The 68,099-nt window shown below is 37.8% G+C and overlaps 1 protein-coding gene across 8 annotated transcripts; it reads right to left on the bottom strand.

The window, feature by feature from the left end:
* Positions 1-10,371: 10,371 nt before the first annotated feature.
* On the bottom strand, positions 10,372-59,702 carry CUL2 (cullin 2). 8 transcript variants are annotated; one of them, XM_035545272.2, is made up of 22 exons: positions 59,592-59,693; positions 56,342-56,480; positions 52,991-53,093; positions 51,106-51,200; positions 42,155-42,260; positions 37,951-38,033; positions 35,208-35,294; positions 31,671-31,767; positions 31,469-31,579; positions 30,066-30,228; positions 28,765-28,889; positions 27,061-27,168; positions 24,185-24,244; positions 23,675-23,803; positions 23,497-23,583; positions 22,823-22,975; positions 22,369-22,446; positions 19,573-19,639; positions 18,731-18,933; positions 15,872-15,973; positions 15,030-15,146; positions 10,372-10,982 (listed from the first exon to the last, which is right to left on the bottom strand). In XM_035545272.2, exons 2-22 carry the CDS (start codon positions 56,458-56,460, stop codon positions 10,851-10,853), a joined length of 2,325 nt encoding a protein of 774 aa, XP_035401165.1. In that variant the 5' UTR covers positions 56,461-56,480; positions 59,592-59,693; the 3' UTR covers positions 10,372-10,850. The 8 variants fall into 8 exon arrangements, with proteins under 8 accessions (XP_035401165.1, XP_035401164.1, XP_050564613.1 ...); XM_035545271.2 differs by having other exon boundaries at positions 59,482-59,597; XM_050708656.1 differs by lacking the exon at positions 59,592-59,693 and adding an exon at positions 59,468-59,491.
* Between the last annotated feature and the right edge of the window lie 8,397 nt (positions 59,703-68,099).

Raw genomic sequence — 68,099 nt, 5'->3', positions numbered from 1 at the left:
ATACTGTAAAGAGTCCAATACGGGGGCCACTGAGATGCTGAAGGGACTGGAGCACCTCTCCTGCGAGGAGAGGCTGAGGGAGCTGGGACTGCTCAGCCTGGAGAAGAGAGGGCTCTGGGGGATCTTGTCAATGTCTATAAATACCTGAAGGGAGGCTGCAAACAGGATGGAGCCAGGCTCGTTTCTGTGGTGCCCAGTGCCAGGACAAGAGGCAATGGGCACAAAGTGGCCCACAGGAGGCTCCATCTGAACACCAGAAGCCCTTCTGTGCTGTGGGGGTGACGGAGCCCTGGCACAGGCTGCCCAGAGAGGCGGTGGAGTCTCCTTGGGGATCTTCAGAAGCCACCTGGTCATGGCCCTGGGCTCCCTGCTCTGGGTGGGGTTGGGCCTGGTGCGCCCAGAGCTCCCTGCCAGCCTCAGCCAGTCTGTGATTCTTTAACAGTGTTTTGGCCGTGAATAGCTTCACACTGTCGTGGTTTTACCTTCTACCTGCTTCTCTCTCCTCCCTCCAAGTGGTGCAGGGGAACGGGCTATGGGGGCTGACACTTTGCCTCTACCACTCCCTCACGGTCCCTCTCTGCCCCTGCTCCCTGTGGGGTCCCTCCCACGGGATGCCGTCCTTCCCGAATGGAGCCTGCAGGGGCTGCCCACAGGCAGCAGCTCTTCAAGAACTGCTCCCACACAGCTCCGTACCACGGGGTCCATCCCCCAGGAGCAAACTGCTCCAGCACGGGTCCCCCACAGGCGGCAGCTCCCCCCAGACCCCCTGCTCCTGTGTGGGCTCCTCTCCATGGGCTGCAGCTCCGGCCCGGGGCCTGCTCCTGCGGGGGCTCTCCATGGGCCGCAGCCTCCTCCAGGCCACATCCACCTGCTCCACCGGGGGCTCCTCCACGGGCTGCAGCGTGGAGATCTGCTCCATGTGGGACCCATGGGCTGCAGGGGGACAGCCTGCTCCACCAGGGGCCTCTCCACAGGCCGCAGGGGAACTTGTGCTGTGTGCCTGGAGCACCTCCTGCCCTCCTGCTGCACTGACCTTGGGGGCTGCAGGGCTGGTTCTCACTCCTTGCTCTCTTTCTTTTTTCTTGCTTTCTTAAATCTGCTCTCCCAGGGGCCCCACCAACATCACTCACTGGCTCAGCTCTGGCCAGTGGCAGGTCCAATTTGGAACCTTCTGGAGCTGGCTCTGATCTGACATGGGGCAGCTGCTGGACTCTGTTCACAGAGGCCACCCCTGCAGGCCTCCACTACCGAACCCTTGCCACATAAAGCCAAGACACACATCCATCTTGCTTCTTAGTTTTTGTACCTTTTTGCCTTGGCAAGGGAAGGACCAATTCCTTTCGCAAGCCGCAGTGCTCCCCTAGCCTCCTCATCATGCGAGAATGATGCTTGTCTCCACCCAGCATTCCAGCAGAAAAGTGAGGTATTTTTCTGCAGCCTGTGGTATCCTTGCTTGGAGAAGGCATTTGACTGGGATGCAAAGCATCTTCCCAAAATTTGCTAAATGGTTGCAGCTTCCTATCTCAGCAGAAATGCATCCCAGCAGGGTCTTAATTTTCAGTCCACATCTCTACCCACAAAATCATGAGATGGCAGTGGCACTCTCTTCCCAGCTCCCAAGCGTCTCTGCACAAATTTAATTCTCCCTGTATCCTTATGTCTTGTACGCTCCAAGCTCTCCCGTTCTCTTTGCTGGACCCCACAGAGTTGCCAAATATCCCCCAAATACTGACTCCACAGTGGAGCGCATGCCCTCTCCTCCAGCATACTCCCAGTGCCTGCTGCTGTGGAAGGGGGCTCAGGAGCAGCCAGGAGGAAGCAGAGGCTGTGCTGCGGGCAGGGGGAACAGCCCCGGCAGCGATGCTGCCACCTCCCAGCACCCAGCCTCTCCGACACAGCAACCTCTGCTGGCACAGGGCTGCAGCAAAGCTCCTGCTGCAGCACAGCCAGCGTGCACCCGAACCACCTCCCTGCTAACAGAGGGAAGCACCGCATTTTAATTTCTTTGTACTTGCCTCCCAATATTTGACCTTTTCAACGGAATGTATTTTCACACTGCTCTCTCCCCAGTCTCCGGGGCTGGAAATGTTCTCATGAAAGCAGAGCTTCTCCTGTAAGAATACAGTTTGAGGAAAGCACCCAACTTTCCACACTCTAATCCAGAGTAATGCTGCTGCAGAGCTAGCAGGCAAATTACATTTTACCTGTGGCTTCAGGAAAGATGAGAACAGCCTGCTGATGGAAACTGCCCCAAGCAGGCTTGACAACTTTCTGCCTTCTTCCCCAGATTTTCCCAATCAGCCAACGACACTGTTGAATGAAGAAGTTAACAATCCCACTATGTGAAAACAAAGCAGCAGAAAGATGCCTCCCTTCGACGCTGTAGCTTCTACCACAAACGGTGATTTCAGTGCAGTTGTTATTGAACATAACAGGTGTTGCTTCCTCCATCAGTACAGACAGCAGCTCAGAAAGGAGTTTGCCTTTGTCTTGCCTGCACTGCACCCAGTATGTAGCTTAGTGCAGGTTTTCACAAGCACTTTATCGAAGAACATTTTAGAGGCACAAAAATGAACAAAACAACCCTGAAAGGATTTCTAAGGACAACAAGGAGTTACTTCACTATATTACTCTAGCATGTGGAGGACTAATTGATGACTTGCAATGCTCTGTAGAAGCAGAACCAACACTGGCCTGCATGGGCAGGATCTAAAGTGATTTTTTAGTTTCATAATTGATGTACAAAACAGCGGTCTATCAGAAATTACCAATGATGAACACACGAATAACTCCTGTTTTAGTATTGCACAGCTCGCATGAGTATGACAGTAACAAAATCACTCTGTGAAGAATGCTAGGCCAAACTGATTGCTACAAAAACAGGCACAGGAGTAGAAAACTGACATATAGATTTGAAAAATAATAAATTTAAGGCACTATGCATAAATGCCACGTACAAAACACCTTAGTGAGGCAGCAAAATTTAAGAGGGTACAGCAAGAGAGAAGAGCTCCACATAGGTGTCCACAGCAGGAGCAGGCCCTGCAGAGGAACAGTTTTGCCACATCTGGAGCTCCGCCAAGCCCAGCGTTACAGACGTGGACCAGCACAACAGCTGGTTTAGACAACCCGGTAGGAAATTCTGGAAGATGAAAAACCCAGAGGTTCTGTCAGCGGGAAATCTGAATTACACATTGCATAAAAAACCCTCCAAAGTAAACTTTGCGAAGATAAACTTTTCCAAACTCTGCATTTTATTTTACAACAGGATTTATGAATGGATCAAAAAGGGCAAAAGCAAACCCGTGCATGAAGCTGCTGTTCTACCAGCCCTATTTTCATCTTTGTCAGTGCAGGTGACCCACACAACCTGTTGCTTCCTGTGCCACCTCAAAGATAAGCTACGAAGAACTTTATCCAATGAAACCTTCTAATGAAGCGTGAGACGAATAAAATAAGTTTGATCTGCTCAAACTTGTGCAACGGAGCCGCATCGTGAAGCCATGCAGAAACATGTGGTAGATGCTGCTAGGGGATATATAGTCATAGAGCGTTTCTACGCTTCTTGGCATTTTTACAGGCAGTTTATGGCCTCTGTCCCTATCTTAGAATTAAGCCCACACGGGTGACGCCTTCTTTGCCACCTGCGAGCCCGTAGCAGCCGGGCAGGCCGCCCGAGCAGCGCCCAGCTCTGAGGTGCGCCGTGCCCCTCGGAGCCAGCCGGCAGAGCCGGGCCTGTTGGGGCAGGCAGGCCTCGCGCTCGCAGGAGCTGCCCCGGGGAGGGAAGTAGATATTCCAGCTCTGCCTGTCAAGTCTGCATTTCAAAGGTTGTGCCTGGGTGTGGGAAAGAATAAAGAGGGTCTGTCAGTCCACATGCAAAAGCCCACACTCTTTTGCCCTAACTGCCAGACTCTGTCATTTGGGACCGGAATTCATGTCCCCACTTGCCCCTGCCCACTTCAGTAAACACCAGTCTCGCTCAGGGACACGTGCCCTGCTCCTCCTCCATCCTATCTGTCAAACTACGTACGTGTATTTTAAAATACGCACCTCTTAAATTAAGTACCTAGTGCTCTGAAAGAGGGAGCACCAGGCATCCAAACCAGGCATTCCAAACCAGGCAAGGCCTTGAGGAAAGCGGGCTGATGAGCAGCTTATGTAATTTGTCAATTTATTCAAAAGTGAATGAATTTGTGGGGTCTCCTTAATGGTAGAGATTTTTTAAGGCTACAGTCTACTTTTATGCAGATGGAAGGTTAAGGCTACCGTTGTTCTCAACAGGAATAATACACCTTCCTAAATCTCTTTCAGCAGCTGCAATGGGCACGTTTCTGATTCACAGCTATGACTCAGATTTTAAGCAGCACATGCTTTGTGGGTGTATATCTATTCCCTTCAATTTGTGGCTACAGTAAGGCTTACGTACATCATTACCAGTACACTAAAACATGTGGCAGCAGACACCCACCTGGGGAAGGAGAGAGAGAACCTCACCTGGAAGCTTTGACATAAGGCTACAGGTGAGGTTCATGGATGGAAAGAAGAAAGGAAAACAGATGAACTCAACTGAAACTGAAACATAACGTGAAAACTACCTGAGAGTTCTTATCCTATATACTTAGGAAGTTATAAACGATATAACCAACACTGGAAGACAGGCAACAGCAATCTGCCATGTTTCAAAACAGGCCTCAGATCACTCCTCTTTAATAACTGTTGGCAAATACAGTGCCACTGTTCACAGCTGCTGAAAAAAATTAGTTTAACACACATCAGAACAACCAGCTTCCACCTAAAGGTTATAATTACAGTGTTTACCTGTTCAATGATTGGGCTAAGAACAAGGCCTCTTTCAGATGAAAACATGCCCAAGTCTCCTTATGTATCCATCACTCCTGTAAACACTAATACATCAAAAGTGTGGTTGGATAAGAGTCAGACTGACAGAATTGATCCCTTAGCTATGCAGACATTAGGAAGCCTTTCATCCATCTTCCCTTACTTTCTGTAGTCTCAAAATACACAATTTTCTGCTCCTGCTATGTAACACTACATTAGAGAAGATAAGGGGGAGAAATATTTACGGAAACACCAGTGTATTATTTCATTTATCTCAATGGAAGAGTGGAAGGAAGGGCACACAGACAAGTGTAGCCCTCCTGAATTTAAAATACCAGAAGGTATTTCTGGCTAGGCCATGAAAGGGTTTATATACGGCAAATTCATTAGATTCTACTTCACTGGTGGTTCAAGTGTAAAGTTTTTACTTGATAATTGTAATAGTAATGCACACACAACTTTATTGTCCAACATATTACCATGTTAATGCAAGCTGTTCATGACTTGGTTGTTCAAAACAACCAAGGGAGCATTTCAGTTTTGATTAACTCACCTTTGATAGCTTTCAGAGCTTTGACAGCTTTTGAGCTTTCAGTCAAAAGGGTCATACAGAAGGTGTAGGAATGAATGGTGAAAGTAATTTCCTGAAGGTCTAGAACTGTTTTAGAAGTGACTATCAGTACCTCTTGACTTGCTTCTTAGTACAGCTCAGGCTTAGAAGAGTCCTCTACTTCTCTGGTGCAAAGACTGGACTTAGTGGGGAGTCTTAAGGGAGCTTTCAAGTCTTGTGCTGCGCACTCCTGTGACAATTGCTAAGAGCAGCACAGTTATGTCAAATGCACTGCTTCTTTGAATATCCTAACAGACTTCTTCAAATGTGCAACAAGTCATCATCACTACTGGACTAAATAGTAATCTTGTTAATCACATATGTATGTTTAAACTCTTCAAAGATATATAACAAAAATATAACTCGAGTACTTCTAAAAGCAAGTCCAACTGGACAGCCTCCTCATCTACCTCTTTCCTTTAGCTGGCTGCTGTTTTCTTCCTATTGATGCAAGTGTGAGTTCCGTGGAGTAGACAGTAAGAAATGCACCTCTAAGTTACATGAGCCTGCTGACTTTTATTGTCATTTCTTCACCACTTTAAAACCATAAACACACACTTGTGTTTAGCAAAGTCTTGCGCTGTTTTAAAATTATACCCAAACAATGTTTTGATGCTTCCTCTTCTTTTGCCTAGCAACACACAAAACCTCTGTTTTGTTATCAGCTTGAAAGTACAGGATAACTTCCAATTTGTTAATTATAAGACCAAATTATAAGACCAAATACTCAGTTCAAAAACAATTGCTTCAGGAGAATGCGTTTTCATAGACTGTTATACAATAGATTAATTGACTCTAGGTAATTATCACATTTGCAAAGCATGGACAGTCCTAACATATTTGCCCCAGGATACTCATGAACCAATACTGTGCTGTAAGGATTGCTCTTAACTTTAAGGATAAGAAATGGATTTTGAAGCATAGCTGAAAAATATCAGCTTATAAATTGTATTTCCCCTTTGACTGATTTCTCTGCTCTGCTCCTTATTTGGAAATGCAATGTACTCAGTAAAAGACTTCTTACAAAGCATATGTTCAGTAAAGAATACTATCAGGTTTGAAAACTGTTTCTCCTGTTATGCCCATGTAAGTACCTTTCATGCTCCAACAGCATGTATATATGAACACAATCAAATACAGGCACACATTTTTCTTTCCTAGAATAAGCCAATCAATCTAGAGACAAATTAAAACCTCACAGAAGTATATTTTCAGTTAGCATAAGAATTATCAATAATGCCCAGTACTATAGGCAAAACGCATTTTGATCTTAGAAATGCATGAGATGTATCAACGTATCATGCTTCCAGACTCAGCTGTGTGGATCCCAATGAACGAGTGGGTCATACATGTTAACACGCCTATAACAAATAAAAAAATCCACACCTATGTCAGTTAAAAATTCATGGCATTTTTAGGCATCTTCTGTTCTTATAACTCGCCCTTATGTTAATACCATTACCCATGAAATTACCCTTTCCAGACGTATTTAGTTGCCAGGTTGCAGCCCTACACGATATGCTGCATCACTGCGTGCCAACAATGACTTCAGTGACCTAACCCAACCACAGAGGGCTGAGGCTTTTCACTACTTCTTTCCTTAGAGGGAAGGTGTGAGTTATAAAGTAGAATTCAACACCTTTCCCAGCTATGGCTGTGTTTCCCAAGAGGCACTGAAACGACCGAGTTTGTGTATAATTATGAAAGACATTGTCTGGGGATGCCAATTGTGCTGAAATATATGAATGTTTTTAACTCACTAAACAAGTCTCAACTCAGCAGCATGCTTATCTAAAAAACAAAATACTACTTTTGATGTTTTAGGTATGCAAAAAATCAGAGATAAGGTAATGCTAAAACCTTACACGTTTGGGCTGGAGCAGTGAAGTGGCTGTTTTGTTTATGAAGTGATTTTGAAAGTAAGTTCGGTAGAGCTTTTTCAAACTCAAGTCTTACAATTTTGGTACTACAATTCAATTTAAATACAGTTTTTATTAAACCTTTAATGAAGAAACAAGCTTAAAATCTGTCGACTCAGATCACAAATTACAAGGTAAAATACATTTGCTTTCAGAAGCTTTGGTGCCATTGTTTGTTTTTCAGAGAAGGAATCTGATGATTCAGTGTTCAAGCAATATTTTTTAATTTTTTCTATTGTGTCATAGAATATTTCCTCTATTCTTTCTTTTTTTTCCATAAGTAATAATGAATTACTTTTTATAAAGGACAGATTTTTTCACACGAATAAATTAAAAGTCGCTGTCGTGAAAATCTATGCTAATGTGTCTCCTGTTTGCTACACCTAAAGACATGATAAGCATGCCTGCTGTCTTTCAACACCCATATACAACTCTGAACTACCACTTTGGATAGTGACCAACTGCACTACATTAAGATCAAAAACCAGTTCTTTAAGGCAAATCCAATTTCAAAAGTCTGTATCTAAGTGCCATGAATATGGAAGAAGTGTTTAGTGCCATTCATTGTTTACTGCCCTTTATTTGCCTTCAGCAAAATCCACATAAGAAAAACTTACCATGTCATGATGCATTCCCTAGTTAGCCACGGGATGTTTACTATATACTCTCCAGAGGACATATGAATGTGAGGCTACTTAAGAAAAAGGAGACAGGAACAATCTGAGAGGCAGAGAGAAGCCAAGCCATTCATACAGCAAAGAACTAGAAAAAGAAAGAAAACAACAAAAAAAAGCTCCCTCCTAAGGCTTTTTCCCTTTGAAATTAATTCTTGCTCTGTGGACTTTTAGTAGGTGATGAAATATCAAAAGGACTAAAAAAATAAATAAAATCGCAAATAATACATATATTCATATGCACCCAAATAAAAATCAGCAAAAATAGAACATTTGAAGTTAATATAGATCTCATCAATGACTAACAGCAGGCATAGCCATGAGGAAGCTCTTTTCTGCAGCAAGTATTCAGTATGTTCATGCTCTTAATGATCTTAAACTTTAATTATTTGCATTGGTAGAGTTAACACACTTAAAAATTACACTTTGCTTGTCTGATAGTGAGCAGTCACCATGCCATCCCTGATGAACAACAAAGGACATGAAATAGCCCATGGACTCCTTGTCCCACCCAAACTAGAAACCTGATTGAGTCAGGGGAAAACATGAGATAAGTAAAACCAGAAGAGTTAGGAGGGAAAACAAGAAAAACGCATTACGGGCTTATGTGGAAACAAGTATAGGCATCTACCCATGAAGTGTTTCTACCCAATACGTTACAGAAAGAACACACTTTTCAGTTACCAGTCTGGTATATTTTTTCCCAGTAACAGTGTGGTTTCACAAGCCACTGAACTATACCTTCAATGTTCACAACAACCATTCCTAACTCTTTGTGAACTACGGAACTTAAATTCCCTCAGACATCTGCTGATTTTCTCTTGTAACATATTCCTGCTGAGTGAGATTAACAAGACAGAGTAGGCCTTACTAAGAATAGAAGAAGTTAGTCGAATCTCAAGAAAAGGGAAAGGCTGTGGATGTGGTCTGCCTTGACTTCAGTAAGGCTTTTGACACCACTTCCCACAGCATTCTCCTCAAGAAACTGGCTGCTCTTGGCTTGGACTGGCGTACACTTTGTTGGGTTAGAAACTGGCTGGGTAGCCATGCCCAAAGAATCGTGGTGAATGGAGTTAAATCCAGTTGGAGGCTGGTCACTAGTGGAGTCCCCCAGGGCTCGGTACTGGGGCCAGTTCTCTTTAATATCTTTATCGATGATCTGGATGAGGGGATTGAGTGCACCCTCAGTAAGTTTGCAGACGACACCAAGTTAGGTGTGTGTGTTGATCTGCTCGAGGGTAGGAAGGCTCTGCAGGAGGATCTGGATAGGCTGGAGCGATGGGCTGAGGCCAACTGTATGAAGTTCAACAAGGCCAAGTGCTGGGTCCTGCATCTGCGGCGCAACAACCCCAAGCAGCGCTACAGGCTGGGAGATGAGTGGTTAGAAAGCTGCCTGGCAGAGAAGGACCTGGGAGTATTGGTTGATAGTCGGCTGAATATGAGCCAGCAGTGTGCTCAGGTGGCCAAGAAGGCCAACAGCATCCTGGCTTGCATAAGAAGCAGTGGGGCCAGCAGGGCTAGGGAAGTGATTGTCCCCCTGTACTCGGCTCTGGTGAGGCCGCACCTCGAGTACTGTGTTCAGTTTTGGGCCCCTCGCTACAAGAAGGACATCGAGGTGCTCAAGCGAGTCCAGAGAAGGGCAACGAAGCTGGTGAGGGGTCTAGAGAGCAAGTCTGACAAGGAGCGGCTGAGGGAGCTGGGATTGTTCAGCCTGGAGAAGAGGAGGCTCAGGGGCGACCTTATCGCTCTCTACAGGTACCTTAAAGGAGGCTGTAGCGAAGTGGGGGTTGGTCTATTCTCCCATGTGCCTGGTGACAGGACGAGGGGGAATGGGCTAAAGTTGCGCCAGGGGAGGTTTAGGTTGGGTATTAGGAAGAACTTCTTTACGGAAAGGGTTGTTAGGCATTGGAATGGGCTGCCCAGGGAAGTGGTTGAGTCACCATCCCTGGAGGTCTTTAAAAGACGTTTAGATGTAGAGCTTAGTGATATGGTTTAGTGGAAGACTTGTTAGTGTTAGGTCAGAGGTTGGACTGGGTGATCTTGGCGGTCTCTTCCAACCTAGATGATTCTGTGATTCTGTGAAATCAAGATATGCACTTAAACATAGGTGGGTTTTTTGTGTCTTGTGTTTTTTTGCAATCATATCAAACATAACATCATACCTGGTACTCAGTTTTATATACAAGTCTTATGACAGTTTTTACAACAGATCTACTTCAAAGGTTATTCAAAACCTGAACACAACATTATTTTCAATCTTACCAGCCTCAATATTATTTACAAAGATAAATGCTATATCCATTTCTACAATAATTAGAGACACATCATATAACTTTATTTTTTTATTTGACAAGCAGCAGTATCATGTTCGGTTTTTTTATTTTTTTTTTACATTTTAATGTAGATACAATTATTAGGTTATCTGTCATATTACAATATTTAGTTTTTTTTTTCTTTTTTTTTTTTTTTTACTTTGTCTTAAGATACATTAAAAAACATCAACTGCAAACGTGAAAGGGAAGGGGGGAAAAAAAAAGCATGGTACCCAACCAAATTTCCACATTTCAGCAATACTTCACTCATTCTTTTAGTAAAGTTTTAAGAAATGTCATAATGACATGAGCTTGAAATATCTATAGGCATTTTCATTGACGCTCATGACATGGCACTGGTGATGTTGTAAACAGCAGAAAAACAGGGGCTGCCAAGTGACCAATTATGGAGGCACAGGCCTGCCTCTTCCCACAGGAACACACCAAACAGTGACAGCAATGATCTCCTTACAATCATACCTGCAGGATAGCAACATCATGCTACATAACTGTATTCGTCTGCAGAGGCCTGGCTTCGCTCTATGTACTGTTTGTCTATCAGAACTTCAATACACTTCTTAATCATGCTGATACTTGGGTTAAACCTAGCTCTTGATTGGCTAATCACCTGCAAAAGAAAAACAAGTTTTATGTGTTATTTTCAGTTACAACAGTTATAAATGCAACAGGAAACTCAGTAAGCACTTTAAGGGAAAAATCAGTTTACTTTTCTTTTAAAGTCAAGATTAAATAAATACAGGACAGTTAATTTATAACAATAAACAAAGCATCTCCGTACAGTAGTGTCAAGAGACTTAAACTGACTGCTTAACTCATTGGTTCAGTTTGCACATTAACCAGATTTTTTCAGTCCTCTTGCTTGCTTAATTTGTTCTGGTACAAGTGAGGATAAATATCCAACTTAAAATTGATCTAACATTTCTTCACTTTTATTACTATTAGTACAGTTTAAGCAAAGTGAAAGCATTATAAAACCACCTGTGTCCTTTCCAGTATCTACGCTGGCTCTTCCTAAGTTAGGTACCTTTTACTTCCGCTTATATACTTTTGTTGTTCTGTAATATTTCATTTATGGACTCCCAAAAGTCTTACGAATTTATGGACTTGTCTTCAAGTCTTACTTGGAAAATAAATGCCTAACAAATATGTTAATCTTAGTTTTCAGAACAGTTTATACAATTATAAATGGTTAAGTTTCACTTGACCAGTTTTCTCAAAACTATTTCTAAACCTGAACACAATTTTCCTCTCATGCATCACCACCTTTGTTATTATGAACAGATAGAGAAGACATTTTCATTTAATAAAGTTTTGTGAATCCTGTGTTTTCTTTATAGCATTACAAATAGTAACTGACATGCATGCAGATAAACAGCAAATTCCCCCAAAGTCTGACTAGGATCTTAATAAGAGGTTACTCATTCTTGATTAACAGTTTAAATGTATTAAAAATGCAAGCCATCCTCAGAGACACTACTGCACTAGACAATCAAATTTGTAAGATAAAATAAGATTTACTTTTCAAAAAATTTGTTTTGTAAAGTTACACTACAACATTGTTGTTTCAGTTGCCACGCTGTATGATGTAAGCTAGATCTGTTGTGCTGATTCCAGCCACGCCATGCTGTATACCTGGTCCTGAAAGCCACCTGAACCCCTGAAGCAGCATAAATGGAGTCCCCACACACTCCCATCACTGACATCTTTTTCCCATACAATTTGAGACTATCAGGCTGAACCTTTATTTATGTCACTAAAGACCATCCTACCATTTGGCAAGTTCAATCCAGCTATGCTGGAACTTTTTAACAGGTACAGTAAAAAAATTATTTATGGTAAAATCAAATCTATATGTGCATTGCAGAAGAAACTGTAGCTGCTGGCTAAACTTCAGATCTCTCTTAATAGTTTTAAATTCTATGGGTTCTCTTCTAGGTAAATGAGGAAATGGTGTGTAGTAACAGAACATCTACCTTGGAGAGTTTTTCACATTTAAACTTTTGTGGCCAATTTGTAGCAAAGAAAGTTACTATTACTTTCTCCTTTCTACTTCCTAGCAGTGGGAAGTGAGGGAAACAAAAGACCTAACTACTCAAGTGTCAGAATATATTTAGCCTGTAGTTTCACATTTGTTCTGTAAAGAAAGTGATTTTTATTTCAGCTGGACTTCCTGTTTTCTTTACAACTTTTCGTGGCTGCCTTTGTCCCAGCTCTAGTGAGGAGCTGGAGCTCTCTGCGAGCCAACAGAACTCACCAGGTAGAACTCACCCAGCAGAACAAACAGAAAGCTCAGAAGAGATAGTTTTGTTGGGCTAGCAGCCAATGGTCTGGTAAGTTCCACAGCAGTCAAATGAGAAGAAACTTGGTGCTAACAAGCTTAGATCAGCTTAAATTTCACCTAACTTCAGCCCTACACTCAGACTCATTGTCATAACCAATACTTCCTGTATTTACTCAGGACAGATAGATCTGAAGACCGAATTTTGTATTAGTAGCTTGTTTTTTTGTTTTGTTTTGTTTTTAATACAGGTCAGTCTACTGAGAAAGCTGAGCATGTTCAACCCAAAACCACCTAGCAATCTGGGCTTACTCATTTAATATAAAGCAAAACAAGTTACTGAGCTCAATGCAGATGTAACTAGGTAAAATTTCCACCTATCATGAAATTTTCATTTTTAATGTTAAATATACAAAACCTGTCTCCCCACAATTTGCCCTACAATCTGGCAAGAGTATCTGAAGTACCCAAGAGTCCATCTGTATCCTAGACTGCAGAGTAGATATCTAACAGATTTTGAAGAACCTAGCTCATATGTCCTAGTTAAAGTTTAGCTGAGAAAGCATGGAGATTGGCACAAATCCAGACAGCTAAAAAGCACAAAAAATTAACTCTAATGGATTTTTGTACTGCTTCACATTACTGCTTGAAGTTCTACAATTGCTCATTTAAGATGACATCAGGTCTCCACAGTACATTGCAACATAGATAAGAATTATTTAGAAGTCTAGCCTTCAGTTTTTACTTATATTCTGGGTGGATTAGAACATTTAATATTAAAAACTGAGAACTACAGACTAAATGAATAAGGACACGATTTTCATAAATTTATAGGTCATAAATTTAGTTAAAAGCTAAGGTTAAAAAAACAATACACGTTGATGTGGCTGGTGATAGATAAATGGGGCACCAACTTTATTCTGTACTGTTTTTCTAAGCTGACTTGCTATCAAGATATTCACTTTTCTGGAAAAACTGGAAAAATCTCCTGATGTTAATAGACTGTACTGTTCTGCAAGAGTACTGCACGAGCAAAATGCAGCATAAGCATGTCAGATACTGCCTCCTGAGCTGGACAAAGAAGGAAATGACCATAAAGTAGTTTTTCTGTTTCTAAGCTGTCCAAGTTTGTTCTCTCTTCCACCATTTAAACAGGTCTCAAGTAAAGCACACTTTGAAAACTTTTTTAAGTTGCGAATATGGGGGAAAATATTTTCAAAGATGAATCCGGGCTTGCCTACCATTTTCTAGTTTTAACATAAAAATCTTAGAGGATTTCATCATGATTGCATGAAACAGAAGAGCAAATAAACGAAGGTTTTGAGAAGTAATCAAGGCCTATGCTGCCTCATCTTTTAGATGTTCAAAATCAGATTTCTTAAGTTAAGCTTGCTTTCAGAGAGTTTGTGTACAAACACTATTTATTTAAAGATTCAAAACCTTTCAGATGTCTCATGTTACCAGTCAATATGAAAGCTCTGGACTTACAAGCTCTCTGTAGCTGCTTATTTTGCTTAGGAAATAAAAAATAATTGGCAATTATGGTAAACTGTTTTCTCCATCACCACAGGACAGAAAGAATACAGAAGACCTCAAAATGACAGAATGCCTCTCCACCACGTTCAAAATGGTCCAGAAAAGCAGGACTCTTTATTCCCTCTCCCACCAATCTGCTCTGAGGCTATCCAGCAAAGCTTGGGAGACACAAGAACGACTTGAAGGTTGAGAAAAACTAGGGACTGGTTGGTATGAGTGAAGGTTAGGTTGGAATAGGAAATGCAATTAGGCAGGCAACTATCACAGATGGAAAAGTAGAAGAAAAACGAAAGAAATAACACCTTTTTCCAAGCCAGTCCATGACAGTTCACAGATCATTAATTTAGAATATAAAAAATCTAGACAACTGTACTGCTGGTAAAATAAAGATTAAGAGGTGCACGTCTACATACTCAGACAACTTTTAAAATATAAGCCATGAATTAGAACAAAATCCAACTTTACAATTAGAGCTCAAAATTGGCGAGGTGCTTCTGTGGAAATGTAATGTCTAGAATATCCATACTCAAGTGTCTTCAATTGAACCTACAGCTCTGGCAACGATTCCTATAGGATACAACATCTGCAGGTATAGAACCAGCCAACTGGAAAGAGCAAGCACAGCACTAAAGCATTAAGCATCTCTAAGACATATTTACAGGGCTGACTGATCACAGGTAACTGCCCCAGTACTACAGTTCAAAGTAGACTCCATTGGAATTCTCATCAATTTCACTCAAGTCTTAGTTTTGACATGGGAGTTTTGTGGTCAGATGTTCTACCCAGCTATCCTGAAGATTTTCCTCAAAATCATGCTTAGGAAGAGGATTTTTGTCTTACCTCCTGAATAAGAGCATTATGTCGCAACACTTTACGTGCTTTCATGATACGGACTATAGCAGCTTGAAGATACATTTTTCTGTCTTCATCTACAGCGCTTCTGGTCTGTTCCATCTCCTGCGATATAGGAAGAATGGTAAAGCTTCAAATATAGTAAGATCAATAAACACGTCATAAAAGTATCTTGAATCTAAACTTTTTACTTTATTAAAAGTGGTCAACTAATGTAAAAATCTAGATAAAGATCAATGTAAAGCGCTTTTGTAAATCAAGAACACCAGGTTTCATGAAAGTCAGCAGGTAGGTAGGAGGAAGACAGCCAAATCAGATTTTGCTATGGAGAAAAGTGGGCAAAATTTACTGCAAGATATTGAGTTTGTCAGCACATATGTCTCTTGTATACATGTCTATGTCTTAGGAGATATAGAAGGAACCTGGATTATCAAAATTTGAGTTGATTATAGTTGATGAAGGACACAAAACCATATGAAAACAGAGTTCAGTGGATCTGCTGTTTCTGGATTAAATTGCTTTTATAAACACTACCAACAAAACAGTCTCATTAGATAAGACAAGGTGAATGTCAATTCAATTTGGTACAAGAGGAATAGCTCTTGTTCATTTTTTCTTCTTATTCCCTAACCCATTTTTTTTCTACCTGTATTTTAAGTACAAAAAAAATTGCAGTGCTTAAACTATAAACTTAAACAATGTTTTCACAATGATATAAATCTTACACAGAGAATCTTATATCTGCTTTTACCGACCAAATACAATCAATTCAATTTTAGAAAAATAAGCTTCATAAGCTCTTCAGTCTACAAACATCAAAAAATACTTGCCTGTGGTGTGTCTTTCTGCATTGACGTAGTAATTTTAAATTTTGTTCGTTTACTGCTGAAGTTCATATTTAATGAAAACGTAGACTCTGCCTCTACATCTTCCTGCAATAGAGAATCTTTTTAAAAAACAGAAATGGAACCAAAAAAGAATAAGCAGCAAGGATTTGCCAGGATAACAGTTTACTTAGAAAAATCACAGGTAGGGGCTTGCATACATACAAATAATTACAGTAGATTTGTAGTTGAAAATTCTAAAGAGCCACTTGAACCAGGTTAGTTTTTTAAGTTACAGTTTAACTAACCTAGAAATACAGTCTATTTTACTAGACACTACAAAGAACTCTGATATACATGAGTACTGTTAATAAGTCAATATTATGAATACAATAGTTCCAGTCCGAAGGGACCTACAAAGATCTTTAAGTCCAACCGTCAGACTACTTCAGAACTGACCCAAAGTTAAACTGTCATTAAGAGTGTTATCCAAATTCTTCTTAAACATGGACAGGCACGGTGCATCAACCACCTGTGTAGGAAGCCTGTTCTAACATATACCTACCATTTTGGTAAAGAAGTTTTTCCTAATGTCTAGTCTGAACATTAACAAAAACTTCTTTACTGAGAAGCAATTAAAGCAATTTCAGTTTTAATAACTGAACAGCTGTTTTAACTTCTGGTTTAATACTTCAATAGTTTATCTTAGTTGCAAACACTCTCCTTTTAAACACATTTTTGTCCCTGCAAAGAAAGTAGGATTTGCATTTATTTATGGCAGAACCTCAAGAGAGCAAGCTATTACTTTCACAAACATTACTAAAGTTGCCTTAAAGAACTTAAGGAAAAAAACTAAACATTTTATGTTGTATCAGAAACAGTTGATGAACTGCAACTTCTACAGCTCCACAACTGTATGCAATTTCTCTTTTTTTCTCATCTGGATCTCAATTTTTTCCCCTACACATGTCAAAGTCCATTTCTTTCAATAAATTGTAACTATTCCCAGCAGTCCCAACACCTTTACATTCAACTAACAGGATGACCTGAACAATCTTTCCCATTTCCAGGCAAGAGTCTGTATAAGTATTACCAATTTCCAGCAGAACATAGTTACCGGGCTTCTTAGACTTTGGAATCTTGCCAAACTATGGTTGCCTCAAGTGCAAATACTTGAGCAAACTCTTAAGCAAACACTGTCAATATTTATTTAGAAAATATACCAAATACTATTAATTTTATACTCTGCAGACATTCTCTATTAGAATATAACATCTAGTCATAGTATAGAAAATTTAATACGAAAGGGCAAAGATCAACAGCTTTAAAAATGTCATTAAACTTTAGTGCTGTTGTGTTTATACGGTTGAGTATAAAACAAAACAAAACCAATAAAGATTTTGTCAAAAGTTTGTTAAAAAAAAAAAAAGAACAAGCAAAAGCAAACTGCAGTATATAATACATTGTACTTTGCTGTGTAGCTCAGACACAGGTAGAGAGAAGTCAGTATGTTTAATTTCACTGTTTAAGCCACTGAAGTTCACTGGCTTATCCAATGAGTAAGCTGATAGACTGCATACAGATCAGCTTTCAAATTGCTGGATGGAATGCAAAGAAAACAGAATTAGCAAATATGTTTGAATACAACAGCCTGTAAGTTAAAGAACCAGAAAATGCAGTGGTAAACATTAAAAGGTAAAAGGATTGGAAAGCTATACCATTCAACCTTCAATGACATATGCTTAAAGAAACTAGATGAACCTTATATGGCAGACATAAATAAATGTAAATCCTTTAAATAATGGGCAACTTTCTAAGATTATGAAAAATCTCACTGTTTTCTGTAATAGCTCCCAGTGTTATATTTCACCCATGGTTTAACAGACATCTTCCCAGCCACTGTTCCAACCTGAGCTCATTTCTAGATATTGGAAGCATGTCCTATGCTTCAGCCAAGCATCAGATCTTCCTTGCGATCTCACTTTCCATTTTCTAACATTTTCCTGGTTAAAAAAAAAAGCAGCTATCAGAGCAGCTTTGGATTTCTACTCATAAGCCAAGTGAACAGCTTATCAGTTTGTTCTGCTTGATACTGTCTGAATAACTTGGGCTTTCTGGGCTAGCTGGAAGCACATACTAAAGTTTGTACGGTATGCAAAGGCACTTCTGTAGCATTACTTACGTAACAGACTTCTGTGCCCTTCATTGCATGGGGAAAAAAGGTAAGTGATTTGATGTAGGTCATACGGAAGTGTGAGGCAGAGTCAGTACTAGTACCTGTACGAACCTTCGCCTTAACCACAAACAAAGCTCAGATATTACTAGAACTCCATGAAACTCATGGAAAGACAGAGTTTGGGATAATGCAGCAAAAATCCTCTCACACAAGCCCTCCTTGCTCTCTGTCCTCCTCCCTCCTTCTCCTTTAACATGTCAGCCAGGAAGTATATGGCTGCTGTTACTTTCAGTCTCTTAACCCCACAAATTTATTTTAAGGATCTCTTTAAGACATTTTGATTTACTACTCAGGCTCCTTCCCATGATCCCACTACTTTGAAAGTGATGTATTTAAAGAGAATTTCCATCCAACAGTAGTGAGTTTAAAGCCACATGGATTCAACAGGAATAATAAACAGTCCTAGCATTATTACCTTTTTAGCAGACCCTGCTTTTATAGGCATATAGAACAAAGATAGTCTACTTCTTCCCCTCTTTCCTTATAAATATTTATAATTGCTAACAAGGCCCATAATATGTTAAAAAAAGAAAAAAAGAGCTGATTGTTTTGTATCAAAAAAAGCCCCAGACAAACAGTAGAATGAAAAGACTGAGAACATGAAACACTTTTATATCATTACTGCACACCTTGTCTGAGTCATGGTTGATCATTTTGACATCGAGTAAGGATTTGATAGTTTTTGTCAGTTCCTTCTCATTCATTTGAGTACTGTCCTGAAGCTCCTTGTAACTGACAGTTTCACTGTTGTTGAAGGCAAGCAACACTGCCATTTGGTATGTTGTCACCATGGCGACATACGGTTTGCACAAATAATTCATTTTTACTTCACCTGTAATGATACAAGTAGTATTTTATAAACTGATTAATGTGCTGAAAAGACATCTGAAGCCTAACTACTAGAGCTACTCATACAGTTCCTACACACATGCAATTCCAGACATGCAATTCAGACCTCAATATGGCATGGGAACATGAAAACAGATGTTGTAAATTTAGACACGTAGGACATGGTTTGCAAAAAAAAAAGAACTCTGATTAATTGTGAATACCACAACAGTAGTGTTTTCAGGAGAAAACTGAAAGCGTTGAATTTGAATAATGCAATACAATTTAAAGTAGTAAAAAAATTCCAAATACCCTCAATGCAACACTGCAACATGCAAGCTTCAATTAGTAATAGCTTACACAGAATCACAGAATAATGATTAAAAAAGGCACTGAAGAATGTGCATTAAGAATGTACAGCTCTAGTTTTCCCTGGATTTAATAAATCACAGGTAACATGCAGGTTTACAAACAAATTTTGGAAATATTAAATAGCAAATATTATATTACTTAATGATGCAAAAATAATAAACTGACTTAATATGCAGTGTAATGTTCCACCTCCAATGTTTGCCGTCATTTGACCTTTAACAAACAATTGCCAGTTGTTTAGAGCGTAAGCTAGCAAAGCTTTTGTTTTTACCTGTACAAAGATAATGTAACCAAGTAAGCTTCCTTCCACTAAAATGTTGACTGTAGAATAATTCAAACTGCAAAACAAGATGAACTTCAGTTAATCACACATATAAACTTACAATAGTTTAATATCACACTAACACTCCAGCAAAGAAATACTGGTTTTATGCTCACTATATTAGATACAGACCTTGCTGATAAGTTCATGACAGCACCTTCTTTTAGAAGATGGGTGATTGAGCATCAGTCAGTTAGTGAACTACTTGAACACATTAACATACCACTTGATGACTCAATCAAAAAGATAGTTGAGACATTCATACTCTCAAAGCATAAAATACTGTAGCTAAAAGTAGTGTAACTTGACTGAATCCAACAGAGTTCCTCAATGTTTATCAATCTTGTTATGTTTTATTATTCTGTTCCTTCCAATTCCATATGAAAACAAATGTATTTTTGTTTTTTCACCTTGGTGAAATCAAACCTGTATTCCATGGCTTTGACTTCATTTGATTTGTCTTGATTTAAAATCAAATCAGAAAATCCATTTTACTGATTTTTTTTAAGCATCATTAAAAAAATGTAAGCTTTTAGTTAACAGGTATTTCCCACAGCCAGCTACACAATGATGAATCTCATCCTGCAAATCTCAAGATGAATCTCATCTTATGTTGCTCAACACATTTTTAGGGGAAAATTTCAAAAAAAGCAAGCTTAAAGGCAGGTATAGTTTTTGTCACTCTTCCAGTTTCGATTTCCGACTAGACACAACTACACAAATGGAAAACATCTCAGAACCAAGAAACAACTAGGAATCCTTAAATTTCTGCTGCCAAACTTGTAAACCTTCAAAAACTTCCAAAACCTATTTTCAGAAAGAAACACACATTTATGATTTAGAAGGTAACATTTCAAACTTATGTTGACATCAAAAATTGAAGCATCTCCTTAAAATCAGTATTTTAAAATTCTTATTTCCTAAATTGCATTAGTAGTAATATTAACTTCTTCCTGATTTTTTTTCCTTTTATAAGAATTTATAGTCATTATGGAAAGTGTTACATCAGTCACTCTGGACAGCAACTTTTCCTGATATTTAAGATATACGAAGACACATAAACACATAGAAAACCAAGAACATGAAAAAATCTACCTCTGAACAAGAAAAGGACTTAAATTAAAAATTCCTCTCTTCCTTGAGAAACATGGGACAACTTTGTTCCTTGCTTTCGTGCAACTGAAAATTAGCTATGCAGTTTGAAATTTGGCAATAAAGTACACAAGTCTGGCATCTATAAATGAGATAGCTCTACAGAAGACTCTAGAAATGCCATTACCAGAAGATTCTTTCAAAACTACATTTACCTACATTTAAATATAATTTTCATAGAATAAGAGAAGGAAAGGCATATATGACCGGTGGACTGTGATAAGAAAAATCAAGTTTACAGAGAAGATGCAAAATTATCCTACTTTTGTATTATATGCAATTTATCAGTCCTGCTATTCCTGGAAACTAGTATGCAGTGCAGAGACAGAAAACAAAAAACAAAACAATCAAACAAACAAACTTGGAAAATAAAGAAAACACTGGATTTTGAAGAACAAGTAAAGATATTCCAGAATGTTAAAAACAAACAAACAAAAAACTTTCAAGGAGACGGCTTCCAGGTTACTTGTTCTGTGGGCTAATCAGACTGATGGAGAAAAGTTACTCTGACAGAAAAGAATTTCTCCAAAGGCTAAAGAAATTTATGGTAAGGCTTATAAAGACCAGATTTTATTTTAACACATGTAATAAGTCTGACCATTTTGCTTATAAGAAGAAATAACACTGGGAATTTTAGTAGATATGGCATTCTCTTGGATGTCATCTGAAAAGAACTGAAATTTGGCTAAAAAGCTAACAGAAAAATTAAAATATGAAATGGACCATAATCCATACAGACATGAAGGACAAGTCAGACTGCAGAGTCATTGCCAAGTGCCTGGTAAGCGTTAGTATTTTTTGTTGTTTGCTTATTTTTATTGGTTTAGGAAAAAAATCCAGACATTTTGCCCTCATACTGCCTATCTGAAAGGAACAAGAAAGTAAGGCTTGCAGACTAATCCTAATGTTAGGTCTAGCTATTTTTTGGCAATGAGAAAAACTCTGGCAAATTCAGTCTTTCCTTAAAATTGGATGGAAAATCCTCACATCCCAGGTAGCCAGCGCTACCATTTAGAACATAACAATATAATCAAAATTAATGAAACATTCCACCCATACAAAACAGAAATAATTTTAAATAGCAAGAGAATATGTGGCCAAAGCAAAACCTCTAATGTTTTGAGAATTCTCAAAATTATCTTTAAAGAAGTTTGCATGAGTTTGATTTTGAATGAAATGTGGCTCATATGAAATACATGACAAGAAAGTTGTATCTGCTTTTTAATCTATGAAGTCTATGCAATTTTAATATTACTTTTTAGATTATATCTAGATAATTTGTTAAAATCAATTGGAATTGGTTTTAAAGTTAAGAATCAAGTCAGTTCACTTGATTGTATTTAGTAGCATTTTCCTCTTCGATCACTGAGTGTAGAAAACAGAAGAAATAAAAGTTATGCAAATGCATACATGGAAATCAATGTCATTTGGGTGACCTTTCCAAATTTCATATAACTAGAGAAAGGGTAGCCTTGATTTACAATCAAAATGAAATAGCTCTGGTTTTCCTCTGTTAGAGTGGTCATCATAGTTTTTTTTTTTTGGAGTTTTTACATTTTCCACATGTTTACAAGAAGCCTCCTACTAACCTACCATCTGTACACTTTTTTCCAGTTCCTGAGGAATTGCAAATGTAGAAGAAGGAGCCTGAGTTAGAGGCCATGCACCAGCCTAAGGGTATCAGGAAAAATGAAAGCATTAACATTGTCATATGATATATACATCAAGAAAAAAAAATAACACCACTAAACAGTTTTACAATGTATATTTTCATAAGACACTCAACTGAGACCAGAAGTTTTACTGCTCATTACACGTGCCCCAGTGAGACATAAACTCAGGTAAAAAACACAAGGCATTTTGCATCACTACTATTTAGTGTACTAGCAGGTTAATTTTAAAAGTTAAAACTAGGAAAACAAACTATTCCACACTGATCACAAGGTGTCATATGAGAAGTGTTCCTAGTTAGAAAAATATTTCACTTGATATCAAAACACAAAAAATGAAGTACAATAACTCAGTAATAATAAACATACATTAGTACCTGTAGAACATATATCTGAAAACTAATTCCCAAATCTATAATCGTGTCTTGGTTTTTGATAAAGTTGTTGAATTTATTGTTGAGATCAGCACTAACACTCATGTCTGTATACATTCGATGTAGCTTGCTGGTAAATTCATAACCACAGGCTTGCTGTGAAAAAATATTGTAACAAGTTTTATTGTGAAAACAATACTTATTAAATAAATAATGCACATTCACACATTTATAATATGAGTATCTAATTAGTAGAAGTGTTATATACTGTTTACAGAGAACACCAGGTAAATAGAAAACAAACACTATGAAAGAAAATTATCAAATTTATCTTAATCCTGCTTTGTACACATTAGTTTAGATGAACAATACAATTTCTTATAAAATTGAAGGATAAAGCTAGTTTATGACAGGCTGCTTGGTACTTTTACAATATAAAAAACAGGCTATTGAACACACTTTATAAAACTACCCAAAAATCATAAAAAAAACTTTCATATTTAAGTGATACTTCACAATATATCTTTCATAAACTATGAAAAACTTTATTTTTCTTTTCAACTATTGGAAACAGAATCTACCGATTGCTAAGTTATCTCTGGCACCCTCTGCTGCGCCCTCTCAACATCACATTCTCTTATGCTTGTTCACTTTGCATTAGAAGAGGATTACATTACCTTTAGTTTATTAATCATGGCTTCTTCAGAGTCCATAGACATAGACAAACCATGAATTAACCTTTTTGCCAACATTCTGGCATAGAACTGCATGGCAGAAAAAAAAAAAGATATAAGGATTCTTGAAAGTATAACCACATTGTTCGTGTATAGTTTAAATTTGAATATCAAAAGTTACCTTTTGGAATACATCTTTGTCATCTATGTATTTGAACACGGTAATGAAACTTGTAAGTTTGTCTTCTACTTCATTCTCTGTCATTCCTTTCGCTGACTTCTTCAACAAGTTGTCACAGTATTTGGCCAGCTCAAGTTAAAAAAAGAGAAACCCAAACCTACTTGTCAAGCTTGAGAATAAATGTATACCAAAGTACTCTTAAATTCTACATGAAGGTTAAAACATGAAGTAATTCACAGTCCATAGTCTCATGTTCTATTATAAGTGCTGTATTCACAGGTAAAAGATACCAACTACACACACCAAAACCACAAATTCTGTATCAAAAATTATAACTGCACCATTTTTTGCATACCCCCAAAACGTGTGTGTGGGTTAAGTAACCACTACTGACATACACACCCGAGGCTGACTTAGAGAAATGGATATTCACGTGATGGTCCCTATGCTAATTCGTTTGATAGTTATAAAGAAGTATTATTACATTCTACAATAATACTTATCACTTACCAACTCAGGTGCTTTGCAGATCGACTTGGGCTCCCTATAGTTAACTACTGATGTCAAAGCCTACATAGGAACACAGAGCAAATACATAAAATGGAAATGACTTGAAACTTTTTCTGTTATGAATTTTAAAGTAATTAAAAAAATGTTCAGGTACAGACCATCCAAGAGCCTATCAAACTCAAAATAAACAATGAATAAAAGGATTTGGATTACTGCTCTGTGAGAATTAGTTGAATATTTTAAAGTTGAGTTGAATTGCAAATTTAATTTTTAATTTGAGTTGAAGTGCAAAAAGTAGAGGAATAGGAGTTAATTTCAAAAAGCAGGAGAGAGAATTAAGTTTCTCTTGTTTAAGTTAATTAGAAACTTAAGCACTGAAGTATGAAGGTTTTAGTATACAGCAATAAGTATTGGAAAGAAACTAAGGAAAGCTGATAAAGCAGATTTGAGCAGCAGCACATCAACAGTAGCTTACAAGACAACACAGCTTGATTTGAAGAACATACTTGGTATGCAGTAAGCAAGAAAACTATTTTGGTTTTCAGATTTTTGTTAGACTAAAGAAAATTAAAAAAATATTGTTGAGAGAGATTATGTGGAAATTTGAAGCAGTGCAATACAAAAAACATGGTAGCTGAAGAAAGCCTGAATATGAGGAAATAGAAAAGGAAGGAGATAATGGCAGTTTGGAATTGGAAATTGCACGATAAAGATACCAGAATCATCGAGATTAGTTTACAAGCTATCAAATTTAAATTAATATTTTAATACTGGCCTAAAAATATTGCATGACCATAGTTTCTAGGAATTTAATCTGTTTGTGACTTTAGCTTCAAAATTCAGTAAGACTTAAACTAGTGAGAGTCCAGGAAATTACTTCCTTGAGTTGCTATATCACATTACAAAAAATTAATGCTCAAATGAACCTATGCAGAAAATATTATTATAATAATAATAATTATTAAGAAGAACTGACAAACGACTTTTTGTACAATGCCTCAACATTCCAGTATTTGACAATAGGTCCCTAGAATCCCTATGACAAAGGAATGCACTATTTGACAAGAAATATGGAAATATGAAGCTTAGAGCCCTCTTTTGTAATAATACTGGAGGAAACAATAGCAATTTTGATATTGACCATGAAAATTGGCAACAGATTAAGATTTTAAATACTTGTTGTAAAAAAGATCACTGAAGTGATGAACCGAAGTTTTTCAGGAAAAAGTACACTGCCTATGTACCAGTAAAAGTAGCTGTCAGTCTCCTTTTACTCCACCTTCTGGTAGATGACTTTAGTTGCACTTGAGATGCAGCATGGTACTGAAATAAGCATTTGTTTTAAAATACTAAATAATTAATTTCTAAGTATCACAAAGACAGATGGTTACCTATCAATTGTATTATTGATATCTTTGTCCCTATGTTTTTCCAGACTAACCTTGGCTTATCTAAAGCTTTGAATAAGACTAACTACAAACTCCAAATACTATAAACACCAGAAAAAAGAGTAATGAAATGTATGCATGCATCTTATGACTTAAAATTATAGATAGGAAAGCATTACATTCACTCTCCAGGAAAAAAGATACAATGATGTATCTCTACGAGTGGGATATTAACAAATGGATAAGATCAAATGTACTTCTCTGGGAAGGAACCACCCAGTCTGACAAGAGCCAAGGCATGTTTTGCAGAATTAAACTATTATTATTATTAGAAACTAAATGTATAACACTTTGGAGTGTTATCTTAAATATTTTCATAGCTATGCATTCCACAAAAAAGGATGTCAAGCCGCTTTACCTAAACATGCTTATTTAAATTCAAGTGCAGTTGTCTCCTGGAAAATGTTATTATGACCAGTGATTGAAGTGATATTATTTTCCAGATATTCTTTGTAGTCAGCTTGCAAAAAATCTAAACAAAGCCACTCTGTAAGTAACACTATCAGCACTCAGAGTTTAAGTGGAAGCAAATTCAAGTTCAAATGCATCTAAGAGTTATCAAAGAATGGTTAGGGTTGGAATGGACCTTTGGAGGTCATCTGGTTGAAACCCCCTGCATGAACAGAGCCACCTAGAGCATGGTGCCCAGGACCACGTCTACACAGCTTTTGAAGGTCTCCAAGAAGGAAGACTCCACAGCCTCTCTGGGGTCCCATGCCAGTGCTCCATCACCTGCACAGAGCACAGAAGGGCTTCTGGTGTTCAGACAGAGCCTCCTGTGGGCCACTTTGTGCCCATTGCCTCTTGTCCTGCCTCTGGGCACCACAGAAAAGAGCCTGGCTCCATCCTGTTTGCACCCTCCTTTCAGGTATTTATAGACATTGACAAGATCCCCCAGAGCCCTCTCTTCTCCAGGCTGAGCAGTCCCAGCTCCCTCAGCCTCTCCTCACAGGCGAGGTGCTCCAGTCCCTTCAGCATCTCATTGGCCCTCTGTTGGACTCTTTCCATGTCTCTCTTTTACTGGGGGGCCCAGAACTGGGCACTGTACTCCAGATAAGGCCTCACCAGTGCTGAGTAGGAAACCTTTTGCTGAGTTGCCAAACCCCTTGCAACACACAATTTGTCTATTTATTACCTTAAACTTATATTAAATGGGTCAGCTCCATTTTTGTGTTTTGATTTTTGATTAAAAGGTCTTCCTTTCAGTAAAATTTTAAGTATTACCATGTTTTTCTTTGTACATACCTATTTTTTTCCCCAGTACTAGAATTTCTTTTATATCATTGCATTTCTAAACTAGAAAAACTACATGAGAATTCTATCATTAAATGTGCTGGTGCCCTGAAGAATTCTGGTGAACCTGAAACAGGGTTCCACATTGATTTCCAATGCTTTTTTTTTTTTTTAAACTTAATAGGTTAAAATTACCTTGTCAAGGGCACTCATAAAGTGTTGATCACCATTCAAAACTGTGTTGATAAGTTGAACGAATTTACTATGCACTTCCAAAACTGACTCCACAAACTGAGTTGGCATCTAAAAAGGAGATAAAACAGAAAGCAAGTTATTAAGAAAAGGGTTATTATCTACACACAAACATAATTATATCTACATTAGTTGTACATTTTTTTCTAATTATTCTTTCTTATAAAAAGTTAAAATCACTAATAATTAAGTCTTTGAGAGGATTGCTTCTGCAGTCATACTCTTGTACTAGTGTGCTTGAGCACGTTTTCAAATTAAAAAGTCTATGGCTACATTTAGAGTCAATCACACATTTTTGAGTCTATACTGCTCCGATGCTGTCTAATCTTTTCCATAACAACCTAACATAATTTATGAGCACTTTCAGAAATTGTTAATGCTAATATGCAAATACAGAAATCAAGTGGAAAATCCACTGAAATAAGGAAACTGTTTCTTCTACTGACTCTGAAGACAGAAAGCTGGATGAGACGTTTGAACTTTTCTACATAGAAGAACAGTTACCAACTGAATTTAGTGTGCCACATTTCAGCAAAATATTTTGTGTGGAACCAACTAATGTGAATTCAAGGAGCCCCCGCACACATAATATAGCAGGCTGCAATGTAAGAGTGTGCAATGCACTCACTATGTCACTTGACTCCCCAAGTGCATTACCAGGTCACACAGCAGAAACGTTTTGATGCCAAAGTACTCCACATAGTGGAGCCAAGTATTTCACATTTTGAGTTTACCTACATAAGGCTGTGAATTTTCATCACCCTCATGGGTCTGCATTGATTTCACTATGGAGACACTATTAGCTTGAAATAATAGACTTGGTAAACTTAATTTTTTGAAAGCAAAATGTGCTACTAAATCCTTCAGTCCATTTTCTGAAGGTACAGAGGAGCTATGAGGAGTAAGCAGACTCCTGTGCAGTCAACAGACGTTAGTTTACAACAGCTCATGTCTCTGTATTTTTATAGACAGAAGATGGCTAAAGTCACTGTCCTACACTGAGCACAGATCTAGACAGCAAGATGTATAAATGTACAAAAGAGCTTCCATGTGGCATTTTTTTTCTCCTCTTAACAGTAATGTTCAAGGAACAAAAATTGATTTGAGTAATTTAAATACACATAAGTTGAAAAAAAATTTAAACAAAAACACTTCGGTAGAGCAATTAAGCTACAGTATTTTCAAACGTCACATACAAACATGAAACTACAAAATTATTAGTGAAAAACACCACACCAAAATCAGGACAGGATGTCGAGTCTTTACAAATAACACATCATTAAACTGAATGGTATCACTGGTTACTAATATATGAGAACAGCAAATGTCAGGGAAAAAAATAAAACAAAAGACAACAAAAAAACACATACAACAAAATGACCTACTTGCCATGACAGCATTAAACAAGCAACAATGAAAAATATCTATCTGTAGTTGCTCTGGTTAGATCACAACAATCGACTCTCAGGATAAGTATGTGTTGTACAGCTAAGATTGCTGATTGGAAACTACAATTTATCCATAAAGTTCTAACCCAATTTCATATAAACAAAATTAAAGAAACATAATATACTAAAAAGAAAAGGGTAAACATTTCATTAGGAATGTCAATCAAATAGGTAATTTCAGCTGCCTAAGGAAACTCACATTTTCCTGAGAAAGATTGCTGGTTGCTCTAAGGCCCTCATCATGGATATGGTTTTGTAGTTCCTGAATCATATGAGGTAAACCACTTGACACAGCACGAAGGAGAGTATACATATTTGCCATGTCTGTAACAGAGATACATTTTTATAGAATATGCTTAGAAACACTAAAAATCAACACTTAATATAGTATCATAATTTCACACACAACTTTCAAACACTGAAACAGGACCAACCGTTTTGAAAAAAATATTTAACATACACTGAATCGCCGACAAAATAAGAAAAGGAAAGAGCAGGGCTAGTATCAGCATTTACTGAGTACTGCCACTGGGACTACATTACTCTTCCAATAGTGCGTATCTAGGATAGACTCCAAAAGGACAGGTAGCCTGGTAAAGAAAAGTATTGTGCTAGTTTATTTTTAATCCTCTGCCTCCCTAAGTCTCCCTTAGCAGCAGCTGACTAAGATCAGTTTTGATGTCTTCTTGACATTGTTTTCCTCCAACGGTGGCTTGAGATTTTTCTCAGGTAAGCAAATCTGTAAATAAGCAATGGCTGGCTTTATTAAATTTATGTAAAAAAAAAAAAATCCAAGCCATGATCAATTGTGCAAAAACTCTTAGGAAATTGATCACTAGTATTAAATACATTCCATCTGTGAAAAATAATTTGTTTCACATAATAGATACCATCCTCCATGCAAGAATAACTATTCTTTCAAGGGTAAAAGGCATGTAGTCATCAGGAAGCTTTTTTTTTTTTTTTTTAAAAAAAAAGGCAGGCAGGGAATATAAATGTAAGAATATCTGCTTCTGTAAAAAAGGATTTGGGAGGGGAGATCACAAAATTCAGGACAATAAAAAGTGGCCATGGAAAGAAGCCAAAATGTTTTATACTCCTGACCCGTCAAATGAAGATGAAGAAATCTGTAAAGACAGAGCCATTGGTTTACAAATGAAAACACAAGCATAAAATATGATTAATTCTATAGGACACAAGACTTCAGTGCGTTTTTAAGCTGACTAAGACAAGGAAAGGGAAAGAGTTTTGGCCAAAAGAAGGACTGTTAACAGTAAAATGCAAAAGAAGGTTTAGACTGTATATTTGGAAGAACAATGACAACTTGAAAGGTAAAAGAAAAAACAATTTGGAATTTAATTGAGTTTTCTAGATGAGTAATATATATTAGCTGAAAATGCTTACGTGCATCAAAGGTCACTAAATAAAAATAATAAATTGCAATGCTAAATGAGTAAAATAAAAAAACACTTCATGCTTTTTGAGATCAGTGAGTCTTACCACTTCTTTTCTCTTGTCTGATAATATTGTGACATTCTGCATGTAGAAACTGCAAGTGATCTGCTACCATTCTCTGTTGGCATTCATGAATCACTTTGCCATATGAGCTGGGATGCAAATATTTCCGACACCGCATCTCTTCATCTTTTAATCTACCTAAAACCTACAGACAAGTTTTCAAACTGAGAGCAAATGAAATACTAACAAACAGCCTAGATCCATGAATATACAATAGTATAAATACATAGAATAAGAGACAGAAATGAGTAACCAAAAGGTAAAAATGAACTCGCCCAAGATGCTGAATAATTGAATTTGTTGATTTGAATAAGGCAGTTATTGAATTAACATAATCTTCTATTTCTCAGTCACTACTAGAAATCTAATAGCATTCAATAGTCCTCAAAATTTCTTCTTCCTTCGACTTTGTGACCAATTTCTCCTACTACACTTCTTATTCCTTCTGAGAAAGTATGAATATAATATACACATATAAATATAAAAATCAATTTTCTGTTCTAAACCCATTTGTTAGTATGTAAATATGTATACATACGACATGTATAGATCTACACCTGAGCTATTCAGAAGAACTCTCTTTACAATCTCAATGAATGAAATAGGTATTACCATAAAAGAAGTCATGAATACTGACATAAAAGTATTTATAACCGGTGAATGAGGGGATGCTAGGGAGACTAGCACAGCTGCAGAACACTAATGATAAGCAAGATAAATCTGCATTTCTTGCAGTTCAGTTGAAGCCTTAGCCTGTCCCTGAATTTCACCTCAGGTGTTCAACCATTACTTTATGCTTCTTACAGTTATAACCAATCTCCCAGCCCTGTCTTCAACTTTTCCATCTTGTTACTGTGAACAGCACGGCACCAAGGACTGATTCCTAGTCTTATATTAATCTCTGCCTTCTCAACCAAGGTACAGGTACCAAAACTTGACTTCATAAACCACAAAACAAAATGAGACCTACTTCAGAATATATAATCTTAAAAAAATGTTCTGTAACTACTCCACCATATAGTCTTCCCTAAACATTACACTGCTAAAACTCTCATCTTACAGATGAAGTGCTTTTATGAAAAACAGAAGGAAAACAAAAAAGTGAGGAAGCAATAAGGATCAACCTGCTGTTTTTTAAATATCTGTATTTATTTTTACTTTTCATGCAATTGGTTTATCATTTATTATAGATTGCTAGCTTCAAAATAATTTATCTAGGCAAAGTTTTTAATCTACATTCAGATACAGCATGCCATCAGAATAATCTCAAACTGTAATAAAGCACACGAACGAACAAATATGGAACAGAACAGGAACACATGAATCATTTATAAATTGGTAATCTTATATTTCGGTTACTGCACATGTACAAAATAATCTCTTACCTTCTCCATGTATTGTGAGCAATTTGACTCTTGCAATAAATTTGAAGCTTCTTGTTTATAATACTCCCCTGTTTCATTCAGAAAAGGACACTCAAAAATTTCCTGATAAAACTAAAAGGGAGATTTTTTTTTTAAGTGCAAATAATGCATATAGTAGACTAATGTTCACAATTCAGAATATAAATCAGAAATGTGTATCTACCTTTAGGGGGAATTTTTTCTTATACTGTTCAACATGAACAAAGGAGTTAATAACCCCATGGATTACTTTCTGGTTTGGGTCTTCTCCACAGCGATCACTGAAACAGTCAAAACAAACATTCATGAGAATGGAGATATCTAGGTGTAACGAATCTGATAGCCTAATGAAATAACTTTGTATTAGATGAAAACATTTTCTAGTAAATTCCTCTGCTTAAATTGGCCAAAAAAGAATAGGATTAATCTCAAAATAAATAAATACGCTGTTTCTTCTCTCCTGTATGTTTAAATTGTTGAAGTGGCAATTCATAAACTATTCACAAGCATTTGCAGAACGTGAAACTTCAAATATTTGCTACGGATTTAAGTATTCCAAACTACATAGTCTAAGCAAGAACTTTAAAAGTTACATCAAGCTCCACCTTGTATTTGTAGCCTTCATTGAACAGATCACTTCCACACTCCCGTCTCTGCCAATAGAATCATTTTTGCCAACATCACACCAAGAATCCTAGTATGTGCTTTTCAGAATATTTGCTATTTCATCAACATGCAGATGTCAAGTAGAACAAATAATGTACTTGGCAAAATCTTTACTCATATGTTGGAAAAGAAAACCTTGCATTTTCCAGTCAATTTCTTAGCTTCAAGTAAGTGGGCTCAAATAAAGTAAATATACCCTCTAGTTCCATTCAGTTGAAACAAAAGTAATAAAAAAAAGTGTTTTGCACTGCAACTAGCAGTGTTCATTCCTTTGCAAAGACTGGAAATAACAGACCCACTCAGAGCAGCAGAGGTACTCCTGAAACATGAACTGTTCTAAAAAAGACTACCTTTCACATATACTTTGCCAAAAAAAAATATTCCTTAACTCCTGCTTGTAGATAGGATTAAAATACTACTTTTAAAAAAGTATATTTACAGGCAAACATCCAAAGCTGTAATTTCAAATGCTTTCCATTTTTAAATACATATATACAGATATATAATTGTAGATATAAGAACTTTACTGAGACTGCACTGAAAAGAGAAAATCAGTTCTCTATTGGAGACTTGTTGGCTCAGGAGAGTCAGTTACAGGAATGACTTAAAAATTAAAAGGGGGGAAAAAAGCAAAGCCAGCATAAACACTTCAAATCCAAACATTAACATACACACATCTAGGCTGCGGGTGGAACGATGGAGAAATCATCTTTCCTTGCCTTTATTTTAGAATTGATGAAAAAAATACAGAGGATGCCCGTGAGACATCCTAGAGAGGTTTAACAGGGCAGTCACAGCAGCAGTTATTGCGTTACACACACCACACCATATTCCTATGTTCACATTATTGATTACACGTATTACGTCTAAATACCGTCGTATCCTAAGATCCTTAGATTTAAGCTCATGATGGCTAGAAAGAATTTTCTTTCCCTGGGGGGATAGGAAGGTTTCCTTTGGTTCTGGCAGCTGAACCAGCACAAGAGGTCTGCTTTAGGGTACATGTAATCACATCCCACGTTCTTTCCAATACTCCTCTACTAAGTCTGGTTATGTGACGCATAGGTGGCAGCACCTCACAGAAGAGAAGTGTAACACTAGACCACGACCTGGAAGCAGTTCCATCCAGGAGGTGGCCAGCAGCACAGTAAGGCTGCACAACGCATGAGCTCTGAATGCAGAACAATGCCACCGAGTGCAGGAAGCTATGGGACCAGAAGTTAAACATGTTGGACAGCTGGGCTCTGCCAAGAGATGGTGCAACCTGCCTCCAGCATGCAGGTTTCTGGACCTGGAAAGCCAGGGGTGATACAGCACTGTAACTGAGCAAGAACCAGCTCCCCGCCGCTTGATTCACAGGCCACTTCACAGACCTTAGCTCACGTATAGGCTGGAGAAGAGGAGGCAGTAAAAGCTCAGGACTAGGGAATTCAAAGGGCAATGTACCATCAGAAAAAGTTTTGTGTTTTTTAATAAAAAATGGTAGCAGATGCAGCTTCTTGCCTGGGCTGCAAGGGAGAAGACAAGCTTTAGACACAGAGGCCATACAGCATAAAGGCAATAGAGGAAAAGGATCGCAATGCAGAACTGGCCTTCCATAAGGGTAGCTGGGTGTACACAATAAAAAAAGAATTGATAATCTGCTGTTGAATAGGGTGGTAGTGAGGATGGGATTGCCAATCAAATGATAAACTTGGAACAAAATTCTTAGTATCAGGAAAATTACACACTGCTAGATTCACCTGATTTCAAGGCCTTCAGAATTGTGCAGTTTTCCTTCAGAATGTTGTAGTTTTAATAGTTTAACTAAGATCACGTTTTAATGCAGTAAAAAAAATAGAACGATTGCCAAGAAGTACTTAACAGATGCCAACACTCCCCATTCTTTTCCCCCACACTCAAAGAATTTTAAGCAGTTTAACCTAGGTTTCCTCTGTGTGTGAGCACTATTCATCTACAGCAAAGTTGTCGCAAAATTTATTGACAGAACTGTGTTATAAACTTCATTATGAACCTGTCTTTCAGATGAACCTATTTTCAGCCACACAGTTTCCCAGACAAGCAGCATGTGTCTCCGAAGTATCATTCTTGTCAGCTGGGTAGCATCTTCAGGTTTTTATTTACATTTATTGAACTCCTCTCAAGAAAACTTACAGAACAAATGGGTAGTTTCAACAAAACTTGACAGAAGTCTCAGTTGTTACAGAAGTTTCAAGTTTTATTGTTATAAAAGTTGCAGTAATGAGTGTGTACTGAACTCGAATGAGACAAACTGGTGACCCAGGAGGTGGATGTTTATTCTGCATAGTTTCTGTGTAGTGGTAGTCAGCAGGCAGTACGGATGCGAATTTTTACAGAAGCAGTTGCCACACAGTTTGAAGTAGGGATGTCACAAGACATTGTGGGAAGATGGAAAAGAATGAAAGAATAATGTTTGGTGGGGAAAATCAAGCTAAAATATAAAGCACCAGAAATAAAAGCTCCTCCAATTCTGCTGCTGCTATGGTCCCCTTTTTCAGAATCAATGGAGCTACATTTTTTTTTTTTGCTACAAAGCAAAAAAAAATAAAATTTTGCTACAAAGCAAAAGCTCAAGGAAGTTGTGCTGTTTATTAACTCCATCTTTAGCCTTAAGACTAAAACTAACAGTAGAAGTTTAACACATACTGTACAGTGTACTATTATATCCATACTGAACATATTTAAAGGTCAACATACAATAATAAATCCTATATTCATTAAAAGAAGATTCCATTATTCAAGTGTTCTGCTGTGTCAGACCGATGGCCTATCTAAAACTACAGAATGTGCCATGAACCAGAACAGCCTGTTTGGAACACTTTAAAAGGAATTATTAACTTCTAATAGATTTTCTTTCGAATGATACATTATTTGTATCAGCTTAGAGAGAAATAGGTTCAGTTAGTGAAAAAGCGTTAGTTGTGTTTAGTAGAGAAGCATCTCCTGGTTAGTCTGTGCTAATCACGCCAACATTTGAGCTAGCACCTGCATAATTTCCAAATTATTTAAGAATTTCAGAGATGAATTTTCTCACAATTCGAGATCTTGTCGGCTTCCTGTTGTGTTGAAACAAAAATGCGTAAGTTGATATTCAGCTTGCCTTGTAGAAGGAGTGCTTGGGCTAGAGGGAGGGGGAAGAAAGTGTGTTATATTCAGAACTCTGTATTAAGAGAACTGTATTAAGAGAAGTGCAGTCAGGCAAGACTAGCTTAAGTGCTTTTACAATTCTCTGCTGTTCAAGGGGGCTAACGCTACTCCCTTTTGCTTTGTCACAGGCTTCTGGGTCCCTCTTGCACTCATCTAAGTCTTTGCTGAACTGATTCATCATGCCAATCCATAGAAATATTAAAACTAGACCTTGTTCCATTGCACCACAAATCACTATTTGTGCTTCTTCATTTTCACATGCCCTGAGCATATAATTTTAATGTATTTTAATGGGTATTGTAAAGTTTATAGCTTCTAAAAGGCAGGTGTGTGTAAGAATTTAGTCAGTTTGTGTTTTTTTTTCTTTTTCCTTTAAATTCCAGTTCAATACATTCATAAAAACAGAAAGCAAAACTTGTGGCTTTGCTCTCCATATCTTTTCTGGTACAATAAAGATATAGTTAAAACAAACTTTTATATACAGCCATTTGACTACTTCGTTGGTTATTAACTCTGTGTATTGTTGTACTCTATGCAAAATCTTCTGGTTATGAGAAGTTCAACTGTCCATCTATTTAAATTTTATTTTCTCTGTAAAATAAATTTTAATAAATTAAATCATGCATGTTTAAGTACTACACTAAAGACATCTGATGGATAAGTTTAAGTACATATATTAGTAATTTTATTAACTTTATTATTTATTTTAGATAACAATCATGTATATTCTTGTGCCTCTGATAGATGCACTTTATCGATATCCATTTCTTTAAAAACATTAATCCCTGATTTGCTGAACTCAACACTAAAAGACATTTAACAGCCATCTGCAACAAAGACTTCAAAATTGTCTCTTGCAACCTGCATCGACCAGTGGACTAATAGCAAAGAACAGTAACAGCACTACAGTTACATGCAAAGACAATCTTCAGAATACAAATAGCAATCCCCCTGTTTCATGGTATCAGGAAGAACAGCTGTAATACTAAGTTGTCTTATACAGTTCATTACATAATATACAGATCAAAAAATGACTAGAACAAAACTAATACGGATAGTTAGATGGATATTTTTAGAAAGAGAGGTGTGTGGGGGGGGGAATTACAGACCCAACTATTGTAGACAATTACTCAAGCTTCATTTAAAATGTTTAACAAATAACATTAGTATGTTACAGTCTCAAGATCTAACATCCTGTGAAGCTAATGACCTAAACATCCTTGCAAGGTCCACAGTTAGCCTCAAGGTAAATATATACCATTACTTTTAAGCAGCATCAGATGTTTGTTTAAAAAGATTTTAACATAGATTTCTGCTTCCACCGCTAAGTGAAATATACAGATTGACCAAAACAAGCATTCAGTGTCACTGTGCTTGACGTAAAAAGGCAGAATTTTATTCACCATGAATTAGGGTATCTTCATTTAGTAAATATAAACCCACAGTACAATTGTTATGGTAAACATACGAAAGAAGCCATATAAGCACTGGTTACAAAGAAAGCACGGTTCAACAACCAAAAGCGAATAGGTCCTGGCTTCAGAAATGCCATCTGAGAGAAACATCCTGCCAGTTACTGAGTCTTCAGAAACGTAATTCAGAAAGGAAAAAAATAAAAACATTAATACTGAAATCAGTCTTCCAACGCTTTATGGATACAGCTTTTTGGCTGACCAAGTCTGCATCCTAAGGTATCTCAATCCGCCAAATTAGCTCATTCTTTCAGTTTATATAATTAGCCTAGTCACCTGAGTCACTGAGGCATGCAATTCCTTAAAAAATCCCAGTCATTAGGCAACTACCTAACTAGCAGTAAAAGTGTAGAAACTGATAGAACTTACAACTACACACAGCATCTGTAGCTGATTTCAAAATTTCTGGTTATTTATAAATAAAAAGATCTTACAGGAGTTAAATGGTACAAAGGTTTTAAATCAAAAAACTTAAAAAGCCCTAAGAACTTAATGGGGATACTACAACCATATCTACCATGGAATTACCAGGGACGTCAAGGAACAAAGATTCTGAAATAAAACAAATTCCCTTGAAGTCCAAAAATAATTATTTCCATTTCACAATTAATGTAAATCACCAAGAACATTAAATAAAGTCACTCATCTGCGCAACAGAAACCCAGATGCTGCGGATAAGCAAGAATTTGTTGTGAATCCCAGGCAAAGCAACGTAGCTTTTCTGTCTTTGGCAAATCCTTGCATAAGACCTTATGTTTACTGACAGCACAGAAACCATAAGCAGTCAGCATCAGATGGAGAAAAAGGCAAAAGACATCCTTTGGGCCCTGGAGATTTATCCCAGCTATTCCCCAATCACATTATTATTAAGACAGGTTGCTGAAACAGAAAAAAGTCATTACACTTGGGTTACAGTAAATGAAGTTTTCTTTCTTCTCAGTCCTCTTCCACATACACAAACAGCAATCATATAGCTACATTTATAAAAACTGATAGAACAGCATTATCAGGCAAGAACATATCTTCAATTAAATCATAAACCAGTTTGGTCAAAGTGCTTAGACTTTTCAAAAGAAAGTAGTACGATAATACCCCTACTGTATCAGTAGTACTGATAATACCACACCACTGTGTAAAAACAAAAAAATAAGGACTCACTTTTTGATTTCTCGGAGGAGCATCCGAATAAGGATGGCCTGTAGTGGCTCAATCATTAATTTTCTCCACATATCAAGAGCTAGCTGTCAGGACACAACACCACAAGTTTATATCAGTAAAAAAAGAAAAATACAAAGAAAAATAAAGATAACAACTCCCAATACCCCATTCAGGATTTTAAAAATAAGTAACTTAAAAAGAAGAGGAGAATATCCAATGACTTTGTTTGGACACCCCTTCCACATCTGAAATGTGTGCAGACACACAATTACTAGCATAAAGCATAGAGAAAACATGAATGAAGAACACCATGTTTGCCCTGCAAATCTCAAGAATAGACCCCATTTTGTAACAATCACCCGTATTTCTAGAAATGGTATCAAATATCCTCAGCTGACAAAACAGAATGTCTCTTGGCCAATCTGTAAGAAGGTAGCATAAAAGATACAGATCCCTTGTATCCAACGCAGCACCTCCAAATTAAGATGCATACAACTTAAGCAAAACCACTTGCAAGCCAGTATTTGATTAAATGGAATTCAAATTATTTTCACAAGAATTCCAGATAAATCTGTGACCCTGTCCTTAACATATCACTACAAGGATCAAACTGTCTTGAATATTTCAAGCTCTTGTGGATATAGTAATCACTCCCAAAACACGCCATTTTTATAAACATGGCTGCAATTGTTCATACGAGTTTTTGCAACAGGGCAGTCAAAAATCAGATGTGAAGTCCAAAGGGGATAACGTGATCCCTGGTATGTGGGGGAAAGACCCCCACATATTTGAGACTTCTAAAAACACCTGCCAGTAGGTGGTAAACTGGGAAAGACTGAACTCCCCCAAACCAGTGAGGCCAGAGGCAGTTTGCTGCTAAAACAACCTTTGACGCAACTAACGGCTCCCTAGCTGTTAAACTTGAAATATTGGGGAGGTACGTCTTAACTGAAAGTAGGCATCTAGCTACTAAGCATCCAATCTGATTCACTCTGCAAAATAAACCTTCCTTTCAAAGACCAATTTGTAAGAGCCTCAAGCTGTCTGCTAGAATTTTCTTGTCAAGCAAACTACAGACATATCAAGCCAGCAACCTGGTCTATCAGTTCAGGAGACCTTTTTCTCCTTGAAAAGAGGAATTGATCTTACTTCTCCACCTAAGACTGACAATACAGAACATGGCAGTTTCCTCCAATTTCCAGAATTTGTTTCCCCGTGATGAAGGAAAAAAATAGAAGACAGCCTACCTACCTTCTAGCTCAGGACTCCCCTGAGCCCTCTCCCTCATTAAAAACTCAGAACTCTGAAGTCACTGACATGAGCTCAACTCAGAAAAAGCAATACTCTTCATAAAGTATTCATAAAATATTAACAAAAAATCTCATTTTGCAAGCACTACCAGACTACTTTCATACACTGATTTCATCCCGTTTTCCTAGTACAAGAATTACTGAACGTCTGGAACACCTTCTGGAATGATAAAATGTTTGAGGCCATGCCGATACGTATCTCATACATACTCCCACAGTCTCTCGTATGTTCCTAGTGTTACATACCCCAGAAGAACTACGCAGGCATGTACTCTTCTTTAAGATTATTGAAAAGCTCCCAAAGTTTCATGAATACATATCAGTGATGTTGAGACAGAAACTTCAATGCACATAGAGAATTCTGTTTCTACAAATTCTAAATACTGGATATTATTTTTGTAACTTCATCATGAGACTGAAAAGATCTATACATAAAATACGCCCATTTGTTCCTGGATAGACAAAGGACAGATCATCTCAGTCATCCAAAAATGTTCAAGAGATAATTCCGTCCATTCTAAAGTGATGAACAACAGAGATAGACTTCTGTCAAAGCCCCTAGTGTAATCCAATGAATACAAGGCAGAATCCTAAACAGAAACCACAATGAAAGAAAATGCTTTCAAAACAAAGACTTGATACATTTGGCCAATGCTTTGCAGGTCAAGAAATGTGAACTAGTTTTATTTCTGGAGCACTGAATTCACCAAAAACAGCCCTAAGTAGTTTAAGTGCATTAAATTATGTGTGTAGGACTCCACTGCTTTTCAGAGCAAAGGAGTAACTGCTATAAATCTACTCCTACATCAGTAACGAACAAAGACTAACTTCACTGCCACAGGACCCAAAATTTACCTCCTACTATTACAACTTACAAAGACAGCATTTGTAAAGAGAAATGGAAAGAATAGTGGGGAGTGAGATGATAAAAAATTGGTTAGTAGAATTTTAGACCTCATCCAGAACACCTTTGTCAACACCCATAGGCTGTCTGGCGAAGCTTAAAAACCTTGATTCTCCTCATAACCTACTGAAACGATGAGCTACAGATATACTGTACCGTCCAAGCTGAGAAGCTTGAAGAAAAGTGTCATCATTCCTCTCCCCCATGATTCCATAAGTATGAGGAAAACTAGATACTCAAAAGATGAATTATCTGCTGTTTATTCTTTTTTGGTAAGTATATCCTAGGGCAGAGAGCTATGGACAAAATGCAGAATTGCTACTACCATTCTTTGGTTGATACTTCAGAATGGAGCAGAGCACAAATTCCTAGCCCCAGGGAGCTCAGAATAGCCCAGAACTATTCCCAGTCCCAAAAGCAGCTGAACTAACATAGTCATTTGCACAGAGCTAAGGACTACCTCCAACAATTGTGGAGGAGTCAATTAAATCTCAGCCTATGGAGATAATGAAAAATATGTAGTGCATTTTGAAGACCGCACAAATAGCACAGAATTACACGCTTCCAAGCACTGATAAGCTCTTACAGATGACACTGATTAGAAAACTCAGGTGACAGCACAGGTAGACCAGAGAAGTATTTCCTTTCCTAAACTGCCTTGATTTGAAGTGTATCGTGTTGCTGATATTTTTTCCAGCCCACCCATAATCTGTCAAAGAATTAGCAACTTCAACTGGCAATGTCATCGTCATCAAGATAGAAGATGCTTCCTCATGCATCACATTCTCTCTGCTCTTAACTAAGACAGCAGAGATCTACTTAAAACAATGAAATCTAAGAGCTAGAAGGACAGTAAAACTTACAGGTCCAGTTCTGACATTAAAAAAAAAAAGGTTTCTAGCTTTCCAAATCAAGAGAGGAAGAAATATTTGCTTCCTTTTTAGAGAAAAACCATAAATGTAGAGAGGAAAGGAAAAACCACCACACCACTTTGAGTGTTAACAGAATAAAATTAATTCTCCAGCTAGCATTGTGTATTTGTCACAAAAGCAAAGCAAGCAGATACACAAAAAAGTATTCAAAATTAAAGTTTCTATTCGACTGTGGTTTTGTTCCAATTCATACTCAAGTGGTGTTTTCAAAGTCTTCCTAAAGACATACAAAAATATTCTGTTGTGAAAAATCTGAAAGAAATTTTCTACTGGGAAATTTTCATTTTACTTTCTTTTATTTCAGGGCTCCTTGGCTGCAACAGTAGCCATGAAGCGACAGAAACAATGTATACTTCACTTCCCCAAACCTGAATTGCAGTGTGTGATGGTATCTCAGAACATACTATTGACTTTTTTTCATTTTACAGATAACTAAAAATGAGCCTCAGACTCTCCAACTTACACAAGCCAACTGTAGTTGTCAACACACTTGTGTTTATTCCAATTTCTTTTTAACGATAAGCCCTCCCTACATGATATTTAAGTGCACAGAAGGCCTATGTTTTCTTCCAAAATCTGAATTGTTACAACTGAAGCACAAGAGAGCCTGCACTGGAAAATAAGATGTACAGTATTGCTGAAGACTCTACTCTCAAAAAAGCTGTAGCACTTTGCGACAACGTGAAATATAAGCCTAAAAGTAATATTTCAAAGATTTCCCCAAACAAAAGTATTGCCTCTTTAAAATTTTTTCTAGATCGTAGTGCCACATGAAAAAAACAATTTTCCCCAATAAGAAGTATCATAATACTTTGAACTGAAGTTCTGCAACAATCTTCACATTCGCTTTCTACCCTCCACCATATAAGTCAATACACACTTGTGTGTTTATATATATAAACATCAAAACTGTATTCTCATTTTCCATAGGATTCAATACTTGTATCTTCTACTTTAATTAATTATTCAGATTCTGTGACACACAGAAGTCAAACTTTGAAAGGACCAAGCTGTGCTTGTAGTGCAGCTGAATGCAGTTGATATTCGGAGATACCTACCTCTCCTATTTCCATCAATGGTTCGTTCATATCCACCCCTCCATAGCCATACTGAAGATCAGCTTCTGTCAATTTGTTCTTCTTAATAAACTGTGTATTGAGGTACCTGTACAAATAAACACGTTCTAATCAAAATATGGAAAAAATTGAGCTATTAGTTTTTAAAAATAAATTTGGAATTCTGGAATATCTGAAATCCACAGAAAGTGTAGAAGAAAGTTCCCAAGTATCATATTTGTTTTTTTTGCCCTCCCCCCCTCTTTTTTAAAGTAAAATGTATTTTCTACCTATTCTGCTTATTACTTTGCATTGCTCTCAGTCTAAACCACCGTCTGTTTCACTGTACTTCAGGTACAATAATTTATGCAATTATTATTATTTTTACTACTCCACAGACGTCATCATCTATTTAAATTAAGAATGCATTTTCTACTTCGGAAAAATACATAGTTTACACAATCTTGGCTAGCTTCAGCATCCCAAAGGGGAATGTTTATAATGACAAAAGCTACATACTAAAAATCAATGATTATGAGAACCACTTGAAAGTTACATTGAATTATTGAAAACTCCATTGCCTCAGCCAAGGCAACACATAGCACAACGTACAATGAACTATAATCTAGAATAAAAGACTGACAGGCTAAATTAATTCAATTTGCATTTGTTTTCCTGCTAGTATTCAAAATTATGTTCTTAACATGTATGCTGAATTCAAACTGTTTTGTTGACAAAGGTGAACTCGAAGCACTTTAGAGGAATCTAAATGGCCCTTCCAGTAGTACTCAGCAACAAAATCTGCTGAGAAAAAATGCCTGTCATTTTGAGATGAAATCCTTCTTATAGTGGAACTACGTGGACAATTCAGAGATTAAGACTCATGCACATTCACTTGCCATAGATACGTGCTATAGAAATACTCCTTTCAGTATTTTGATTTTTTTTCTGGGAAGCAATCCAAAAATAATGTCAATTTTAACACGGTCAATTTGTTAGGTACCATCCCTCACTCAGATTATGGTAACTGCAACTAGCAAATAGCTGTATCACAAATTTTAAAGAGAAGAGAAGAATGTGCATAAATTAACCTCATGAACAGTTGTATAGAAGAAATGTTATAAATGCCTTTTAAAATTATTTTTTATTTTAGGATTCAATATTTATTATCATATGCATAGTTTTTAGAAAGAACAGAAAATGGCTTTTGCATAAGACCTGATAAAACATCCATCTTAATTCTCAATACTCCTCAAAAAGGAATACAGTAGCATTTTCAAATAGAACCGTTCTCCCTCTCCTGCAGATTTTCTAATTAGAATTAGAAATGGTATTAGAATTTTCTAATATCATTTCTCGTAACTACACTTAAAATATTTATGTTCTTGCTTAAATGAGCTAACTAAGAAAACTTAAAACGTCATATCCATCTAGTAGTTCTGAGCTGCCTGGTTTCAGACACTGAAGAGAGCCCGATTACCAAAGCACTTTTAAGGGATGCTGACTTCAGAGGCTGTATCAGGCTAGCGGTGTCTGAACGCTTTGGGTAGGAAGGTAAATGACGAGCAAGAAAGACAAGGAGAAACACACTACAGAAACCTCCAAACTTGAAAGAATTTAGGCCACCAGCATACAAAGAATGAAGACTGGTGATACTGCAGTGGTGACAGACTGGAAAACAGTGGGCTAATCTACTTTCAGACCCCACAGAGTACCAAAACCCACACTGCTACCATCAATCATCATCATAAATTTTCAAGTACTAGTCTCTGTGGAAGGCTCCAGTCCCACCACTTCACGTAAAACATGTGTGGACGTGCAGAACAGTTAGGCCTTAGTAGGCTTTAAGCAGGCACGTTCCTCATTTTTGTTGACATGAGGGAAAGTCAGCCGGTACCATACTACTTGCTTTTTTAGCTAGCTTAAAAGGAAAAAGTCCTATGCTCTCACTATTCACAGCACATGCCTTCTCAACGATCTCAGACCAGACAATTGATTAAACTTAAAACTAGTGTAACCACAAGTAAATAGACGAGTTTAACCAAGACGAAGTACTTCTTTGCAGACCTATCCAATTCAACAAAAAAAGAGGTGGAAAGAAGCAGACAGGCAGAACCACTCTTTCGAGAAGAGCTCAGAAATACTGAGAACAAACATGCCTGTATTTCCCTTCCACTTATCTCACCATCAGCTCCCAGCACAAGCAAATAACTGAAAAAGATGTGCAAACAGTATAATCTCACATCATCCTCTCCACTGAAGTGATAAGCCATTTTTCACCTTGAATAACTACTCGAAATACTTAATCTGCATTTCTTACTTGTAGAAGACAACCCATGAGGTTCATCAGTAACTTACTTCGGAGACAAGGATTGGGTACGAATTGATAATAGCAGAAAATACACACAGACTCTTACTGCTATTGAGATACAACTTTCAGGTGAAAATTTGGAGTACCTGACCACACAGCTCAGGCTCAATTATTTGAGAGTACACCTATGCAGGCTTATGCTATATTATCTAATGAGGAAAAATGTAAAAACAAAACAAAAGAACAAAAAAACTTTAAGGTTTGTTTCCTTTCACAGTGTTAGTGAAGCAATATACTTTTCAGTACCCAAACCTCAAAACACACCCTCTGAAATATTTCACTCCAGAAAAAGGTTAAAACAGTTGCAAAAGTGTTACAGGAGTCATTTAAAACCATCACCTATTTGACAGTGGAATACTGAAAGCCAGTGTTCCATCTGAATTACCAGTTAATGTCAGGAAAGTGTCCAGTAAATACACACACATTTTGGGGCAAAATTTTTCAGATTAAAGGCACCCGATAATTCAACAGATAAGTCCTTCAAGAATTTTAGCAAAAAATTAAACTGCAAACATTAATTTAACAATTAGAAGGGTATCTAATTACTGGGACAGACTGCCAGGTTACAAGGGAACTTTCACGTATTTGGTATTTTTAGATCAACCAAGGGCAACAATCTATCCAGAGATCCCTGTTCTAAATACAGCGACCACATTCCCAAATCAATGTTTCCAAATCACAATAACACGCAATGTCCTTGCGGAGACAGACTTTGCAAAGCCTTGTCAGAAGGATTAGTTGAACATACATATTTTTTCTTTAAACATGTTATGTGGGTTTAGTGATTTGAATTGCACACTCCTGGATAAGAAACAAATATTAGCATTGGCAAAATAGATGTTGTGAAATTTAGCCCGAATATAATAAACCCAAGACTGTACCTGTCTCAAGACAACTCCTTGTAATTTTCTATGTTCTCCATCATAAATCCGAAAGAGTTTACCTTCATTAAATCTTTGTCCACCCATGACAGGACACCACAGAACAACACATTTCTAGAAGTACCATACCTCTTTAAGCAAAAACAGCGAACCCTTCCTGTTCAGGTTATTTCCTCCCCAAAAGCTCTCCAAACATATGGAAGAAACTTTTGAGTAATGGATTTTTTTTTCCTCCAGACTTGCCCCCACTTACATATTACATATTTTAACCTTAAGCAGCATCCTCTAGGGTGCAAAATAAGTAAAATCTGTGCAAGGAAAAACATGTTAATTGACAATGAAATACTATTTATGACCAATTGTCAATTGTTCCTCTAAATTACAAACAAAGAAAATAGTTCTAGCTCAATCTCTCCGTTTTCAGTTTAAAGTACCAACCCTAGTTTTCACATATAACTGGCAAATAAGACAAGCAGCTACTTCAAGAATTGTTTTCTATACCGATCCTCAAAATGGCATATGAGCTCAGCAGGACAGTATACAGAAATAAACTCAATCAAGTGCTGAGGAAATTGCTTTAAGAAATTTGCATCAGAAGTGCAACAATGTGAACAGTTTTCACAGATTGTTGCAAGTGCTCATGGATAAATGGATAAAGAGCCTACATGACAATACCATCCACTGTTCTGAGGCATAGGAGGCAATTAAAACCATAACTTATTAGTCCTAATTATTATAGATAGTTTCAGAAGAATGATTTATTTATTTATTTAACAAATAAACTGCTTTGCAAGCTACTGAACATATAGGCATACACATTTACTAAGTACATGACAAAATTATAAAGGGGTACATTACTGTACAACAGCACATAGCAATCTTATTAATGCTTTCGATGATTTGCATGCGCTTTCATATGCACTTATGCTTAAAACCAAAAATTTCATTCTTGATATTTCTGCCTTTTGAAAAAGGCAGAATCCCCAAGATCCAAGAAGATATTTTTTTTTTTTTTTATCTCAACTGTCACCCCAGTCGACAACAAAACAAAGTGGGGAAGGGTTCTTTAAACATAAATTATTCTAAAGTCCACAAAACACTTGAAAAAGTCTTCACACACTCTTTTCTAAGGAAAAAGACTTTTTTTTTTTTTTTAACTCTTCAGTTAACCTGACAGAACTGTCAAAAAAACACCAGAAACACCTACTACTGGTGACAGAATAAACAGTCAAATTTTAAAAATAAAATATTCGAACTTTTATATATAAAGAAAGGGTTACTTGCACTCATTCCTTAAGGAGGTTTTACCTCGAGCTGGAAATGCAATACAGCAAACTAGGGACTTAAACAGAAGTTCGACATGACTAAGTCTGTGATAGCAAAGGGGGTGTAAAGGAATGTCCTGAGGGAGCTAGGGAACACCACTGCAAGGCCACGCTGTATCATGTCTGAAAGTCTACGACAATCAGGGGACACCTAATGATTAAAAAAAAAAAAAAAAGAAAAAGGCAGGAGCATCTGGGGAACTCCACGAAAGTCACATCTCAGTCCCTGGGAAAATAGCAGAGAACGCTTGAAAGTCATTTCTAGTTACAAGATAAGAAAGCAACTGGGAACAGCTAGCACTGATTTACCAACTGCAAATCACGCCTGAGTAACTTGAAATAGGATGAAATGGGACTGTGGATGAGGGGAGAGCAGTGGATTTCATTTACCTTTGGTGTAGCTATCCATAAAGTCTTTTATAGTATCATTGTAACCACACAAGAAGGGGCTGGATCAGGGACTACAAGGCAGCTGACCTGTCAGACTGGAAAGGCAGGGGTCAGTGGTGCTAAATCCACCTAAGGACCAGTTGCAGACAGCATTGTGGGTGGACACTAAGTCAGCAAATTGCCATCGCAGCGTTGACAATTAACCACTTCCTTTGCTACATCAGCAAGAGAGTCACCAGCAAGTAGAGGGATGCCATTGTTCCATCAGTGCTGTCCAGAGCACACCTGGAATATCAGCTCTAGTTTCAAGTACCCAAATACAACAGAGGTTGACAAGTGGGAGTCCAGAGAAAGCTCAATGAAATAGAATCATTAAGGTTGGAAAAGACCTCCAAGATCATCGGGTCCAACCGTCCCCCTACCACCAGTATCACCCACTAAACCACATCCCTAAGCACCACGTCCAACCTTTCCTTAAACACCCCCAGGGACGGTGACTCCACCACTTCCTGAGCACGAGACATACCAAAGATGAAAATAAACTCTTCTCTGAGGAGCATAGAGGAAAGACGAGAAACAATGCACACCAAACATATGGGAAAATTTCTTAGAATGAGAGTATTTAAGTATGCTGCACAGAAAGTTGCAAAATCTCTGTCCCTGTAGGAGCTCAGAATTCAACTCAACAAAGCCTTAAGCAACCTAGTATACCTTTGAAGTTAGTCCTACTGCAAACATAAGGTTGAACTGGATGACCTTCAGAAGTTCCTTTAGACCTAGTTTCTTTTTTTAAAGGAAAAGGCACCATTACATGTTTCAGTGAAAACATTCTTCACAAGAGTTACACTAAAAGCAGCAGAACCACTCTGCTTTATACAAGCAGGATGCTTTAATGCATCTAGCAATACAGATATACAAGTTCTTAGCACTGGAAATTTTCATAATCATATCTGTTCTGATTCACTTTTAAGCACAGATGAACTATTCGCTGGTTGACAGACCTGTAAAACAGGGTTAAGTCATCCAATCACAATTGGAGCATTAGCTAATAAATGAAAGCCATTTCAACATGACAAAGCACTGCAGATAATAAAAATGTTCTGACTTCCACAGTTGTAACAAGACGATGAGATCATTAATACATACCTGACGTGGAAGTAAACTTCGAAAGGCTACAAAATGCTATAGCTTAAAACGAAGGCAGTCCTTTCAGTTGAAATCTCAATAGAAAAATATTGTTCAAGTTAGGTTTGAAAGGACTTATTGTTTGTTTAAATCTTTCCCATATTTATTAAGTTACATATTTAGTAAGCAAGACTAAGAACAGCAGCCTCTTAACACTTAAAAAACAAGAGAAGGGGACTGGAACTAATGTCAGTTTGAATTGTGTGATGGGTTATCTTGCAACCCCTAAGTATCTCATGTAAAGTGAGGAAAAGATCCAGATAAGGCTGAAGACCTAAAAATTACTACAGATGAATATGCTGGTTTCATTACAAGTGTTACAAAAAAGACAACATGAAACAAAGCAAAAACTGGTATTTAGAAAAAAGCAAACAACCATTTAAATGAAATTCAATTTGCTGGGTATGAAACCCCCTCAGTTGTTTGAAATAATGATACACGAAACAGAATTTGTACAATTACCTGTGAAAACAGTTATAGCACCATGACACAGGTAAGTGCCAATGTCTAGCACCGCTTTTGTCTACTGTTAATCTGCTGATAATAAAATAAACCCTACAGTTTAGTCAACATCAAGCGCTCCTTATTCCATCAGTTTTATCATCTTGGGTTAAGTCAAGTGTGTGTGGGATTTGAATTTTTCAAATTGAATTCAAATTTGTTTCCTTAGGAAAACACAGCCAGGAGGGGTGGGAGAAGAAATAAATATATCAATCACATTTTAGTAGTATTTCAAATATTATCTATCAACGTAGAAGGATTAAGAAGACATGCAAGCCTACTTAAATTTTAAAGGTACCTATTTAAAAAATATTATTAACTTTGGATCTATTATCTTTATTATCTTTGGATCTATTAACTTTGGATCTATTAATTTTCATTGCTGAAAAAATTATACAAACTAGATCCTGGGATAAAACTGGAGTTGACTAACTTATGCTACCTTCTTGAGAGCAGGAACACAAGAAAACAACTCCAACTAGTTTATAAAAACAGAATATCAATTCATAGTCTTCAAAGGTATTTTCAGCAAAAAACATTTTCTTGGAAAATGAAAGAGTGACATAACACTTCATTAAGTGCTTCCAATGCATGAAAGCTACTACGACTCTACTAATCAAGCCCTGAATTATTTCTTGCCTTCACTTAAGAGTGTCTTTCAGTTCCCATTACAAGGTGTGTTTTATCACAGAACATAAAGTCATACTTCCACAAAGTCATACCCTTTATAGACTTTTCAAAGATACTACATGACAAAACTCAATCTCAAAAGAAGGAAAGAAGATACCAAGCACTCCACTGAACTTTAAGGTAAAATTATTTCCAACAAATTATCTAATGTTAAGTAATTTTTCTGGACCAAAATACTATATGCAAAGTCTGAAGAGTTAGAACAGACAGAGAAGAGTTAGAATGGACAGAGCTGACATGAAATTAACTTCACAGTTTAAAAATTTGTCTTCACTGAATATCACTGCACAGTTACTGACCTTATATATACTTACAGGTGTGTTTGTGTGCACAGTAACTGTTACAGAAAAACAAACCTTAGGTTGTTTAGAAGTAAAACAAGAAAACAGGTGTACGCTGCTGGAAAAGTATTTTAATTTGTTGGTTTAGGACCAGAAGCACTCAAGAGCTCAGAAAAAACTGTTACACAAAGCAGAATCAATGAGATTCCTACACATTAAATGGGACTTCCACCCCCCCACCCCGTATCAACCCTCCAATTATGTGAGTAACGTGTTACAGAACTGAAGTCTGCAAGCCTAGGACAGACTCCAGCACATCCATTCCCAGTCTCCTAGAGGTCATTTAACATATTCTTCAAGGTAACAAACAATTCTGCTACAGTAGTGGTAAAGGTCTTGAAGCTCTTTGTAAATCCTTAAATCATATTGTCTCATGTTACAAAACACATATAACTTACGAGGTACTGCTAATATTTACTTGCTGGGTATCACAAGCATAATGGACACTAGTATGTTCAAACTGCAGCCAGACTGGAACTGAAATTCAAACCCTAGTATATCTAAAAACGTCTCAATATAGTTACAATTCTGTCAGTTCATGCAGGAGCCAGTTTTATATGCTTAAGCTATCACTAGTAGCAAAGAAACACACTCACAATTCAGGCAACATTAAAAGTACAAAAATAAAAGGGATCAGTTGTATTTTTATTTGCAGACTTGGCTATAATTTATTTTTTTTTTTAAAAGTAAAATTTATTGCCTGTATAGAGTCTATCAGCTTCTGAAACTCTCTGTAAGGAGTAAAGAAAGATGTGCATTGCCTCTAAGACCTGTAGCCTTAACACCCACCTGAAAAGAAAAGACCCCAACAGTACTTAGCCTTGTGAGAAAGGCTCTTCTAGAAGGGAGAGGTATGTTTTTGCCAAGGTACACGGCCAAGGTTTGAAATAAACCATGCTGGTTCAACAGGACACTTCAGTACAATGCCATCATGTAGAAAAATACCGAGTATTACAAGCTGCTTCACTACAGAGCTCGTTAGCGCTGACATATTTGGCACTGGAACATCAGAAACAACTAAAGTAGGTTATACTAGTAATAACAATTGTAGGAATAATCTTGGATAATTACTTTAGTGGTAAGGAGCAGTGCACAAAAAAACCTGTTGGAGCATTATTCCTGTTTTCTTATGTTCTGCTGCTATAACTACATTTTCTCCAAAACTCACCTGGGGCATATACACCTCTTGCTCTCTTTAAACATTCTTCAGTTTAATATGTAGATCCCAGTAATAATCTCAAAAGTTTAACAACTCATTTGCAAAACTTACCTGTATAAGCAGTCCATATAGTCTGCTCCTTTGCTATACTCTTCCCAGTATCTGTGATACATAACCAGTACTTGTTCTTCAGATTCCAGAACTCTCTGTGAAGGAAGACAGGTGCGCACAGGTGCACACACACACACACAGGTAAAATTAGTAAGAAAATAGTATAAATTGAAAGTTGTAACAGGATTACTGTTTTAGAACAACCACAGATGCAAAACTAAGACCACACCTAAGCTTCAACAACAGTGAAAATAACATTTTTGCAATGACCTGAAAACTACCAAATATTACTTAGAAGTTTTGACAAGTTAACTACAACAGCAGAAGTTGTTTTATTTTGTGTTTTACAAGGACAATCTCTATAATACGTTAATTTTCTATTTGTCCTTACAGAAGCACTGGCTTGAACAAGCATTGTTCATATTCTCAGCATATGCTGGTGGATAACTCACATAACTACTTCTCCACTGACATGAACTAATTTTAAACCCATGCAACCACATGCACACTGGGGGAGTTGCCTCACTCACTGTAACTATTTAAAATCAGTATGCATTACTCATTTGAAAAACCCTCATACTCACCAATAATCCTGGAATGAAACAACTTTGACAAAGCACAGGTATATGCAAACTTATACACATCTTAAATTCTGTAAAGCTAGGCCCAAACTTTTTGGAACATCAGCCATTTATCACCTAAGAAGTTGTTGGTATACTAAAGTTCTCAAAATATAATAGTATTTCAAAAGAATATAGTTTAACTAATTTGTTTAAATCTAAATTGTATGATTTGTGGAGGCAGACAAGATCCTAGGAATTTAGCTCCAGAATGCAATTTTAAACTCTCAAGCAGCAACAAAGCTTGTTCCACAACAATATAAAAGGAAAGCCAGTAGACCAGATAGAATCAAGAGTGCTTTCCTCTGTAGTATGAATTTCACAAAGATTTTTCAAAATTATTTCAAAGACAAATGATGGGTAGCCACTTCAGGAACTGGATGTATGCTTTCCACTCCTTCCCACAGCTTCTAGTGTGCCTAAGTGTCTTAAGTGAGCTCATTCAGCTCACTAAATAACTGAGAAACAACTTTGTGACTGAGCTGTCTGCCAGTTTTGTGAACTGATTTAGTCTGCCAAAGCATCAGAGGTAGCCTCCCTGCAACCAGTGGAACTACCTATTAAGGTGTCTAGCCTATGCTGTCAAACATACAGGTACTTCAGTGGAAAAACCAGCAATACGCCACTGAGCAGTACTGGCCACAACTTGCAGTTCTTCACTCCCTACACAGACACCAAAGAGAGGCAGGCATCTAGTTTAACTCTTTTTACTGATGCACAAGGAGATACTGTTCATCCATCCTACATATGCAGCGTGATAAATCATGATTCTGTTGAATTTCTGTGTCATCAGGTAAGACAGCTAAATTAATTTACAGCTATATTGGTATAGAAGTACTGTTATATGTCATAATAAATAATTTGTCATTACTTCCTCCCCTCTCAAGCATTTTTCTTTCTTAGAGTATACACAGTCGGTTTTCAAGACGCTAGAGTAGTTTTACGCTAAACGGAAGGCTAATGACAAACTATTAACACATTCTGAAAATGAAGACATTTCTGTAACTCATTTGATTATAAGCAGTGAACAGAGAAGAACGAACATATTACAAATTGTATGCATTCGTTGTTGGCTTGAAAGGTAAGTCCGTGATGCATACAGACATCTGTCTCGTAGATGTATATTCTGGCTCCAGAACACCGACACCTCTGATTTTACCACAGAAAATATGCACAACTTCACGTGAACAAAACAAAAACCCACCCTGAGGTCAAAAAAGGACAAGCAATAACCACACACACACATCATTAATTGTATAGGTTACCTTGTGCAAATGGCGTACATGATTTTCCAAAAAAATTTTAGTCTCAGTATAAAGTCTCTCTCCAAGAGGTTCAGGATAGGCCACACACAAAGCATAAATGTCTCTGGGTTAGGAGTCAAGGCTTGTATCTGCTTAAAAGCATGAAAACTCATCAACAAAATTTAAAGTTTACATAAACTACCCACCCACATTTTAGAGGTTTTAATTTTATTTTTTTTTTGTGTGTGATTAAATCGATCTTTTTCTGAAGCTTCTGTAATCCCTGATTTGCAAAGAGCAAGTTTTCAGCTTCAATAATCAATATCTCTGTTTTAAGTAGTGGAAGCTGAGGGAACATTAGGGCTCAGATCCTGGAACTTCTGACAGCCCCACACTGACGTGGCTACCACTTATTTACCATCTACAGATAAATATGATTATCTGAAAGTGAAAATCAGCATTCATCTGAAATACTTCTGTATGTGCAGCCAGTGTGGTTGGTGGAACAATCAGTTCTACAGCTGAAAAAACACCAAGACAATTACAGGAAGATCCTGACGTTCTACCTGTCCAAAAAAGTCCAACTGTTAGACAGCAGTTATCAAAGTTATAAACTACCACTCCCTATTCAACTCGATCAGCGTCTTAACTTAAAGAACACACCCTAGCCAACTGAACAGTTAGAAGCAAAGTCTCAAAATTTGTATTGGGCATTCGTAATAACCAAATTCTTATAAATAATATCTCAAGTAGAGATTTGTAACTGTCACTTATTTAGCGGACAATGAAACATCTCCAGAATCACTTGTTTCCACAGACAACCGGTGAGGAGATCTGAAGGTCAAAGGTGGCTGGAGATGACTCACAGTTTAAATACAGTGACATATGGTCTTTCAGGTGATCTTTTCCAGAAGATTCTTTAACCCTTACACAGTTAGGGCTCTCACCTCACTGCCATTCTAGCATTTCGAGGTATTAGCTAAGTTTAAAGATGAGCTAGGTTTAACAACAAAATTATTATCAAAGTTACAAAGAAAACACTATATTTGAGTTTTGGGAAAGCAGTGATGCAAGAATTAGTTCTAGAAGATGAATCTGCACATTATAAAGCCTCTCAGCCCTAAAAGACTGCTAGCCTGTGTACTGCGCCTGACCTCAGCTGTCTCAAGCAGCGCATAAGAGAAAGCAATCACTTCTGAGAACAGTGCTGCAGACTGAAATCACATTCCTCTGCTGTAGCTCATTCTTTATGTCATTGTTGCGACTACAGAGGGAGTACGCTGATCATCTGGTACTATAATCAATAAAACAGCCTGGATTAACACATTGTGCAAAGCTATTAGTCATCTCTTCATTATGCTTATTAAGCAGCAAGAAGAATAGAGTAAACCACCAGCATTTCCTCACCCATTTTTAAGTCAGGTCTATGAAGAGGTCAGATACATACACTAATTTTACAATCCCTCTAGACGTTTAGAAACACGTTACTCCAACTAAATTAAATTTGGAGCTATCGCAGAACAAGAAGATACACTGTAGGAAGACTTGGCATTTCAAACTTCTTAATAATATCTCAGATTTAAAAAAAAAATTAAAACCCAAGAAAAATCTTCCAAACTAGCTTTACAGAAGAGCAACCAGTTTCACTGGGTTGTTCAAGACTCGGTTAACAGTTTATGTTAAAACATACAGCTTGGTTAACATAGCCGAAGTACCAACCTGCATTTAAGGTTGGAAGTTACAGATCACGCAGGCCCCTCAGGCCAGTCAGCCATGGAGAATACTCCAAAAGGCTCCTGACTGTGCCAAATTAGGCACTAACAGTGCCACCTTCCCAGGAATTTAACAATGCCTGCCTTACTGTCATCTTCAAAGTACATGCCAAATGATTCTTCCCAGACTTGCTTCCTGGGTCTGCTGTTCCTAAGTGTTCGCCTCCTGATGCTCAAGCAACTGAAGCAAATCCCAAAAGAGGATCAAAGAGCACACCTGTGTACAAGGTCCCAACGTAAGAAGTTCTAAGTGGAGAAGTATGACAAGAGGAATCAATCCAACATCTCATTCAACTATTCTGGATTTAAAATCCACTTTAGGTGCCCTTGTTAAAATGGTTAGAGTTTTACACTACACAAGTTAACAACTTGTTAAAGACTGAAACGAGTGGTTCTTAAAATCTGCTTAGAAAGAATTACTACAGCACTATCTGTAAGCATGGGAGCGCATACCTAATTAACGAAAAAAGTCACCAGTGTTTTGGTGTTGTTTGAACTTGACTCAAAGACAAGGCGAAGAGTCATGCCCCCAGAAATTAATTAAAAATTTTAAAATGAAAGAGCCACTTACAGATTATTGCACCATACAACTGCATAACCATATTCTACGTGGTCTATGAGCAACTACCATTTTATATATTTACATACACAAACTCAAAGTCACAGGCAAACTGAAAAGCGAGTCTAAGAAACAGTAACACGTTCGGAAAGAGAAGAGGCTTTAGAGCCCAGCTCCTGCACAAAGAACAAGGTCACACTGTAATAACTTATACCTAAGAGTCGTCTTGGAAGCTTCCTTTTTCACCCAGCAGAAATTTAAAAAAACTGATAAACAAGTCTAAACCATTCTTCCACCTTATAATCAAATCCAACTCAGTCAGATTGCCTGGGAGCAGCTATGAGCCTCCAAAAATTCTCTCATTATTCACCCTACTGACAAGGGTAATGAATGCGCAGACACAGGGCACAGCTTTATTTCTGCAAAAAAAGAAGTTCACTGACACACAGATCTTACTACAAGCCCACTTTATGTGTAAAATGCAAACCTTTCACTACAACAATATCACTTGTGCAGTTATAACTTGAACTGTAAGCCTGTATGATCACAGCTAGAAATCTATGTTGAAAATAATCACTCTTAACTGTTCAGGACCAGGGAGCTAATAACAGTGGCAGAAAAGAAGGCTTTTCTATAAACCCTGGCTACAGAATTGTTTAACAGCATACTTAGAAGTACAAAGAAGATGGAGACGTGTTTAAGCAAAACAAAAACAATCTCACCTCTACCACCAGCAAAGTTTAAAGATTAATTCTCTGTCTTAGATGCTCCCCTCACAACACACACTCAAACATAGAAGAAAGAATCATTATTACAATAGGGGAAATTGATGCATGAGCTTTTGTGAACAACTATAGCACAAGCTAAATATTGATGGTAAAAACGAGTAAAAACTCAGTCTCCACTGACTCATGAGCTTAACATCAGATACTACCTGAAAACGCACTCCTGATCAAGACCACTGAAACTGTTACACAGCGCAGGCTTGCTCCATGCTAAGCACATCACACAACCATATCAGGATTGTCACTTAAAGGATACGAGAAGCGGTCGTTCCACGTCGCTCTTTCAACATAATCCAACATAACAACAGCTTTAATTGTTGTTAGAAGTTTGTTCCATGTTTCATCAAAGTCAACTACTCGTGGTTTCAGGGACATTGTGGGGCTTTAGTGTTAATCTGCAGAAGAATTAAACATATCAGGCAACATTGCACTATAATTAAAAAGAATACATCTCATTTGATTTTTTCAATTCAAAGTGTATATACTGCTGCAACACATCAGCACAGCAACATGAAAGATGCCCCCCTCCTCCCCCCAAAAATCAAGCTCTTAAGCCCTGATTTTTAACATTAAGGAAGGAACACTAATGCTGCATGAGTAGCCTACAACATAACACCAATTTATCTAACACCACCACGCCTCAAAGTTCATCACCTTACAGAGATGTCCATTCAACAGCACCATATGAAGAAATTGACTTTTCTGCATGCTTTTGGTCACTTTTACACAAAGACTGCTTCAGCTTCTCAGTAGCTGAGAGAACTTTGAGCAGAAACACACTCAACAGATTAGCAGTTTATCTGAAATTACTGTTGTCAGCTCGTAGCCAACGTTCACCTCAAGCTTTCATGAAACATTTGTTGGTGTTATATTTGAAAAGCCACAAAACCCAAAAGCTTTGATCAAGATGACAAAAAGAAAACACTTAACACAGAGCAGTATGCACAGCTTGCGCAGCTTACTGCTCTGTGCAGCAGGGCAAACAGTGAACTCCTTCACATAAAACATGGCTTGAAAATATAGAAGTCATGTTAATAAATTCATGTAAAAATACTTGGAGATTTATTGAAACAAACAAAAAAATAAATTACTGAAATAAAGCTAGGAGAAGAGTAATAGAATTCAGAAAAGAGGTCCTGAGAAAGACAAAAAAAACTGTGAAGGCCTCTTCTTTCTGTGTTCCCATTTGCCTCTGTCCCATGCACCCAACCCAGCAAGGAGCTGACGTGTGACATTCCATGCACAGAGCAAGCCTAGATCCTGCTCAGAAGGGTGGCATCATAAGATAAAGAACAGGAACAAGATTCCTATTCCCATTTTATTTAGATGGGCAGGTGACTTCTCACTTGATTCCCACATTTTCATGGTCAGAGGAAAAAAAAAAAAAAGAAAGCTAGTGACAGACATTTAGCATGGAGACATGTCTACAAGGTAAAGAATCAAAAAAATACATTGAAAAGGTGGTTATCCAACCAACTTACTACCTTAACCCTACTGGCTTTGTATTTTTTCTCAGGCACACACCTTCTTTCAAACTGCAGGATATGCAGCTTCCCAGATTAAAGAGAATAATAATCATGTCAAAGGCAACTTCTACACCTTGTATCTGCAAAATGTTACCCTGACTAGTTAACCAAGCTCCTTAACTGCTGTAAACTCAGGAACCTCAGAAGGCTGTTTTCCTCTCCCTGCAACACAAGTTCCATTTGAAGTGCAATCAATTTATTACCTACATTTGCTTTGATTTCCTAAAAAAAAAAAAAAAAAAAAAAAAAAAAAGAACAGCAAATAACATAAAGGAAGTGGTATTATCCTAGGCATTATGAGCAGGACTTTTTTTTTTTTTTTCCCAGCAGAAGAAATAAAAATCAGTAAGCAATGGTTGGACCAGACAATCTTGAAGGTCTCTTCCAACCTTAATGATTCTATGATGCATAAATACTTCTCAGTTCAACAGCAACATGTAAGTTGGTGTATTTGCAACATGGCTATTATCGCTTTGGGAAATAAAAAAAAGTCTTCTCCTACTGCCATACACGGGTTGGAATGTGTTACGCAAAAAAATCAATGAAAATTGACAAAATAAACAGATATCCACCAAAGGTAAACCGAAAAACACAAACTGATGCATGTTTCAAAGAAACATGAACTTCAGCAGAAGTAAACAACTTCAAAGCTCTCTTCTAGCAGAAAAAAAAAGTCTTTTTCTAAAAGCTTTAGTGTTAGTCTTCTAGTAAACGCAAGAATATTTTCAGATGATGCCAAGAAGTTGTCATGGTCCATAAAACCTTTAAGAATCCCAAGAAGCGCTTGTGTTAATGAAGTTACATTTAACTGAATGTTATATGTTACAGGCTTTTCTCTCTAAAACATGCACTTGGTATCTCTAACTAAACAGGCACTCCTTCAAAGACAAGCAAAACCGAGGGGAGGAAGGAAGGCTGAAGAAAAATTCTTCCCTACAATACATCGCACAGGACCAGTAACATTGTACTTAGGGTCAGCCAAACATATAACACGTAAAGCACTGCGCATCCCTGCAAGCATAGAAGTTTTCGGGGTTAAATAGCTTAAGATAGAGCTGACTAGAGCTTGGTAACCTCTTATAACTTCTAAGCCGATATGAACCTAACTTTTACGAACGCGTTGACAAATCTGGCGTAAGTTTTTGTGCACAACACCGGGGTTTTGGGTGCTAGCAGTCCAAGCTCACCACCTCAGAACGCTAAGTGCCCTGCAGTGCTGCACGCAGCCCTGATATATTTACTTGGCGGCCCTGATATATTGACCTCGGCGGTAAAAGTTACACCAGAGCCGAACGCCTACCCCGGGGTGCACCCTACCGAGGGGGTGGGAGCCCTACGCGACCATTACAAGCCCTGCGGTGGGCAGGCAGCGCTGGCACGCCTTTACACGCGGGGACAAGGAGCGGATGCCCCCTGTTCGCCCCCCTCTCAGCCCGGGCAGGGAGCCCCCAGCACGGCAGCCCCGACCCCGACCCCAAACCCCCCCGGCCCTGCTCTCCCCGCCCCGGGCACCCGACCAAAACCGAAACCAGGCGGGGCCGGGCCCCGCCGCTCCCTCCCCACAGGGCCCGGCCCGGGGAACGCCCAGCGGGGCCCCCCCGAGCCCCCCGAGCCGGGGGCGCTGCCCCGGGACCCCCTCAGGGGGCAGCGGGCGGGGAGGGGGGGGGGGGCCCGGCTCCCTCCCGCGGCCCGGCCCCGCCGCCCCCCGCCCCGAGCCGTGGCCCCGTCCCCTCAGCGCGACGGGGGCGCGCCCGGCCCGGCCTTTACCTGGCGGCCCCGAGCACGCGCCTCGCGCGCGCCCCCCTCCCCGCTCCCCGCCGCGCGGCCGCGGTCCCTGCCCCGCGCCCCGTCCTCACGGCGCTGCCATTACCCAGCCGCTCGCGCCCCGCCCCGCCCCGCCGCCGGCCGCCGCCACTGACGGGGCCGGGGTGAGGCGCGGCCCCGCTGCCTCCGCTCGCCTCCCTCCCTCCGCCGCCTCACCCGCCCCGCCCCGCCGCCTGTCGCCGCCGTTCCCTCCCAGGCTCGCCCCGCCGCCGGCAGGATGGGCGGCGGGTGGCGGCTCCCGGCACACCGAGGCTTTCCGGCCGCGCCCCCCCCCCCCCCGCCGGAGGGGAGGCGGTTGGTACGGCCCGCCCTACGGCAAGCACGGCGGGCCGCAAGGCCCCGCGCCGCGCATGGGCCGTGGGGGGAGCCTCCATGGGCGACGGTGCCCGCGCTGCGCATGCGCGGGGGCCGCCATGGGGGCGTGTGTGTGGAGATGTGGTGTTGGGCTTCCAGCGCTCCTGAGCCCACAGTCCTTACGTTATTAAACTTAAACCCTCTTCTCTGTAGTGAATCGGTATTCCTTCTGTGGGTCCTTCTGTGTCCTTAAGAGATCCCTCAATAATTACCAGGCTACAAAGAAATAACTAGTAACTCCTTAAGATAGTATATATTCTCCTTAATATTTTTCCCTTAGTTGCATGAGTTGCCATTACATCACACAAAACACTTCCTGATTTTTATTTCCTTTGTAAAATGCATCCCTGTCCAGAAATGCTTAGAAATAGCTCACTATAAATTTTGTGGGTTTGATTTTTTTTGTTTTGTTTTGTATTTTCCTAATGAAGTTCAGGAATGTGAAGGATAGGAGGACAATAAGAAAACAACAACAACAACAACAAAACACATCAAACCCCTATGGAAGAAGGAAAAATTCCAAATTCAGTGTTGCAATTGCTAATACAATTCTTACTCAAAATATAATACGTTTATAACTCCAATTTCTCCTTTCTGTTATTTATAGTGTTTCCTGCCAGAGGGGAATCTGTGTTTGATTTCAGCCCGCATGTTTGTTTGTTTAATTATGGAAATGCCACACAGCTGCTCTTATTGTTCAAGGTGGTTTTCATACCTGTATCCTCCTTCACATGCTATTCAAATACTTTTTTTTTTTTTTCCCATCTGCCCAACTGTAAATAGCAATTGCAGAAATACACAGCTGGTACAGTGAGGTCGTTTTCTGAATAGTGACTCAAAACTCTTCTACACTTCTTGTAACTTACAGAACAAACTTGTTAAGGCCTGGCATGTAGCCAAAGGTAGATTTCTACACGTACGTGTAAAAATCCAGTGACATCAAATTCTTAAACGTTTTTCCTTGGCTGTGGAAAAACAAGGGTTACTTTTTTTCTTAAAAGTCAAGTCCAGTTCTTCAGTTATGCAAAAGCAAGCCTAAATATGTATCTTATAATAAAGTGGTATCTTAAAATAAAGAGGTATTTTGTCACAAAATGGAAAGTCAAGTTCTAAAGATATATGAGTGCTAACTCTGTAGTCTACATTGAAAAGATTGTCATCAGTGCACATTTCTGTATCTTTGTAAAACTGTATGTAGGTGTCAGGTTTACATAATTATAATTCTGGTACTCCAAAATATCTTAATTTTATGTGTATGCAAAAAGTATCAAATCTAACTGACCTTAAATTTAAAAAAATAAGAATATTTTAGACTCTCAGTTTGCCAGTGGTCTTCACACAGACAGCTGTAAAAGAAATTGCACCAAGTAAAAATGTAATAATCAGGCATTTAAATCAGGAGGTAGTCCAGCTGATAAACTCCAACTCTTAATGTTCACAAGCTCAAAAGTCCAAACTAAAACCTCTGAAAATCACAGTGTGTGGATACAAAGTTCTCAGCACCAGCAGTTTTCCATGGATGTGCTCCTCTTGTGTCACAATAGTGAGTGTAAACAGAGCCAAAGAAAGAACATCAAAATACAAAAAATGTTTATAATGTGTAACAGAATGTTTTTTCTGGAAATCTTTTTTCCATCTATTCATTGCATAAGTTATTAATTTGCTTTCAGTGAGCTACACAGGTTAATTTGTAGCAGATGCATATGTGACCTTAAAACTATGCCACAACACCTATACAAATAGTAAGTACTCTGTGATTACATCAACTATCTCCACATCTTTATAACCAGTACTGCCGTATTTCCTGAAATTCCCCTGGTGTTTATGTGTATTTGTTCTCTCTTATCTGATACTTATGTTTCTCTGTCTGTTTGTATTAGTTTGTTTTGTCTTCCATAATTAATTCTTTTGGCTGGAGCTGCCTCTTTTTTTTATGTTTATACTACAGCTAACGCAGTGTTATTCTGGTCCAAAATTAGGAATCCTTAAGCCTATGATAATACAAGCACTGTATGAAATATGCCAATATATGGCCTACTGCTTTATTTAAAAATAACCTCACCCTTAAACTGTGGTTTCCTCATAAACTGTTGGCAAAGCCTGGTACCCCTCAGCAGAAAGAAATCAGTCAAGGCCTCCTTTTTTCGTAAAGGTATGGATCGTCCTAATTTGCACATTTACTTGTCACTCAGCTAGTTCTTTGTGCCTGCCCCAGGCCGAATTACACTGTGAGAAATCATAGAATTGTAGAATGGCTTGGGTTGGAAGGGACCTTAACCCCCCTGCCATGATGCCTGACTTCCTTAGATCTTGATATTTCTTCTCCTTTCTGACATGTCTGAGTTGCATAGTTATTTATCACTGGGGATATCTAAAGTATTATTAATAGTATTACCACCTCGTGTTGTAGTAAATGAGGTAGTTTATTCCTTCCTGCATTTGTTCCAGGATCTGTGGAAATTCAGGTATACGTTGCTGCCTTAGCAATCAAAGCAAACAAGGGAAAAAGCCAAGATGATGACTATAATTATCAGCAGAAAACATTATTCTCAGAGATACAAAAAGATACACGAAAGGAAGAATGAACCTTTATTTCATTACAGATATTTTTAATCTAGTCTCTTATCATGGCTTTGTCTTTCATGTGGTGACGTATAAAATATGAGTATGAATGGAATGTATATTTTGTGATTATTAAAAACCACAGTAGGAAAGTATTATTCTTTTAGCTTTCATTTTAAAGTTTATGAAGTGTGATAATTTCATGTTTCAAAACCTTTAATTCTTGAAAAGAAATAATCTCACTGCAATTATGTCCACTAGATGGCAGTGCTGAATATATAAAAATAGCAGTTTAAGTAGTTGCACATCATACACGGTGACTAACAGAATCTAAATGTTACATGAAATACATGTAATACATGTACATACATGTAATACAAAAATACATGAAATAGGAAAACAGACAGAAGTTGAACTTTCTCAAACAGCATTTATTAGTTATCCATCAATGGCTTAGTTCAACTCCCATATTTGTTCTGTCCTTCCCCAAGACCTGAAAAAAAATCATGAGTCAAATTTTCCTTCGTTACTAAAAAAGGGGCACCAACTTATTTTCATGTCATTGTAACCAAACAGTTAAATTCAATGTATGTATGAACAACCCTAATTAAATTCCCTTTCTTGTTTTTTTTTGCCACACACTTATTGTTAGTGAAATTCCAGAACACGATTGACAGATAAAATGGCATATTTAGAACTTGTATTTGAAGATCAATGGGTTATAATTTTTTTTTTTTTTGGCAATAACTCCGAATCAAAATAATAGTATTTAAAGGACTTTTAAAATATAAAATATCTTCATATCATAGAATTATGATTTGGGTTGGAAGGCACCTTTAAAGATCATTCAGTTCAACCTCCCCTGCACAATGCAAGGTATCAAAATAGTGAAGACTTTTAGAGCTTTCCCTTGTTCCATTACAATATTTTAATCCTCTTCTGTGAGTGTATTAAATGCAGACATCTCAGGTACTTGTTACTGACTGGGATTAAATAGCTATAATAATTAAATAACAACACACTGCCTCAGGATGTTCAAGTAATCTGGCATATAAAAGGCTTCAGTGTTCCTAATTATCACATTGCTAATCTAGGCAAACTCTAGAAAAACAACAACAACAACAACAACCAGCTTCTAATTGAAAGAAGTATGTGACCTTTTTTCTGACTTGCTGGAAATGGAGCAGGCCTAGCTGAGTCATTCCTTACCAATGGGTTTGAAGTGATCATTGGGATTTTGCTTTGAGGTTTTTAATTTGAATATAAAACTGGCCCCAAAGGTTTACTGTAGCAAACAAGATATTGTTTGTAGCTTTCATGCATTGTTGTGTATATAAAATCCCCAAGACAGCATGTGTTGCAAAATGTAATAACTGAATACACAGAACAGTTAAAACATTATATACAGTATCTGTTGCATTAGGAGACGAAACAGCCACGTGAGGGCACTGTATACAACTGAAAGAAAGTTGAACAAGTTAGAGAGTAAGTTATTTTACCTCTACTCATTCATGATTAAGCAATACATTTGTTTACGCTACCAGCAGTGAACCAAACAACCTGGTCGGTAAGCCCCTCTCCTTCCCCTTTAATTCAGAAATTGTGTAACTGCCTTCAGATAGTGATTCTTCTATTTTTTATTTTTAGCAGTATGGCTGCTTTTTATAAGTATATACCACATTAAAATCATGTTCAAATAATCATTTTAATATTCACAAGGAGATGCTCATGAATGTAGTGATGCAGTGAAAAAGGATTGTTTAACAGATATTGTGAGAGGAAGAAATTGTCTTCTTTCTGTTTGCTAGGCACAATGTTATGGAGAAAATAGTCATTTAAATCTCGAGTGGTTCTACTACAATACTAAAAATATAAAATCCAGCATATTGCTCTTTGACATCTCTGTGTGGGGTATGTATAAGCACATGTAGAAAGAAGAAAAACATTGAAGTTCAGTGACTGCGCAGTCCTTAGTGATGACAAATTTTAGGCAATAGAACTTAGCTTTGAGACAAATTGAATTTACAGAACGGTTTCCAGGAAAAAGGAGGGGGGGGAGGGGGGGGGCAAGTAGTATTGGTCTTCACTGAAATATAATAAATAGAAAATGTCTACTGCCTATTTCTGAGACATCAATTTTCAAATCAGAATAGAGATCAGTCCACTGATTGAAGTCCACTGATAGTTTCCTCAGCTTTTTTTTTAACTAAATTATTTAATAACGTCTCTCAAGTACTTCAGCAAAACACATTTTTCATACTTAACGGAGACTGAAGCGTCTTGTAATGTGCAAAAGTAGCAGACAAGTAGAATGAGAAAAAAAAAACAGGTCATAAATAAGTCAGCTGGCAAAATAGCATCATCAAGGAGACAGGTTTGTTGAGCCAGCATTTGATAAAAGAGACAAGATGGAGATTTCGTCTCCAGGAAAAACACATTGCTTTAGCCATTTATGTGTATTACTGGGAGCTTAAGAACTAAATAACTCTTGACATGAAAGAAATATAATGGCTCTGTTACATAAATAACACGGTGAATAGCTTGATGATCTCCTGTTATACTGAATACTACTCCATTTAATTATTTTTCACTTGAATCTCTTCCTGCTCTTTACTTACCCAGACACCTCTATTTCATGGCTGATGAGCTCCGTTTATTCAGTTGCTTTTGCTTTTCATTTTTTCTTCTTCCTTCTTAAACTTCATGGTCATTTACAACCATCTAACAGGAAAACAAATAAACAAACAAAAAAAACCCTGCCCCCCCCATCAAAAACAACATACAGGTGCTAGAAAATGTAGTCTACAGCCAGACTGTTAAACGAATGCATTTTTTATATTTTCAGTATATATTTTTGAAGGAGTCTGAGACCTTTATACGTGTTTCTCTTTTACTGCATTACCCAAACGGCTGATGGCATTCACCTTGCATTCACCTCTGCATTCTTGCATTCACCTCTCAATGTCTGTAAGAGCGCCTGCCACGTTATTACATCGGCTTACCTTGCTTTACAGCATGAATCTTTTGCAAAGTGTGTTTGTACAACAGCAAACAGGTTGTGGTATGCACATTCTTGTGGTACGGTATATTCTCATTAAGCTATTTGAGCCTTTTAAACCTTTCAGGAAGCATTTCATACAGGTAAGCTCTGTTATCCATGTAGTTCTCTTATGCAGCCTACTCAGGAAACTTTTAGTGGTACAATTTTGTGTATTTAAATTTTAAATAGAACTCAGCCAGTTGTGTGCAAAGGGACATGAGTTTATATTCATATTACAAGTACAAAATAATGTGTTACATAAACCTCATACTTTCCACCAAAGAAGTGCAAAGATCTCTTCAAACAGTACTAAATTGTAAATAATCAAGCACACTGTAAAGTACATATTATGTCCATGTTATAAGCAAGGAAATTATTATACAGGGAAATAGAGAAAATTCATTACTCTGCAGAAGAAATAAAAGAAATCATGTAATAGATCTCAACTGCCATTTTTTTTCTGCTGCAGCAGAAATGGCATCATTCGTGTGTCTTGAAATTGCTAGTCGATCCATTAAACATGAAATGAGCATGCGACAGATGAGTACACAGCAAGTCATAGAACCTCAAGCTATTTGCCCAGCAATGAGTATGTAAAGGATCCCCATTTTTTGGCTCCTCCTGGCTCTGTTGTGCATGGAGAGACCTAACCTGGGGATGGTAGATGAGAAACAGGCACTGCAATTTTTATTAATTCCCCTTCTCATAAAGCTTTTCTTACAAACACCACACCAAACATCTAGCTGCACATTCACAAACCATTTTAACTGTTGTGTTACTCGAGCAGTGATGAATAATGTTCAATATAAACCATGGTTTCGCTGCAGGTGTACTCTGCTTTCCTTTGTCAGGTTTTGGCACACCAGTAAGCAGCCCTCCTTTCAAACTACATGACATATCAGGTAGTAACATACCACTTGTGATTCCAGTTTAGTATCCATAAAATTAGATTTTGGATTACAAATCCTAACAAAACGTCAGATTTTAAAAGTACATCGAATTGTTGTATATCAGGCTGTGCATCTGTGCTTAGGGCAGTAAAATATTGTAGCATTATTGCAAGTTATTATCCAAAATCAAATCACCACAAACCCAAGAAATATCAAAGTAATGATACCTTAAAAATGTATTCCCTGAAAGCAGTTTATAAAAAAAAAAAAAAAAACAGCTAAAATAAATCAGTAGTTTTATATTTTACCATTATGGTATATTATATTTAATGCTTTTTACAGTATACTTCTTGCCTAATCTGTTCTCTGTTTCAGACAGGTCAGGATTCTGTTGCATCATGAGGGTACTGGTTACTTCTGGCTTTCACAACACTTACAAAATCAGTTGTGAAAACACTGGCTGTATGGTGTGACTGCACTTTTGTATGACCACCCTACAAGTTCTGCACATCAATTCCTTTAGAGACAATGAAAGAGGAGAGGTAGAAGTTGTTTAATGACCCACTAAAATGTGAGTGGTCCATGAAGAGATCTGTGCTGCAATTATTTTTTGGTAATTCATGGAATCAGAGAATGGTTTGGGTTGGGAGGGACCTTAAAGACCATCCAGTTTCAACCCCCTGCCATGGGCAGGGACACCTCCCACCAGACCAGGTTGCCCAAAGCCCCATCCAGCCTGGCCTTGAACACCTCCAGGGATGGGGCAGCCACAGCTTCTCTGGGCAGCCTGTGCCACTGCCTCACCACCCTCTGAGTGAAGAATTTCCTCCTAACATCTAATCTAAATCTCCCATCTTTTAGTTTAAAACCGATACCCCTTGTCCTATCGTGTCCAGTCTTTTCCAGGTTTATATAACCACTGAGGAATTAATTTATGACCTACAACAATAATTACAAACATGCATTCTTTAGGGAGACAAGGATGTAGACATCAAACATCAGATTGCATAATCGAAGAAAAATATAGCACGGTTAGAAAATGCTAACAGGGAGTTTCATTAAGTGCTACATGAAAATAAACTTATTGCACATCTTTTAGCAAAGCATCCAATGGGAATTATTTCTGGTATAAAAAACTACCTGTAAATTATCATCTTGTTTATACAAATAACTATCTTCGTTATACAAATAACATCTAGGGCATTTCAGATATAATTTGAATAAAGGCTTTTTTTTTTAAGTTTTATTTCATCATTTCTTAATGTTTAGGATGTGTAAGCGTGGAATGGGCTGGAAAGAGATATATGTAACACACCAAATGGCTAGAAGATGAAAAAAATCACAGAACAAACACTTAAACATCAGTCAAGGTGTCAATATTGGGATCATTTTTAAAAGCAAAAATATTAAATACCAGTATTATTTCAACTAGAATGCCATTATTTATTTATTTATTTTCTGTCAGTCTAATCTATATTATCTTCAAATGTCTGGATTCTAATTAAAAAGAAATCTACAAATATAAGCAGCTTATTCATTTTTCTATTTTTACTTATGCTGTGACAATCTATGTACTTTTTACAAGAAAACTAGATGTATCTTATAAGATTATAATTGAAATGCACGAAGTTCTTTTAACTCCATTCTTTAAAAAATCTATTTGAAAGACTGAAGAACCAATATGTAAAATCAGTTTTTTGAAGATTACACAGTGTTCGTAGTGATGTAATATACCTAGGTGAAGGATTTACGTTCTTAGCAAAGGGCATCGTGTTTCTTTTGTGTTTCTTTTGGTGTCAGTGCCAACTGACTTGACTC

Source organism: Cygnus atratus, chromosome 2 (genome assembly GCF_013377495.2).
Source record: "Cygnus atratus isolate AKBS03 ecotype Queensland, Australia chromosome 2, CAtr_DNAZoo_HiC_assembly, whole genome shotgun sequence".
In the NCBI taxonomy this organism is placed as follows: Eukaryota; Metazoa; Chordata; class Aves; order Anseriformes; family Anatidae; genus Cygnus; species Cygnus atratus.
The sequence above is the reverse complement of the archived record's forward strand: the minus strand, read 5'-3'. Positions and strand labels throughout refer to the sequence as shown.

What these genes read in the sequence shown, in the direction of transcription:
- CUL2 (XM_035545272.2), bottom strand. Translation starts at nt 56,460, where the DNA reads ATGTCCCTGAAACCACGAGTAGTTGACTTTGATGAAACATGGAACAAA. An exon ending in CTCCTCCGAGAAATCAAAAA is followed by an intron (nt 35,295 to 37,950) that starts GTGAGTCCTTAT and finishes CCCTCCCTCTAG; the next exon opens with CCCAAGCACTCCTTCTACAA. An exon ending in GCAATCTTTCTCAGGAAAAT is followed by an intron (nt 27,169 to 28,764) that starts GTGAGTTTCCTT and finishes TCTCCTTTTTAG; the next exon opens with ATGCCAACTCAGTTTGTGGA.